We start from the raw sequence: 72,089 nt of genomic DNA, 5'->3' as shown, positions 1-72,089 counted from the left end.
TTACAGAAAGATCAAATATAATCAAATCAAGTACCTACAATGCTCATTCACCAATGAAATTCAAGGTCAAAGCCTTTCAAAGCTCAATGACCTTTTTTTTTACATTGTATACCATATACGGTATAATGGTATCTCTGAGATGAAAAGGTGCAGGTTGGTGATCTTGGTGTCAAAATGCAGAGGTTCTTACAGGAAGATCAAATAAAATAGAATTAAGTACCCAGAATGCACATTAAACAATAAAATTCAAGGTCAAAGCCTTTCAAAGGTCAATGACCTTTTTTTACATTATGTATCGTACTGTATAATAGTATCTCTGAGATGAAACGGCACAGGTTGGTGATCGTTGTATCAAAATGCCCAGATTCTTACAGGAAGGTCAAATAAGATAAAGTTAATCACCTAGAATGCATATTAATCCATAAAGTTCAAGGTCAAAGGTCAATAACCTTTTTACATAGGCTATATATCATATAAAGGTATCTCTGAGATAAAACGCTGCATGTTGGTGATTTTGATGTCAAAAAGCAATTTTTGCAAGAAGATAAAAAAGACTCAAAATAATCATACAGAATAATCCAATATCCAAAGTCAAAGGTCAAAAGTTGATATATATTTATATATCCATGCATGATTCCCCCCCAAAAAAAGAAATTAATCCATTATATTCACATTTTATTTGTAAATAATAGAAAGAAAGATAACTATTTGTAATGAAAACATGGAAGTCTATTAAATAATTTCATTCTGAAATAAGGATAAAAAATGGCCATGGAAAATATATTTAGGAGTTAAAGGTCAATCAACTATGTCAATAACGTCAGGGAATTTAAGTAAATAGGTCGATATAACGTGATTGTGGCATGTAGGTATAGTGATTCTGATGGAAAAAAGACTGACCTGCGTGGAAAAAGAACACAAATTTAATAGTTGAATCCTTGACCAATTATGATGTCAAAATACAAGTCCGAGGTAAAATTGGATCAAATAGCACTCTTTCTTATAATATACTGTAATGGATTGACAAAAGTGTAAAAAAATCATGTGTGATATAATTTGAAATGATGACAATGGTGAAGTTACCTAAAGTAGTAACATTTAGATATGCATTTTATAAATCTAAATCAAGGTACTAATTTCTCTGTAGCAATAGGTCACTAACCTCAAATGCTACAATCAATACTATAAAACTATAACTTAATCTGTAAATGGAAAGGATAGGCCTAACTCTTAGGGCAAGCATCATCCGATAACATTTTCATATAGCCAGGGACAATGACGAAGAATTAAAATAAGGCAATCATTAGAGCTGCAGCTAATTTGTCATAGATGAAGTTAAGTGTCTCAACTTCAGCAAAGAGTAATTGAACTCTTGAAAACCTTCTGACATTTTCAAGACTTTTATCTGGCCCATTCAATGAAAGCCTTGCGTTCTGTCAAGGGATATCAGACCAGGATCTATATTATGACTGATATGTTTCACAGCTTGATTCTCAAGAACTGGAAGTGGTGCTGTAGGACTTTTGTTAGGTCGATGGATGTGTACTTGTAAGCTATTATCTCCTTTTGAATTTCATTGTTATATGCCTAATTTGTGCATGATAGCAATCAGTTGTTCTGGACCAAAAACATGATCCTTGTACAAACTGATCATGGGTGACGTACGGCAGAGAGCAGATATGAAGTTTTCTCCTGCAACATTAGCATCACAAGAGATTCTGGCAGTTCGCAATGAACTGATGAAAGGTAATGAATAATAATACGGGAATTCACCTTTGTTGAAGTTGATATATATGTAATTTACTACATGTATGACAGAAGCTGCAGCTCTAATGATGGCCTTCATTTCATCATCATCATCATCCCTCTGCTGTTTGGAAAAGCTCTCAGATGATGCTAGCTGTGACATGAGAGTTAGACCTATCCTATCCATTTTCAAAAGATTAAGCTAATAGTTTATAGTATTTATTATAGCATTGAGGTGAGTGGCCTATCGCTGGAGAGAAAAGACATGACAACCTTGATTTAAGATATAATGATGCATTAAATGCTGCTACTTAAAATAAAAATCATTTCAAATTATATACTTGATTTTTTTTTCAGTGCTTTTGGCAATGCATCGCAGTATATGAAAAAGTGTTATTTGGTTATCAACATTTTTTTACTTAATTTCCACTGATATTTTGGAAAGGGCTCATTGACATCTGACCCCTAAATACATTCTCCATGGCCTTCATTATTTCAGACCGAAATTATGAAACCTCCATGTTTTCATTACAAATTAGCCATGGTTATTTACGTTATTCAGAAATAAAATATGAACACAAAAATTTGTTTTTTTGTTATTTTTATGTCATATAGATTATATATTTCCTCTGATGTAGGATTTCAAGGGTGAAAGTTTATTCTTTATACTTATTTTAGTGTTGTTTGAATAAAGTGCAGCATTTATTGTACTTTTGTAGTCTGTTATTGAAATTTCACATTTTTGAGATTGGGTTTTTGTTATCTTTTACGCAATTTTTAAGAACTGACTGTGCTGTTAGCAAGCCCTCGGGCATAGTCGCGTTGCGGTCCCCTTGAGCCTCTAGAAACAACCATGCCTCTCAAAGCAGTCCATATATCTATATTGTGACATGATACGAAGGTACAAGGACCAAACTGAACATGTTTACAATAATTGCAACTTACAAAAAAAAGACTACTGGGGCGGTATATTCTGAGGTCATTTTATCTTTAAAATATTATATTTTATCTCTTAAAATGAAATTGGTATTCTGAGATGACAAGATAAAATTTTAAATTTTATCTTGCGTATAAATTTTATATTGCGTATCTATAGATGATACGCAACAGAGCAGTGCCTGCGTTATCTGGCCATTGCAACGCAGATGATGTGCTTGCGCCTTGAAGAAAAAATTAAATTAAATTAAAAGAGGGTAGTGGCTACTTTATCTCCGCTATGTTGATTTCAACATTATATCTTGGTGAATTAAATCCAAAATAATGTTGACATGAAAATGAAGAAAAATTATATATTTATTGATAATAACACCTTAACGTTATTCCTGTACAATCAGGAAGTATTTCATAAGACCTTTCTTGACTAATATTGTCTTTGAAATGATGCTTGAAAAGATGCGATATAAACATCGAAAAAAGATTGTCATTTTTAAAAAAGAAATATCTGTAAAGACGCTCAAGCCGTCAAGCGTATATAGTGCAAGCGTATTTGAAGTCAATAAATTGACGCAATCTCACTCCTTTGCCACACCTCCTGGCGGAATCGATTTCCATTGGTTGAGTGATATGAGAGAGCTATAAAAGCGCGTTTCTAATTGGATATTGATTTTTAAAAAGGTGTGTCTTACAGAGATAAAATTGTTCTCAGAATACCAATTCGGAGAGATTTTAGGGGTATTTTATCTCATTGATTTTAACGGAGATAAAATATTTATTTTATCTGAGATAAATACCCTTTTTCCATTGGTTGAGTGATATGAGAGAGCTATGAAAGCGCGTTTCTAATTGGATATTGATTAAAAGATAGGTGTGTCTTACATATATAAAATGAAGATAAAATTGTTCTCAGAATACCAATTCTGAGAGATTTTAAGGGTATTTTATCTCACTGATTTTAACGGAGATAAAATATTTCATTTTATCTGAGATAAAATGGATCTCAGAATACCACCCCAGAACATCAAACAAAAATAAAATATAAATGCATTCAACGAGAAAACTACTATTAACAAAAAAAAAATTACAAGAGCAGAATTATTATCAAAGAAGTTAAATAAATTATCGCGGGCGTGTTGATGCATTTTGAACTTGTTTTGTCAAAGTTCAAAATGTCCACTAAAAGATCCATTCTTGATTAAATGTTTACCACTAATTAAAACCAAAAAAAATCGCTTGGCACGGGGGGAGGTGATTTTTGGACCAGAATAGGGGTGGCTAAGATCTCGAACACCCCCTTTTGGGCTGGGGCGGGCAAAATAGTCATCCTTGACCATCGTAGTCAGCTTTCCGCAATGAGGGGAAGGGGCAAAGTTATTTCACATTTAATTTATATGTGTATGCATATAATATACACATTTAATTACACAAAATAATGCAAATGTGGATCGAGCTTTTGCCAATAAGGGGGGGGGGGTGTTCATTCACATTTTCCCTAAACGGCTGCTCAAAGCTGATTTTTTTTTCTTTGAATTGGGTAGTCCGAACAGTGACCTCTTAGCTTTATTCTTATAAAAGAGATAATTGTATCTCACAATCCCTGATTGAATAATGCGATCGCGAGAAGCGAGCCAATTTTATAGAAATTTGGGGAATTTTGTCCTAAAATTTGAACATTCTGAGCAATGTTTAAGATCATGAACAAGACGCGTACGGAACTAATTAATTACTTTGAGCGTGAAGTGCGAGCTCAAATTTTGGATAAACTATCATTAAGAGGGATTTTAAGTAGTTTGTTAGAATTTCTATAGAAGTAGGCCTATACATACTAATGAAAATGCGAGCACGCAGCGCCAGCTGATAGGGTCTTACGATCAGACCTGAAAAGGAATATTTTGAGAACTTCATGGAATACATGAAGAGAATAAGTATTTCAAACGAAACTTATTTCATTTTTGGATTAACGAACCTTACTTCGTTTTCGGACTAACGAACCTTGGATAAATGAACTTCATTTCGTCTTCGAAATTACGGCTTCGGAATTACGAACCTTCGGAATAACGATCTTTCGGAATATTCAAACCTTCGGAATAACGAATGTATGCGCCCCAAAATTGCCTTGTTGTCCTACAGCACGACGTTCACGGACCACCACAGACCTCCACGGACCAGCTCCAAGGCTTGGCCCAGGGAAGCGGGGGTCATGGGGTGCTGCGTGTATTATCTCCATCGGCAGCACCTTTGGGCAGCACCCCCAGGTATTCTGAAAAATGTGTAAAAAGGAAAATGTAACCAAAATGACCTTCATTTTGTAGTTAAGCCCCTTTTTTTTTGCTTTTCAAATTTCTCGGGACCAATTTGAGGTTTTGTAGTGAAAACCCTTTTTTTCGTGGCTTTTCATATTTCTCGGGACCAATTTGACGTTTATTTTGTAGTAATTTTTTTTTTCCTTTTCAAGTTTACATCAGCACCTCCACTAAATAGATCGTTCCCAGGCCCCTGCTCTAGGACGTCTAAACGGATCTCTCACCGACCTACTCCGGATCTGATCTGATCCAAATATAGTTTCAAAGTTGGTGATATTTCTTCCAAATTTGGGAAAAGGAAGTTCAGTAACAATCATATTCATACACTTTGCAATAGCGTTCCTAGCATCAACTATGACAAAGAAATGTAGGTTACATTTCGTAATTCCGAAGGTTCGTAATTCCTAATAAAAAAAAACACGTAAATTACCTTTACCTTGATGTTCGTTAATCCGAAAAAAGAAAAAGGGTTCGTTAATCCGAACATTTGTGCCGTTATTCCAAAGGTTCGTTAATCCGAAAATAAACTAGGGTTCGTTATTCCGAAAACGAAATAAGGTTCGTCATTCCGAAGGTTTGTTAGTCCGAAAACGAAATATCGATCGGACAGCAATTGCTCAGAGAAAATCAAAATCAATAAGATGTTTGATCCAAGTGCCAATTTTTGATGCAATACGCTACATGCTCTGACCATACACATTTATGATCCTGCGTTGAAACTATCAATACCTAACAACCTGTTATCTTTTAATAACAACACCATTTTTGTTACAAAATTTAACTAATTTCATTTTCGGACTAACGAACCTTATTTCGTTTTTTCCAAAGCCGTGTACAAAAACGTAAAAATGACCATAGGATTGTTATTTTTTGCACGGTCAGCCCCCCCCCCCCTTGAAAACTGTTTCGCGGCCCCTGACGATTGTCACCCCAAATGTATGAGCCCATGCACAAGCATAATAGAGTCACTATTGTTCCCGACAATAAGTGGGCCGATGAAATGCTTTGTAGGTTGGCTCGAATGAATATCTTTTTCCTTCCTGTCTCGGTGAGATCACGTTTTCCAGTTCGGTGGGTGTGATGTACACTGACTAGTCTGCAAGCACAGACTCATAATTATTTGGCACTTTAAAGGGATGGTCCGGGCTGAAAGTATTTATATCTTAATAAATAGAGTAGAATTCACTGAGCAAAATGCCGAAAATTTCATCAAAATCGGATAACAAATAACAAAGTTATTGAATTTTAAATTTAGCAATATTTTGTGAAAACAGTCGTCATGTATATTCATTAGGTGGGCTGATGATGTCACATCCCCACTTGTTCTTTTGTATTTCATTATATGAAATTAGGTTTATTCAATTTTTTTCCTCCAAGAACTAGAAAAATTGGATTGACAACTGATTTAGTGCAATAGATATTTATTGCTGCAACTTATTTCATTATAAGGGAGACATATTATTCACACAAGTATGAAATAATGAAAAAATTATGATTTTATGTAATAACATAAGAAAACGGAAAGTGTAGATGTGACATCATCAGCCCACCTAATGAATATTCATGACAACTGTTTTCACAAAATATTGCTAAACTTAAAACTTCAATAACTTTATTATTTCTTATCGGATTTTGATGAAATTTTTGGCATTTTGCTCAGTGAATTCTACTCTATGTATTAAGATATAAATATTTTCAGCCCGGACCATCCCTTTAACCAATACCATAGCGGATCCGGGGGGCCCAAGGAGCCCGGGCCCCCTTTTGGCGGAGCAAAAAAAAAAGAATAAAAGGGGGAAAGAAAGAAAAAAATAAAAAGAAGGAAAAGAGAGGAGAAAAAAAGAAGGGGCAAAATAAAAAGCGGAAGACGAGTGAATAAATGAGGGGAAGACTTGGAAAATAATAATAAAAACAACTTCATGTCACTATGTAAAATTTACTTGCACTTCGCTCTCGCATTGCCTTTTAGGTGATTTACATACCTTGCTCATATCAATATGGAGCTACAATATAAAATTTTGAGTCAATATATAAAACATATATCAGCTCGGAAATCGAACTTTCATTATTTTGTTTGATTTACAAATTGATTTTTTTTTATTGCTCTGTAAACATTTCCCTTTTATGATCTGAATATTAACATTTTCTGCTCGCACTGCGCGCTCGCAAAATTTGATTTGTCAGGTACCTATTATTTTCCTGTACTCCATAAAGTTCTCAAAATATCCCTATTCAGGTCAGACTGTCAAAACGTATCAGCTAGCGCTGCACGCTCACATTTTGATTGGTGAGTTTTGTATATCTCAATATTAATTCTTTAACAAACTACTTAAAATCCCCATTTCATGACAGTTTATCAAAAAATTCGGCTCGCAATTTGCACTTGCATTGTTTGTTGAAAATGTATTAACTCATGCATCTTATTCATAATTACAAAAATGCTTTAAATGTCCAATTTTCAGGTCATAATATTAACAGATTACGCGCTCTCATTAGGCTTATTAGAGTAATAATCAATTTTTTTTTTCAGAATGGAATATCATCAAGTATCATCTCGCGCTTAGGAGGAGAATCATTTTCATATAATGACATAATTTTCTATAATAGAATGTCCCGGTCCTATGTCAAAACCCAAAGTAATAATAATGAAACATATCAGCTCTTTTTAACTGCATGGGAAAGTGCTTGGAATACAAAGCTTAAATTCACCACTTTTTTAGATCAGAATATCAAATATTTTAAGCTCGAGCTTCGCGCTCGCTTTATTGATTTTCATGATGAAAAAATGTATTTAGAATGAAGAGATTCTTGGTCAAAATCTGTAACACGCGCGCGCATGTTTTTTTCAGATACGAAGCTTGTTCTATTTTAAATCAGTATCCAGTTTCAGATCTCAATATAAACAAATTTCTAATCGCGCTTTGCGCTCGCATTATTAATGTAGGAAGATTTCCAATTACTCACCCTTTTCATGATTTAAAAACATGAAAAGAGTGTCGCATTTTTAAGGTGTAAATCTCGAATTTTTCCGCTCGCCATCGCATCAATTGTTTGATTATATACTTATCCTTTTCACGATTACAAAAAGTGCTTATAATTTCCATTCTTCAGGTATTAATGTCAAAATTTTCAGCTCGCGCTTCGCGCTCGCATTATTTGATTGTTGATATATGTAACGTTTTCATGGCTAACTGCTAGCAGCAGTTAAAGAGAAATTCCAGTATTTGCAGTAAACACTGATTTCATGAGAAAGTCTGTAAAACAAGGCTTAATTGTCATTATATCATCGAGGATCTAGATCTGGTACAGTTACATAAACTGAACTTTGTGAAATCTTGAAATCTACGCTGAAAAATGTTCACACTGAAGATCACCAACACAGATAGGCACACGTGGGACAGTGTATTATTATTGCTAAAATAAAGACCCGACGGAAGTGACCGAATCCGCGCTTATTTTGCTTATTTCTCAGCAATCACACAATTTCTTCCAGAATCCTTTGGCACATATTTTTTATTCATACAAACAGACACTTAGGTGGTCATTATATTAGATTCTGTAAAAAGTCATTTTTAGATCGTTACCAAAACTGGAATTTATCTTTAAGAGATCCTTTTTTTTATCATATCAAAACGTAGACCCTGTATTAAAGATTTCTGCTCGCGATCGCAGTAATTATTTAATTGGATCACAAACATTGGCCAGAATGCTTAAATTTTAGGATGAAATACATGAAAAAAAATAGCTTGCGCTTCGCGCTCGCACTGTTCAAATAAAGCTTATGAGATTATATATTTATGTTTATTTATTACAATAAAGCTAAGAAGTGACTATTAGGACTACCCCTTCAAAGAAACAAACAAAAATCAACTTCGAGCGACCGATCGGGGAAAATGTGACTGAAAAAAATTCCGCCCCCCCCCCCCATTGGCGAAAGTTGGATCCGCCCCTGCAATACCATGTCAAGAGTGAAGACTAGACACCAAACTCTCTGTGTTTGCAGTGGTAGATCTACATTGTAGAGCTCTATACCATTCTACAAAACGTTCTGGTCTTCTGGAGGTTTCAAAACGGAGAGACACGGTAAGTGATACATTATTGATTACCAATGCATATGACTCCTTAGACAATGGTCTGTTGGAGATATATAGGCCTACTGGTTTTCTGGTCATTATGTTTTCATCAGATCATTCCATCCTGAGAATTTTTAGAAGGGTGAGCTGTATGGAAAGCACATTCATACTATGCATAACGCGTAACAATGCAAGGGATCGTATTATTGCACTCGACTTGGAAGTTCCATATGAGATTACAATTATAATGCGGCGCTGAGCTGTGACTTCTGAACAGGAGCGAGCTTTATCTAGGGAGTGAAGCTGGAAAAAAAAATCGCTGCAAAAATTTGCACACGCGTAGAGCCTGATGTGAACTACAAGACTGTATAGTAAAATTTTCAAAAAATTGATTGTTTATATTTCAACTAATTAATCATGCAAATAAGCGTTTGAAATTTACCCTAATTTTGTTTTGTGTATGTTTTTGCCTTTAACTATAACTTTATTTCATTTCATTTATTTACATCTCCAACATTTACAATATGTTTTGTTCCATAGTAATCCATACATCTTGATACATAGTCAATAGAACAATAAAAATGAATTACAATAATCAAGATAACTATTCAAACAGGTTGGAAATGTAGGAGGCTGCTGAAAAGCGGAGCTTGTAGAGTGCAACCTCCTAATAAAATATTCGTATAAACAGTATAAACAAATACAACATTGTAAGAATTTGAGCATAAATCCAGTTAAATGTAAAGTTAAAAAAGGAAAGAATGAGAAAATTAAAGAAAGCAAGATTAAAAGTCTCCAGATTCATGCACTGGCAGTCACAGGGAATCTCACTGATCAACAGGAAACAAAAAGCGTTCACAAGACAGTGTTTGTAATGCTATACTGTATAAAACAAATTAAAGCAATATATTGTTTTAGTGATGAAGAGTTAAATCAACAAACGAGTATCTTGATTTTTTTTTTAAAAGAATCGCACGCTTGGGGACTCTTTGGTGGTATTATCAAGAGTGCCCTAAAGTCTAGGGCCTTCGAAATTGAATATTGATTTAGCAAGAATTGTACGGGGTAGAGGTAAATGAAATTCGTCGGATTGACGTGTCGGGTATTCATGAATAGCGTTGTTTTGGTTAAATGAAGAATCAAAGATTGATGGTAGCATATTTTTGTTTAATTGATACATGAATTGACCCAAGTTATATAGATATAATATTTTTATTTCTAACATTTTATTGTCGACAAAAATATATGGGATCTCCATTACATGTTAAAAATAACACGCAACGCCTTCTTTTGTAAAAGTAATATTCTATCTAAGTATGATGTATGTGTATTTCCCCAGAAAATTATCCTGTAGTTTGGATAAGGTAGAATTAATGTTGAATAAAGAATTTTTAGTTGAAAAAAAACTTGACCTTAATAATAACACCAATATTTCGTTAAATTGTACGGCATAGAGAGTCAACGTGTATTTTTCAAGATAAATTGTTGACTACTATGAGGCCTAAAATTTTTGTTGAAGCAACCACTTCAATATCTGTATTGTCCAGTTTGATATCGTATGGTAATTTTTCTAAAGAATTGAATGAATAAATGAACTTTATTGATCCTCCTTGAAAAAGTAACATTTAACAAGATACATGTACAATTATATGCCAACGCATATGTCGAAAACGTTCAAAAGCAACAAATATCGATAATTAAAGGAAAGTAATATAAAGACAAGGAAGACGAGGAGACCTTTGAAAGCCAGGCTTGTTATACGGTCCCTCAGTATTGAAACAATACGTTATTTGTTTGTTTAAAGCAAAACTTCATTCTAGCTAAACTGGTTGATAATACTAAAAAAAAAGAAATAGGTTGTACTAAGGTTATACAAGGATACATATTTGGTTAAAAACTATTTACAGAAGAAAAATGGATATGTTGGAAAAAAAAGTAGGTAAAAAAAAAAGATAGATAGATAGACAAATAGATAGATAGAATAACGGGGGGAGCACGAAGTTACAAGATAGAAAATGTCAAGAGATAAGAGATTTGTACACAAAAACTATAGTTGAAATGACTACTAGTACTTAATGACAGGAGTACATGTATACATGTACCAATTGGTCGAGACAATTTACAGAATTTATATTGCTAATCACATAGTTCTGCATGTATTTAAAAGAAAAAACAATTATACATCATAAATGTACTTATTCAAAAATGAAAGTTTCAATTTCCTTTTAAAAACAGAAATACTAACAGACCCGGTAATGTTGGAGTTCAAAGAATTCCATAACTTTATGGCCCTGTACAGATCAGTGTTTTCTGAGCAAATAGTGTCCTTGCATGAGGAATACGCAGTGCAGTAGCATTTCTTGTTGGGTAATTATGAAATCGGTTGTTCCTATGAAATAAATATGCTAACGTCAATGGCAAGTCACCTCTATGAAAATTATACATGAGCGACCCCAATTGCAGAAGATGATGTTCATAAAACAAAGGAGAAGTGTGAGCTAGAAAGTCAGCATTACTAACCGCTCGTATAGCTCTCTTTTGGACCAGAAATAATTTATTCAGCTGTGTCTTAATTAAGAGAGTTACCCCATGCAAGGATCCCATAATTTATGTAAGGAAGAATCAAAGTTGAATATAGAATTTTCAGAATATGTGTTGGGAGATACAATTTAAGCCTGTTTAGAACACCTACATTCTTTGACAACAGCTTACATAATATGTTGATATGAGTTTTCCAATTTAGATTCTCATCAATATGAAGACCCAGAAATTTAGTTGTAACCACTCTGTCAATTAATACACCATCGAAAGAGATCATCAGGCAGAGTTTTGATTGTGTTGCTAAATAACATGTAATTAGTCTTCTTGAGATTGAGGGGTAATTTGTTTGCATGAATCCAGGTTGTAATTTTTTGCAACTCAATATTGACGGTATTCAGGAGATATTGGTTTCAATATGCCATCAACAACATCCTTAATTAAACCATTTCCAATACTATCACACCCTGGGCTTTTCCCTTTCTTTAAGGCACCCATTAAATCAGGAAGTTCATTCTCTTTTATAATAATAATAATAATATAGGGTATTTATATTGCGCACATATCCACCTTGTTAGGTGCTCAAGGCGCTCCTATATTACCCGGCTAAGCTAGGCGTTCATAGCGCACACAGCTTTTTAAGGAATTACTTCCTACCGGTACCCATTTCCCTCACCTGGGTTGAGTGCAGCACATTGTGGATCAGTTTCTTGCTAAAGGAAATTACGCCATGGCTGGGATTCGAACCCACGACCCTCTGTTTCAAAGTCCGGAGACTAATCCACTGGGCCACAACGCTCCACGAGAGGAAAATACTTTGCTCGATTGGTGACTTAAGATAATGACGAAATTGTTGTTGAAAGTCTGGTATTTCCCTTGACAAATAAGGGCCAATATTACAAAAATAAGTATTAAATTTCTCCACAATAATCTTTCGATCATTAATGAAGTTGCCATCAACCTCCAACTCATTTATATTGGATACTTTTTGCTTTCCTTTGAATAAGCTATTAATGACCTTCCATGTTGCCTTAATGTCATTACACGCAACCTTCAATCGATTAGCATAATATTCTCGTTTAGCAGTGCGCAAAAGTGAAGTGAGGATATTTCTATAACTGGAATATTTTCTTCCTGAATTTTCACATTTACTAACTTTATATTTGTGAAAAAGTCTACTTTTCTTATTAATTGATCTCAGTAAAGAATGCGTAATCCATGGCATTTTAGGCAATTTATTATGACTAGGACGGTCCATAGATCGAAATGGGACATTATCATTATACAATAGCATGAATTTATCAAAAAACGTCATGATCTGAGAGGACATCATCCCATGTAGTTGCCATTAAAGGAGAATCCAACCCAAACAAAAACTTGTTTTCATAAGAAAAAAAATCAGACAAGTTGATAGGTGAAAGTTTGAACAATATTGGACAAACAACAAAAAAGTTATGAATTTTTAAAAGTTGTAAATATTGGTAATCACTATACCCATGGAGACTTCAAATTGGCCGCATATGGGATGTCATAGTGATGTAAGGCAAGGACTACTCTTCCATGTACTCCAATACATATTATGGCTAAAATGTCATTTTTCCCAAAAGTTTTATTTCAAATTATATTTTTCTTTCATGAGGACATAGAACAATATACTACCTGGATTATATTTAGATTACTGCCCCAGGGGAATGGGTACTTAGGAGACAACCACAAATCCCTGATAATAAAGTACATGGCCTAAGTTGTCCTTGCCCCTTGTCATAATTTATTTACCCAGTTGCCAATTTGAAATCTACATACTATTAGTGATCTAAATTTTAAAGCAGCTATAACTCTTTCTTATTGCTTGTCCGATTTCTTTCAAACTTTCGCCATTCTGTTTAATTTATTTTTCTCCTTCCCAACACAACATTTTATGGCCAAGGCTGGATTCCCCTTTAAAGCATTCTTAAACTTGGCAATGTTTTCAGGGCTATTTACCCGAGACCGTTTATTTGTAGTATCAATAAATGGACGCCTGAGCAAAGCCATTCTGCAATATACAGGAAATGATCTGACAGATCGGAAATGACTATACCAGATTCTGGTAAAGGATGAACATTGCAGAAAATGTTATTGATAAGGGTAGCAGACGTGATGATGATGATGATGATGGGTTCTTGTATAGCGCCGGTATCCGCCTCAGCTGGGCGCTCATGGCGCTTGCTCAAAAATAGGAAATATCTCACAAATTTCAATGTCTTTAAACAGTGCTTAGGATCATCATTCAGACGTGTTTGTTATTCTTGTTGGTTTAGTAATCAGTGGAACAAAAGAAGATGAAATAAACATATTCACAATTCCATTAGCCTTATCATCTTAATCGCAGTTAAGCAAATTAATATTGAAATCACCCATTAAAAACACACATTTATTGTTCGGTAAATTGTTAGTAATTATTGTCTGCATCTGTTCGGAAAATGACTTCAGATTACTATGAGGAGGCCTATAAATAACTCCTATAATAACATTTTTCCTGCCTGGAAGTAATAGCTCAACAAATAAAGTTTCTAAACTCTCATTCATAATAGTGATATCTGGACAAATGTTAAAATCAAATCTGGATGGGACATAGACAGCCAAACCACCACCTCTTTTCTTATCCCTGTTATTAGTAACTAAACTAAAACCAGGAATATTATACAGACTTGTGAGTGTCTGGAGAAAACCAGGTCTCAGTGATACCTATAACAGGAGAGGTATTAAGTTGATTGACAAAAACACTAAAGAGATCAAAATTCCTGCACATGCTACGCACATTCATGCGGATAAGAGTAAGTGCCTGATTTTCAGGTTCACCCTGGATACTAGTAAAAAACTAATTTTCAGCAAAATACTTGCAGTTTGAAGATACCTCATTATGCTCATCATCAAAATGCAAGAAAGTGTTTGACTCCAAAAAATCACTTATGTTTCCTTCATTTTCAGCCATTACATTGATAGGAATAATGTACAAAATAATGTGCGACCATGCAGTCAACAAAACGTGATACACATTTCAAAATAGTTCTCTTCCTCATACAAGGTAACACATTTACAACAGTTGACGTGCTCACAAAGATGGGAAAAAGGAAAGGAAAGGAAAGAAATGATACAGCATAACATACTAAATATAGCATAGAAAATGTAAAAATACTACCTATACATCTATTCTGAGGTGAGAAAAATAAATGAAAACAAATGGTAAAAGAATTAGAATTATCGCCAAAGGGCCTAACATAAGGTAACCCAACTCCGCTGATGGAAAGGAGCTGCACTACTTTAGATTGTCAATGTCTCTAAGTTAGTTATAAGCTTTTTCTTGAGGCCACCAGCTGAGTCCTTTAGCCCCGCGTAGATGCGTCCATCCACGGCCTACACCTTCTCCACCTTCCCTGCTAAAAAGCATACATTACGTTTTTGTCTCGCCTGCATAGCAGAGCGAGACTATAGGCGCCGTTTTTTCCGACGGCGACGGCGGCGTCGTCAACATTGAAATCTTAACCAAGGTTAAGTTTTTGAAATGTCATCATAACTTAAAAATATATAGACCTAGTTCATGAAACTTAGACATAAGCTTAATCAAGTATTATTGAACATCCTGCCTGAGCTTCAGGTCACATGACGAAGGTCAAAGGTCATTAAAGGTCAATGAACTTAGACCATGTTGGGGAATCAATATCGAAATCTTAACCAAGGTTAAGTTTTTGAAATGTTGTCATAACTTCGAAAGTATATGGACCAATAATAATGATGGATATTTAGAGGCGCTAAAAACAAAAAGTACCATAGCGCGTACAATGTATGAATGATAATTTAACATTTGCAATAATAACCACAATAATCAAGATAAAAAGGGAAATTAATTATTGAGGAAAAAAACATTGAAATCTTAACCAAGGTTAAGTTTTTGAAATGTCATCATAACTTAAAAACATATAGACCTAGTTCATGAAACTTAGACATAAGCTTAATCAAGTATTATTGAACATCCTGCCTGAGCTTCAGGTCACATGACGAAGGTCAAAGGTCATTAAAGGTCAATGAACTTAGACCATGTTGGGGAATCAATATCGAAATCTTAACCAATGTTAAGTTTTTGAAATGTTGTCATAACTTCGAAAGTATATGGACCAATAATAATGATGGATATTTAGAGGCGCTAAAAACAAAAAGTACCATAGCGCGTACAATGTATGAATAATAATTTAACATTTGCAATAATAACCACAATAATCAAGATAAAAAGGGAAATTAATTATTGAGGAAAAAGAATACTGGAATACTGGAAGCACTTCTTATTGGAAGAGGGATGGCATTCCAAGTCTTGGCAGCTACTACAGCAAAACGTTTTTCGGCTGAGGAGAGTTTCGACAAGGGAATGCAAAGTCTGCATGTGTCAGTGATTGAACGAAGATTACGAGAGGGTGTGTATACTTTGATGGTATTATTAAGATATTCAGTTCATAAAAGTTCATTAGTTCACAAAGCTTAGACATAAGGGTAAAAGTGTATCACTGAAGATCCTGACTGAATTTCAGGTCACAAGATTAAGGTCAAAGGTCACTTAGGGTCAACGAACTTTGGCAATGTTGGTTTTCTAAAGGAATTGTCGCCATAACTTTAAAAGTTTATGGATCTAGTTCATGAAATTTGGACATATAGGAGCAACCATGTATCCCTGAATATCATGTGGGAGTTTCAGGTCACATGGCCAAGGTCAAAGGTCATTTAGGGCCAACGAACTTTAGCAATGTTGGGGGCCCGTGCATTTGTATTTGAGGAATTGTCATCATAACTTTGAAATTTTATGGATGTAGTTCATGAAACTTAGACATAAGAGCAATCAAGTATCCTTGAACATCCTGTGCGAGTTTCAGGTCATATGACCAAGGTCAACGGTCATTTAAAGGTTAATGACCTCTGGCAGTGTTCGGAGTATGTGTTGAATTGGCATCATTACTTAAAAAGTTTATGGATCTATCATGAAACATTAACATAAGGGTAATCAAGTATGAATGATTGTTTTGCACATGTCTTAGGTCACATGATCACAGTCAAAGGTCATTTTGGGTGAATGGACATAATGTTTTAGTATCATATTAGTGTTTTCTTCTGTGAATAATTATTCATTAGCTGTTTTCAAAGGAAGCACTTCTGCTACATCGAATTCTGTAATGCAGGCGAGACTGCCAGAGGCGTTCCACTTGTTTGTACATTAAATGACAATTTATTGTACCATATTCATTGTACTAACTTATCCAGTTCAATATTCAATATATTGACTAAAATATCGGGATGAGGATGAGAATAAAGGACATTTGAATCGTCAGCAAAAAGGATGTAAGATATTAACACCCGTATCAGACATCTGAGCTGGTCATTTTCAAAACGTATTGCCCTACATTTTCTGAATATCCGGAAGGCGTCGACATATTGTTTGTATTTTCTTCGGTCTCAATACGCGTATTGACTTTGCATGCAGAGACGACGCAAAATATACCTTTGTATTTTCCCTGGTCTCACATCCGGGCCTTGAAAATAACATTTATTCCCATGTCAACCATAGAGTGGGTATTGGAGCATGGACCTGGGAAGCGGGGGTGCTGGGGGTGAGCACCCCCAAGATTTTCCCAGGGGGTGCTGCGTGTATCATTTTCCATAGGCAGCACCCCCTGGAATTCTGGTTGGTGTGTCACATAGGAAAAATGTATGAAAAATGACCAACATCTTGTGTTGAAACCCTTTTGTTTGATTATCAAATTTCTTGGCACCAAAACAATCTTCATTTTGTTGTGAAACCTTTTTTGCTTGTCAAATTTACAAAAGCGGATCCAGGGGACTCCCTATTGGCGGAGCAAATAAAAATAGGGGAAAAGAAAAAGAAGGAAAAAGATAGGAGAAAATTAGAGGATGAAGAATAGTGAATAAAAATAAGGTGAGGGGACGACTTGCAAAATAAAATAAAAAACCTTTCATGTCACTGTATAAAGTTTTCGCTGGCGCTTTGCGTTCGCATTGCATGTTTGATGAGATAGGGCTACATGAGATTCTGTTTTTCAATATGGAGCTTCAAATATCAAGTTTCGAAGTCAATATACAAAACATATTTTAGCTCCGACATCGAGCTTTCATTATTTTGTTTAATTTATAAATTGATTTTAAAAAAAGTGCTCTGTAAAATGACCGTTTTATTATCTTAGTACCAACATTTTGATCTCGCGCTGCGCGCTCGCATTATTTGATTTGTCAGTTACCTATTCTCTTCGTGTATTCCTCAAAATTATCAAAATATCCCTTTTCAGGTTTGATTGCGCGCTCGCATTTTGATTGGTGAGCAGGGGCGGAAATCTCTCCCAAAAGGTAGGGGGGACACAGGGGCGGATCCAGCCTTCGCCAATAGGGGGGGGGGGGGGCGGAAATTTGTTTCAGCCATATTTTCCCCGATCGGCAGCTCGAAGATGATTTTTGTTTGTTTCTTTGAAGGGGTAGTCCTCATTAGTCACTTCTTAGCTTTATTCTTATATATTAATGTATAATATCATAATCCTTATTTATATGATGCGAGCGCAAAGCGCGAGCTATTTTTTTTGTGTGGAAATTTTATGTATTTTTTTTGGAAATTTCAACTGATTCTGGGCAATGTTTGTTATCCTGAAAAAGATGTGTATGCAACTTAATAATAACTACAAACGCAAAGCGCGAGCAGGAACGAACTGATGGAAAAGATACCTGTTAAGTAGAATTTAACAATCAAATAATGCGAGCGGGAAGCGCGAGCCGATTTTTTTTTACATTTTCACCAAAAGAATGGAAATTCTAAGCACTTTTTGTAACTCAAGCAGAATAGGTATATAAGTAAACGATTAATGCGAGCGCGAAGCGGGAGCTGAAAATTTCGAGATTTAGTCCTATAATATTTACTGAACGAGACACTCTATTCATGTTTTGTAAATCCTGAAAAGGAGGAGTATTAATAATGCGAGCGCAAAGCGCGAGCAGAAAAATTTTATATACGTTTTGAACTGGTACCTGTGGACTGCTTGCACTTAGCCATGAAGGCGTTACATATTTCAACAATCAAAAAATGCGAGCGCGAAGCGCGAGCTGAAAATTTTTGAACTTTCTAAAGAAAGAATGGAAAATTTTAATCAGTGTTTGTAATCGTGAACAGGATAGCTATATAATTTAACGATTGATGCGAGCGCGAAGCGCGAGCAGAATTTTTTTTTTCGAGATTTAGACCTAAAAATTGGCCACTCTGTTCATGTTTTGTATATCATCAAAAGGATGAGTAATATGGGGTCTTCCTACATTAATAATGCGAGCACAAAGCGCGAGCAGAAAAATTGGATAATGATTTAAATTAGAGAACAAGTTGAGTATCTGAATAAACATGCCCGAGCGTGTTTCATATTAAGACCTAGAATCTAGGCATTCTAAATACAACTTTAATCATGAAAATCATGAAACTTTGATATTCCGATCTGAAAAAAGAGTAAATTTCAGCTTTATATTTCAAGCACTTTGAAGAAAAATTGTAAGGTGGATATGGATCGCACTTAAAAAAGAGCTGATATTATTATTACTTTGAGTTTTGACATAGGACCGGGACATCCTTACGACATGTCATCAAATGAAAATAATGACTTTCTTCCTATTCCTCTTGCTAAGCGCGAGATGAAACAAAAGGGACAATTTAATTATTAAATTAATATCATATTTAATAATGCCTAATGAGGGCGCGAAATCTGGTGATATCATGGCATAAAAACTGGACATTTCATATTTGTGATTATGAATAGGATGCATCAGTTAATATATTTTAAACCATTAATGCTAGCGCATATCTCGTGCTAAATCTTTTTGATAAACTGTCATGAAAAGGGGATTTTAAGTAGTTTGTTGTATAATCTATATTGAAACATTTATATAACTCGCCAATCAAATTGCGAGCGTGCAGCGCGCTAGCTGATACGTCTTGATAATCAGACCTGAAAAGGGAAATATTTTGAAAACTTTATGGAATACACATAAATAATAGGTAGGCCTACCTGATAAATCAAATTTTGAGTGCGCGCAGCGCAAGCAGCAAATGTTAACATTCAGACCATAAAACTGACATTTTTACAGAGCACATTTTAAAAACCAATTTGTAAATTACACAAAATAATGAAAGTTCGTTTTCCGAGGTGAAATATGTTTTGTATGTTGACTTCCAAACTTGATATTCGAACTCCATATTGAACAAGATTGGGTAAATCACCTAACAGGCAATGCGAGCGCGAGCGAAAATTTTATATAGTGGCATGTTTTGAATGGAAATGAAATAAAAGAATTGAATTGAATTGAATGAAAGATTCTTTTAATTTTCCAAGTCTTCCCCTCATCTTATTTTATGCACTCGTCGTCCTCTTCTTTTTCTCCTCTCTTTTCCCTCCTTGTTTCCTTCTTTCTTTCCCTTTTTCATATTTATGCTCCGCCAAGAGGAGGGGGCGGGCCCCTCGGCACCATGGATCTGCCTATGGGGACAAGGGGCGGGAAAATTTGACAAGCAAAAAAAAAAAAGGTTATCGTCGCCAAAGTAAGGTCATCTCGTCCCAAAATACATGTTTTATTTCGATTTAGAATGATGTATTTCGTACCAACATAAAAGACCAAAATAGTAGGGGGGACATTTGGTATTGTGTCCCCCCTACTATTTTGAGTAGGGGGGACACGTCCCCCCTGTCCCCCCTGGGATTTCCGCCCATGTTGGTGAGTAATGTATACCTCAATACTTTCTTCTATAATAATAAGCAATTATATAACAAACTACTTAAAATCCCCTTTTCATGACATCGCGATTTACGCTCTCATTAATTTGTTAAAAATATATTAGCCCATGCATCCTATTCATAATTACAAAAGTGCTTTAAAATGTCAAGTTTTCAGGAATTAATATCGACAAAATTTCGAGCTGTCATTAGGTTTATGAATTCCTAATAATTAAATTGTTCCTTTTTCAGAATGGAATATCTCGCGCTTAGGAAGAGGAATAGAAGAAAGTCATCATCTTTACATGATGACAAAATGTCCTTAGGATGTCCAGGTCCTAGATCGAAATGAAAATAATACAAATATCAGCTTGCGCTTCGCGCTCACATCATTTATTAAGAGCGATCCATAATATCCACTTCACAATTTTCCTACACAGTGCTTGAATTAGTTCTTAAATTGACCCTGTTTAAAGATAGGAATATTAAATATTTTCAGCTCTCGCTTCGCGATCACATCTTCAACACACACACGCATGTTCATTGAGATACACAGCTGGTTCTTTATTTAAAACATGCTTAAATTATCCAGTTTCAGACTAAAATTTTCTGTTCGTGCTTCGCGCTCACATTATTGATTTAGGATACCCAATACCCATTCATTTCATGATCAATAAAAACATAAATAGAGTGACCCGTTTTAGGTCTAAATCACTTTTATTCCGCTCACGCTTCGCGCTCGCATGCGCTCGCATTTTTAGTTATAAATTATGCCTATCCTGCCCATGATTATAAAATATGCTTGAAATTTCTATTATTTCTAGGTCGGAATGTCAAAAATTTTCAGCTCGCGCTTAGCGCTCGCTTTTTTTTCATTTCTTGATGTATTGCATTTGGAATCGCAACTAACTTACTTTTGTTTCTGTCCTCTTTTATTTGTCAGTTGATTTGTTTAAACGCGACGATATGATCAAATCCGGTACCAACTTCATGGCATGCACAGGTACAGACTCCCAGACTCATATCTGATTGGAGCTTTGATCAACCAGTGGATCTTAACACAATACCAGCACATATAAAATTTGTAGTTTCAATTTCTGAACATAATTAATTGTAGGCTGTGTATTCATACCCCTTAACTCGAGTGAAGAGTTTGCACAGCAGACTTCGACAATGGCTTCTGAAAAGACAAGAGCAGAACTCAACTACGAAGCCCGTGTTGACATTGCGACAGCCTACCGAGCTTGTAATTACTACGATCTCGATTATGGTATCTTCAATCATATAACGCAGAGGGCGCCTGCCAGAGACCGAGAAGGAGATGTAATGCTTGTAGTTCCACATGGCTTACTCTGGAATGAGGTACGAGGTAGCCATTATATCTTTATTTTACAAACACATTAGCAGGCACTTATCCCAATCAAAATAGTTTAGATTTCATTTAAGACACTGTCGTTTTATTAGATGTATATGGTATTGAGTTATAGGATTTTTTTTTTTTTAAGCGGAAGTTCCCCCTGAAAAACAGAAAATGAATGAAAATATTGGTGAATATTTACTAAAAATCTGTAAAAGAATAAGATAATTATTACATTTGTTTGTTTTTAAGGACGTCATAAACGAGTAGCTTCCCCATATAATCGACTATAAATTCAAATTTTAAGAGGAGTACGCTGAATAAGATATTTTTTTTTAAGACGGGGTATACGACACTTCATGAAATATTTATTCGTATTAAAACCGTGCTGATCTTCCTGAACCCTAAGAAGTATACAGGGGAAACGAATTAAAAGTTAGAGGCATTCTGCCCCCCCCCCTTTGTTAATCTCCATTGTTTCTTTTATTGATTTTCATCAGGTTACTGCATCTTGTATGATCGGTGTTGACTTTGAGACTGGAAAGGTAGTTGAAGGAGAAGGTGAAATAGCGAAAACAGCAAACGCTATTCACCGTGCTATTCATAAAATACGCTATCCCATTGACGGTACAGTCAGTATTATGCACACACACCAACCATATACTACCTGTTTAGGTAAGCTCTCCACATATTCTATATTCATGCAGATGGACAAAACAAACCCACACATTTTAATTGTGTACATTAATAAACTCTCTTTATTCTTTATTACTTTTATTAATAGTTGCAATAAAATACAAGCAGAATAACATGAAAAGAAAGAGCATTTTGAGATTTCAGACTTTGAGTGGTACGTCGGATATGCATTCAGCTTATTCATACAAATTGATATAATGCATTTGTATTACACAGAAAAGAAATCTCATCAAATCAATTTTGAGGAAATCACTTCTTATTTAAAAATAAAATCATCCAAAGAGAAACATGGTGACATCAATCATCATAATATCCGAGCTATCCACTGTATATAGAGCCACATACAGCTAGGTTAAGTTTTCCACCATTAATCACGTGATATGCAAAATACTGTCCTGGGGGGGTTAAAGGAAAAAGTTGAAATTCATAACTTTTCGTTTTTTACAATCGATTCTAATTAATTTTCAGCTTTTTTTTATATTTATTTTTCTTTACATATCGCTGGGGTGGACAGTTTAGCATTATATTAATGAATAAACTACAATAGGCCTAATTGGAATCCAACTTGCATACATAATTTATTGATGTCGGCAAACCATTCGCAAGCGTTTATTCAAGAACATAAAATTTGAATAATTATGTTAGTATACGCTGCTTCATTTACTGAAAACATTCTAAAGTGATGGCTGTTTAGCCACGGCGGACATAGCTCATGTCATCCGTTTGACTAACCGCCCTTTCACATGGTAAAAAATATCGAAATTTGAATGATTCCAGTGAAAAATAAGACTAATGACGAACATTTAGCAAGTGTGAAACCAAACTATAGAATCACGAACGCTAATCATATCATTAATCATCATTACAATGATGATTCAAGATTCACGTGTGAAAAGACTCTTTGAAAATCAGCTTTACTGAAAAGGCTAACCACCCTCTGATAGGAAATAATTGAATGAATTAATAAAAAATATAAATAAAATCAATTATTTCTGCTTTGCTGATCGAAAACGCTAATGTAAAACATTATTACATTACACCATCATAGTGGTGATAACACGTGAATGACACGTAAGTAATCGCTATCATTCTCGTCACCCACGAAAAGCAATTACGTTTGTAAACACCCAAAGTGTATAACTAAAGATATTGCACAAATATAACACTGCGGTTGATATTAAGGCCCCCCGGTGACAGCTTAAAAGTGCCAAGCGAGCAAAGCGAACAAGCGACAATTTTGACCATTTAAAAATGAAGATCTCATTTTGTGATAGATTTTGACATGATATATAAAAAAATGACTTCATATTTTACCCTTTTTCTTTTCTTGTTGCCCTTTTTTTTTTTTTTTTTTTTTCTAGGTCATGGAAAACTTTGGGAGACCCATTCTGTACGCCACAGTGCCCAGGGATAGCATCTTGTCAAGATTAATGAAGAGGCTTCCCTGTTGTAACAAAATGTAATACAGGTGGAAGAAAATGAATGTTGTAAATAATCTTTTTTATCGTAATGTTTCTTTATTTTGTCTTTCATGATGGATGTTTATTCAGCTTGTGTTGATGATCCAGAACCTTTCAAGTTTAGGCTTACTCAGGGCAGCATGTTTATGTATGGCAAGATGGAATTTGATTACAATTACACTGGCGTCGCTCACGCAGATGAAGAAGGATACAGATTAGCAAAGGTTTGTACAGAAATTATGTTTAACGATCTTCATCTTATCGATAATCTTATCCATATCTGTTGTATTCTTGAAGATATAATACACTCGTTGCGTCATGTCGCCCGATTTGATGATGACGATGAGAATAAGAATAAGAAGAAGAAGAAGAAGAAGAAGAAGAAGAAGAAGAAGAAGAAGGAGAAGGAGAAGAAGAAGAAGAAGAAGAAGGAGAAGGAGAAGAAGAAAAAGAAGAAGAAGGAGAAGAAGAAGAAGAAGAAAAAGAAGAAGAAGAAGGAGAAGAAGATGAAGAAGAGGAGAAGAAGAAGAAGAAAGAAGAAGAAATAATACTTAGCATACAGTTATTGTTGGCACCACCTGGGCCCCGTTGCATAAAACTTTTGCCAGACTTATTTTTGCCACAGAAAGCTATGGCAAAAACCTTAGTTTTTTGCCAGAGTTTCAAATTCGGTCAAACTTTCATGGCAAAAAAAACTCCGGCAAAAGTTGTATGCAACGGGCCCCTGGGGTTGATTTGTACCCCCCCCCCCCAGACCCACCATCCTAGTTACACTGCACCCCTACCTTCAACTAACTTTTCTTCTCATCTTGTGATTATCAAGCTCTGTATGATTTTTGTGCTCCTTTTCGAGCTAGGTTCTGGGTGACAAAAGCATTTTGATGATGGGTAATCATGGAGTACTTACAGTTGGTAAGAGCGCACGTAATGCCTTCACACTTCTGTATACGCTGGAAAAGGCCTCCAAAATACAGGCAAGTTGGTCTTAAAGGATGGCGCCACAGGTGCGACAGCCAGGGCTCTGGGAACGATTATCCACTGGGGTTGCTGAAGTAAATTTGAAAAGCCCAAAATAAATAAAAGAGTTCTCACTACAAACTACCGATCGTTTTGTCCCAAGAAATTTTACAAGCAAGCAACCCCCCCCCCCCAAAAAAAAAAAAAAAAAAAAAAATTGTGGTTATTTTCTATACATTTCTCCAATTTGACACACCTACAAGAATTCCAGGGGGTGCTGCCTATGAAAAATAATGCACGCAGCACCCACTGGGAATACCCCAGGGCCATGGTGACAGCCCCCTTATAGTTTTTTAAAATAAACAACAAAATTGGGGGGTTCAAGAGAGTAGAAAAGAAAAGAAAAAACGATGAAGAAAAGTAAAATGTAAAAAGGAGAGGGAACTGGTGTTTCGTAATATTACCCCATGTTATCCAATTGGGGGGAAAAATGACGAACCTTTAGGTCTCCTTACATATTTACATTAATTCAGTATGTTGTTTTTTTCTTTATTTTCCAAGGTGCTGGCACAATCTACGGGGATGAAATTGCTACAAGCACCGGAGAAAGTAGCCAAGGAAGTTGCCTCATGTCCCTTTGGTGATGATGTTAATCTTTTTTTCAACGCTTTGAAAAGGCAAATGACGCAACCATGCGTGACTGCCTAGATGTGATGGCACCACAAGTTGGAAGACATAAAAAACAGTGCAAGTCGGATTTGGTTTCATTACCTACAGGCGAAACGAACAGCTAAACTTTGCTAACAACATGAAAGTTTACTATCTATACCCCATTACATGTATAGGGCAAACTAATATTGTATTATGATCTATTGGCTCATCGAATATTGCAAACATTCAATTAGGTTTTTTCAACTGACAAGGAATGGATAGAATATTGATTAAATCTCATTTAATGTGATCCGAGTCCTGACCCATAGGATTGTTTCTACCCCCTCCCCCCCCCCCCCCTTCAAAAAGGATCCTAAATAGTGTATCAGTTGTTGTAAGTCAGTGTATTGTAATCTGAATCATTTTTTCCAATATGTTGCCAATATGACACTTGATATGAGTTATGTATTAAACACGTGTTTGAAAAAGTAAAAATCCTATTAGGGGGGGGGGTGGATATATCCATTGACCTATCCGAGATGTATTGGATATATAAATTATGTGTACAAACAAAATCCCCTTCATGTCCTGAGCACCGCTCAACTGTATAACTGTTGAAATTATTGTAATTCCACATGTTCAGGCGGAATAAAATCTCGTTTCACATGATAATGAAGAGAAAATTAGAATTTTTCATATCTCTTACAATAAAATCAAGAGAAATAGTGAGTGGGTCTGCTCATTTGCATACCGACCAGGCTGTTGAGGTGTATAAGCATATTCATATTTTAAAGAAATTATATACTATGCATATCTTAATTTTAGACATGGTCTTGTCAATGTATCAATTTTCAGCGGTCTTGTGAGCAATCAAAATGTAGTGAAAAATGGAAATATGTATGTAGAAATCATTGGTATCAGTGTTGACTGGTAATCTTTCTCTCGCTTTTGATATCTGGTAATTTCTTTTTCGTTCTAATTTCATGCTCTAACTTCAAAATAAAAATTCACAAATATGATTAAAATAATCAAAGTTGATTATCAAATGAATATAATTCCCAAGGATACCTATTTGTTTCTAATAATATGTTTACATACATTTTGTGCCTGTACATATTGTTTATTACTACATTATATCTTGTTCATTAATTGCCTATTATTTTCATTATTGATATTATTTGTTAATCTCTTTGTTAACGGGGCCAGGTGGGTGTTTCATAAAGTTGTTCGTAAGTTAAGAGCGACTTTAAGAACGACTGGTGATCCTTTCTTGTGGTGAATGGTATACACCAAAATGTTCATTGGCGATGGTTTAACGCATAAGGATCTCCAGTCGTTCTTAAAGTCGCCCTTAACTTACGAACAGCTTTATGAAAAGGGCACCAGATGGAAGACCGCAAAATTGGTGATATGCGCCACCCTGTATAAATATCAGAAATAAATAAACAAATAAATGAATAAATTATGTACAGATTATCAACATCAATATTTCAGTAATTTTTCATCGTAGGCTAATTTGTCATCTAACCCCCACCCCCGTTCAATTAATTAATTGAATTCCTCAAACGTACCTCTTAACATCAATTCTCATGAAAATATTTTGATTAATTAGTGTCTATTCTTTGTAAATCACACAAGGAAAATATCAACATATTTTAATTATCCATACTTTTAATATAATACGAAAATAATTCCATACATTACATTGACACTTTGACAGTATAGTGATTGATCCAAGTGTATGCCCTCGTTTTACATCTTTACAGTAAGAAAAAATTGTGTGATATATATTTCATTTGTTACAAGTTTTGTATGGTTTATCATTTATTTTCATTATCATAAGATGTACTTACATCGTCCCCCTTTAGCATTGTTTGATTGGTCAATCAACTTAATTGTTCGATTCATAAATTAAAAAATATAAAAAAATAAAGATCATTAACGTATTCCATTATTTCAGGTCTAGGGATTTCTACTGGTATTGTAGTTAAATAAAATAAATTGTATGATCTTTGTATGAAATGTCCACGATTTCATATAAACTCATATTATGTACAAATGATCATAAACAAGCTTGTTTCTCTATTCTTATTTTCACTGTGTTATAGGGGAAGGCGGGGTAAGTTAGCATAGGGGCAAGTTGAGCCACCACCCCAAGGCCAATAATGAATGAGTCAGACATTGTGGTGGTGTCATGTATTGATGACCCATTACATAACCCTTAACCCCACCACATTGTTTTCAACTTTGAAACAAAAAGAAAAATTTTTGAGGGAAAAATACAAATTTCAGCCAAAAAAGTAAAAAAGGGTGTGAAATACATAAGTGCTTTGTACACGCACACGTCTTTAAATATAATAAAGAAATAAGAACAATATTGTTAGTCCAGGTATGGATTCTCATTCTTGTCATAGTCTTTTACATGATGGATGCATAAGAAATGTATGGATGTGAAAATATCGCATTAAGTTCGGACTGGGGTAATTTGAGCCAACCAACATGGGGCAAGTTGAGCCATAGTAATTCTTATGGTAATGTATCATAAAAAAAACCTTAAAAAGCCATTGACATGCAAATAGAAAGGAGCAAATTCACATGACAGTTCTTTTACTTTTAGAGGATGTTAGTATTTATAGAGAATTAGCAAGTGAAAAGACTTTAAATAAAAATTTGACATGCTGGTTCTTCCCGCATACATTTTGTACGTAATTTTTGTGGCTCAACTTACCCCAGAAGGTGGCACAATTTACCCAACAGTTGGGGCAAGTTGAGCCATTTGACATCGTTTTTTTCAAAGGTCACAATGACTTTCAGTGTGGGGTAGAAAGTTATAAATAGGTGAAAAAACATTTCCCAAGAATCAAATCTAAAGGCTAGGTACTTATTTTTACATTATTAGTCATATCAATTCTAACATGCAAAATGTGTCACAACTTACCCCGCCTTCCCCTACTGATTTCAGTGGGTCAAGTGCTGACAGATGCAAATCCAGAGGGGTTTCAAATCTGACAATTTGATTTCTATCATTACAAGTTAACTGGGAAAGTAATATCTTAAAGTGGATATCATGTTTGCACTTTCTTTTGTGATTGATGCAGTCACTAAAGGTGTTATTTTGCTAGTGTGTCCCCTATTTATGAAAACACTCATTTATTACGTGATTCAAATTTATACACGTTTCTTTATTGGTAACCCATAGTACTCCTTTCTCCTTTTAGTAATAAACTACAATACTTGGGATCCAGCTAACAAAGACTAGTTGCTATGTCTGGCCAGCTCCTGACAAACTTTCATGTAACCAGGTAAAACATTTGTTTAAAAATATGCATGTAATTTGAACTTATACTTACCTTGCCTTTTTGGTGATGTATGCCAAATCAAAGAAGAAACATCAAGAAATTTTACAGCAGTAGGAAATTGATAAAAGGAAGCCTCTAGTAATTCCACTAATCCTACACCCCTTTCCCCTCTGATCTCTCTCTTTCTCCCAAGCCACTTAGAACATATCGGACAAAAAGCTTAATTGATTCTGTCAAACCAGTGTAGGTGTCGTTTATTTTGGAAATAATAATAGTTGAAAAAAAAATCTACTACATGCATATAAATGTTCAGATCATTCAAAATGAACTGTTAATGAAGCAATAATATCAAGCATAAAAAAAATGAATAAACTACTCCACCGTAATTGCTAGCTCTTCATTATGTAGTACTTTTCATAAGATCACAATTTCAAAAGGTGTGTAAAAGGAGTACCAGAATTGAAGGAAATGGGATGTAATGTAAATTATAGGACAAGTCTATCCTAACAACCAGGGCCCATCGGGGACGATCCCAGGTAGTTTCATTGGGGGCAAGATGACCTGAAGGTGATGCTATTTTATTGAATTACAGGGTAATACTAATATGAAGTTACATACTTCTTTTTGTTCATACTCTTGGTTTCTTTGCTTTTCTACTCCTTTCTTTCACTTTTTCCCCTTAAGAAGGCGTAGCCGGTCTGCCCCTCCCCCTAACAAATTGATTTGAACTAATAGAGCAAAAATAGACAAGCATCTCTTGAAAATTAATCCAAAACTGATGTAAAATTTGCAGAAAACAGTTATATGCATGCTCTGGCAGAATGCAAATGGGGTAGGAGCCAATGACATCATATCCTATCTAATGTATGAAATGTGGAAAAACTCAATTCTATAGATTTGATGATCAAGAGGATCTCTAACAAATCATACTGATTTTAAAACCATTATGATTTGACTTTTTCATGAGGAACCAAACCTAGTACTACATACTAGGAAGTATTACCCTGTAATATATAAAATACAAAATAGGCGTTGGGGGTGATACCATCCACTCTTTTACTAACTTTGAAATGTTACGACTTTTTAATATCTGATTTTGATGAAAATTTCAGTGTCACGCTGATGTGCCTTTCCCCCCCAATTATTCAAATCAACTTTTTATTGTGGACTGGACAGTACATGCAAAGATGAAATGTGACATTACTTTCTACGTATTACTTTTATATTAATTATGTAAGTACTGCTATAAGATATCTCTCAAGTTGTGTCTTATTTAAAAGTGCAATAAGAAATCAATTATGATACAAAATATGTATCATAGGACTACATAAAGTGGCTATACATATGCACAATAGCTCACTTTTTCCAAATAAAAATCATCAAGCTGATGAATTAGACTACTTGTGAATAAAAGTATTCTACACCTTCTTGGCCCAAAACATTTTTTTCCTTCAAAATATGATTTATACAGGGCTTATACTTGCCAGGAAGTTCAATATAACTTCCTTGAAAGCATAATATTCATTTATTAATTGCAGCTTCTGAACTGTGCACAATAATATAAAGTAATAAGCATTGCCAAAATTAAAATTACAACAAAAAACATACTCTCTGGAATGAAAATCATAAAGATACAAATACAAATCCATATTTACTACATTTGTTCTTGTGCAAATTTATAGTCATATAATGATTTCAGTCTAAATGAATTCCTCTGTACAATTGCATTAACTACATACTCAAACACAACCCATTTTTTGTTAATATGACTTGATTGATACTTGCAGTAATCTATGAATTTCTGTCTAAAAATTAAATATCACTTTAAATCCAATATCACAAAATAATTACATCCTCTCTTTAACACACTCCTCACCTCATACAAACAAGCACACAATAATACACATTAACAAATGATTACTTCTTCCCTAATCTACCAATTCATTCATTTTCAATGTGGTTTTTTCAATAATGAAAAAAAAACCTATTTCCATGATGAGGGGGAAGAGATAAACCAATAAAAGTTAAACTGTACTTTGTGCTTTCCAGACTGACCATTGCTGTGTGAAGTGCTATCAAGGAACAGAGCGCAACTCTCCACTCAACACCAATGAGTTTGTGGTAAAAAATAAAGTTTAAAATGGACTAGAAAACCTTGTCAATAATCTCTAGTTCTCCTAAAAGCAAATCTCTCCTCTGGCTCTATCTCTGATACATCAATGTTAATACACGATTTTGAACATTCCGACCCCCTCCTCCATGCAACAACAGAGTAAAATGCTTGTCTATGAGATCTATGACAGATGGGCAACAATGCAACAATGGACAATAATGATGTATATCAACACTTAATGTCGGCTTATGGCAAGCAATTATAAATCTTTTAAACCCTGACATACTGAACAATAAATAAACATGGCTGTACTATATATTTATAGGAATCTCTTGTATTCTTTCAATTCCAATTTCATATTTGTGAAGGCTTGATCAAATTTTTGAACAAATATATTGAACAGAAATATTGTGTACAATGTATGTATGACTTGCCACATCATTTCTCCATACTGATACATAACTCACTTCAAGTATTGGCAATAACATTTTAGTAGAAAACAAATGTATCAAAATATCAATTTTTTTACTTTCCCTGGCCTTATCTAAAACGTATCAATGCAACCATCATAATACAGGAGAACTTGGTGATTTTGGTCATGATTTATATAAGATTTAGTCCATGCATATATTTCAAATTCATGGTAATGTTTGAAAGGACACAGTGCATTTACAGCTCTTCCATTTGATAATCTTACAAAATCATTAAAGAGCTGATACAACTGACCAGGCACTGGCCTCTATTCCATAGCATATAATCTCTTAACACAGGAACACATATTTATGAAATGCCACACACGTGAGGTTTTACAAATGAATGCACCAAACTTGAAATTAATAAAAACAAAGGTTAAAAAAGTATGTAAAATGCCCCACAACTAAAAAAAAAGAAATGTTGAACTAATGAGGTTAAGTGAATATTCATTAAAGGATACATCAGACACCACCAACTAGAAACAAGCTTTGCGTGTTCTTTTTCATGTAATTCATAACGATTGGAGTCTTCATAGACTTTCATAGGCTATTTAAAAGGAATGCAGCCAAGGGTCAATTGAAATAGCCCATCATGCAATGGACCCAGGTCGATATATCTTTATGGACATCCATTGAATTTCCATGATTTTAAGATGCCAACAGTTTTGTGAAAATGGGCCAGGATGACTAAGAGGTTTGAACAAGCCGGATAAATAAAGACTTAACTGGGGGTGTTCAACAAAACTTTCAAGGGTGAATTAAAGTTGCTTTTAACATTTATTTATCAACACATCACTGCATTGGTCTGATCATGCTCCAGAGGCACAATACTGTCATCAATAGGGTTCATTACCATTCATGCCTTGTTGTTAAAGCAAACCTTTTAAGTTACATTTAACTCTTTGCAAAGCACCCTAGGCAGTTAAATCGTTATCCACATAATACTTCAGCTTCCTAATTACATAGGTCTCATTTCTAAAGTATATGTGAGGAAGTCTTTGTGAAAACTGCCACTGAAATGTATATCCCCCTGTCTCTTTAAGTAAAACAATATCACAAAACATTGTGAAACCTCTTTAGGCAAAATATATGGCATGTTGAAACAAAAATAAAAGTACAGGACACATGGCTTGTACAGAGCAATCCTAAGAGAAAGAAATTAAATCAAAACTTTCGACATAACAACAAGCAAAATAATATTTATGGCCCAGACAAAAGCAATTTCATTTAAGACTAGTGCAAATACTTCATCATTTTTCCCCTTCTGTACTCATTTCTGTATTACATGGTACTTTGTAACAATTATAAAAGTTAGATATCAATCTCTAATATCATACAAGTATATATCAAAATAGACTTGGCTAGTACAATAACATGCTGAGATAAACAAACACATTTTGTTCACATGTAACAAAGACACCATATGCAGTAATCAGAAATCAATGCGTCCAGCCTCCAAAACTTTGTGAAGATAGTGAGAAGCTGCAGAACTCTTGGTTGTTGCCTTTTAAAACAGACGCTTCTCGAACCTGTTAGTAAGAAAGGGTGGAATGATTTGGTTATTATTCAGAAGCACTCGGTATGCATTTCACCATTGCTCAAGAAAAATACTCAAACAGGTTAGAAAAACCATAACTAAAATGACAAAAATTGCTAAATAATGAAATAATAATAAACATTCTGCGTTTTTGTTCCCTCTTCTTCTCCCCTCCATGTACACAATCCCAGAATATTTCACACAAAAATATTATGATTGCATAATGCCCCAAAATAGAGAAATCTGAGATAACTTACGAATGAAGACTGTGAACACCTCCCTCTACCTGAGCTGAAGGTGACCTTCTCTCAAAGCGAACTTCACCAACATACATCTTGTCTCTGAAAGAGGATGAACAAATCAAAGTGGATAAACAGACCACATCACTCTCAATCCAGCAGAAAAAAGTATTTTATACTATAAGAGTGGGCTTTTCTCTACTGCCTTTGATTACCATGATCAACATCATCACCTGGTCGCTGAAGGATACTGATGAATTCTTCAACTCCATGATGAAATTTTTTTTCTTCAAAACTGTGATCTGTCTGTTGTGAGAATAAAAACAAAAAAGAAAACCTGATCCCACAAAACATTTCTGTCTCTCACCTGAGAATACTGAGGCTAAGAGCCCCAATGTCTTGGCATCCATGTTGGATTCCGGCTATGAGATACGGTACAAACTTGTGGATGGAGCCCTTGTCAACGATGGACCCTGATACACCCTGGGCTACCTTCAGCTTGTCACGCTCACTGTAAGGATATACAATCAAAAATAATTTTTAGCATGATGGCAATGATAATGAACAGGAATGGGATTATAAAACATTTTTTAATATTATCTATGTCATTTTCTAAATAGTTATTCTGAAAAAGTTCTTACATGTATCTCAAATGATTGGTCTGATCATTACAGTAATATTCAAAACTTTGGCCCAATGGCAATGTTATGATTGGAACATTCATCAATTGAAAAAAATATATAATTGAAAAAGCTATGCTAATTTTAATGAATTTAACTTTTCATATGAAATTCTTCACATGATATTACATTTCATATCATAAATGAAAGAAATCAAACTTTGGAAAAATTCTTTAAGCACAGGATTTACAAATTTTTGAATTGAGCATTCTCTAACATTACAATATTGTCCCAATCATATAGGCTGACATATATTTTTACAACTTCGCTCCTTGACTAAGATGACACCTAAAAACAATTAACTTGAGATCTTGCAAACATGTAAGCAGGGAAGATAAGAGCTAAGCTGGCTTTTGAGTTTTTGCATTGCTACCTATCTTTTCATTGAAAGATTTAATGCACACTTTGGGTTGATTTTTAGAAGAGGCACCCCACTTGTCATTTGCCCCCCCCCCCTAATGTTGCTTACAGCAATGATCAAGCCAACTACTTGCACTGTTTATATCAAGAGGTGTAGGTAGACTGGGTTGATATTCCATGCACTCTTTGAAGCATACCTACCTGAAGTATCTCTTGGCAGAGGATTTGTTCTTCTCCATGGCATCCAGTGATCCCATACCACGGTATTTCTTGAGCCTGACCCCATCAGAGAAGAAGTATTCACCCGGAGCTTCAGTGGTTCCTGCCAGCAGGCTACCCATCATGACTAGACAACATGAACGTGAGCAAAGAATTCAAGTCAGTAGCCAATTATAAGGAGAGAGGGTGAAAATATTATAGAACGAAACTAAATTGTTATTAAGGAGGCGCATTTGTCCCATAAAATACACATCAGGGTCCCATACCACAGAGTTCATCACTTGATGAAGGGCCTGATTTTTACACCTGATAAAGTTCATTTCCTGTCACATGTACTGTACACAGAAATGCGTGTAAGGGACTACTAAAACTTGTTCGGCTCAAACTTTTCATATGAAGTTTTTCTGTATATCTATTTTAGAGGATCTGAAGAGCTACCTGCTGCAGAAGATTTTGTTTTACTGGTACTGCTGATAATCTTCCTAAACGACACAAGAAGATCTAAGAAACTGAAAATCATTGTTTTAATCTTTACCACAACAGATATTCTCCTTTAAGGATCCACTCCTTGTACAATACATACAAGCTAACTACTAACCTGATGATGCTCCTAGTGATAGAGCCTTTGTGATGTGACCAACTGTTGTGATGCCTCCATCAGCAATGATAGGTACTCCACAACCTCTTGCATACTGGGCTACTCTATACACTGCTGTACCTTGGGGACGTCCAACGGCCATTACTGCAGGAAAACAACAATAACATATTCTCATTGATAATACCATTGTACATTGAAACTTAGAAACAAATCTCAGCTCTTCTTTATCTGATGAAGAGTAAAACATAAATCTAATAGTTAATTTAACTTGAATTAACACAAGAAATACCCTCCTCACTAAAGGGCAACTCTGCGTTTTATTATTTTTTTGTCAAAGCATATGCCACAATATACAGGATAAAAAAGACAATATTTCATCTGATCCACTGATCCACAATGTGCTGCACTCAACCCAGGTGAGGTAAATGGGTACCGGTAGGAAGTAATTCCTTAAAAAGCTGTGTGCGCTATGAACGCCTAGCTTAGCCGGGTAATATAGGAGCGCCTTGAGCACCTAACAAGGTGGATATGTGCGCAATATAAATACCCTATATTATTATTATTATTATTATCTCAAACCTCTTGTTGTCACATATAGACAGGCCTTTTAAATAATAAGAGTTTGTTTTGTCATTCAGGAATGCTTTCAAAACCAGTTTACCAAATGCAAGAAAAAGATTCATATCTTATTGACAATACATGCAACATATAATGGTGATGCCAAAATATGATCACATCTTTTAACAAAATGACAGACAAAACTGTAATGTCAGGCAAATTGATGTGTAACATGCAAAATCAATATTTGTTTTCACAAAAACACTTCATATAAAAATAATCCACATTGATATAAATAATACACTTCTAAACAATACTATAGCTATCATATCAAAAACAAAGACAATACACCCAAAACAATTTATCTTATTCTGCAACTTCATTTTCCTGTACACTCTTCATATTCTCACTCTCTGTATTTCCTCCTCTCCAAAATGAGCCTGACTATATACATAATTTTGCACTTTATGGCCCGTATTTTGAACTCGGGTTTAAATCAAACCCTGGTTTTAAAGTTGTGGTTTAACTATGGAGGGCCAATTGGGGTACGAATCCATAACAGTACACATCCATTTATTAACTCGTTTGACACTCAAATTGTTAAAAAAAATCTGGGAATGATAAATGAAATATTTTGAAGAATTTTTCTTCATTATGATAGCAAACGGAAACAAAATAGTGAACAATTGAAATATACAATCCGAAGTATATTATAAACATTTTAGCACATAGACCGTGGTCTAAGATAAACCTGAATTCAGAATATGGGCCATTAAAATTGCTGTAGGGCCTACATGTAAGTAACAACTCACAATTAACTTAAATCAAAAAGTTGACATTGGTTATTGTAATGGTCATTTTCATTGTCACTGCTACAGTAGGGCATACTAGAAGTAACCATTGTCAAGGAAAATGTTTTGCCCTTCATGTCGTAGCTGAATCCATGAAGTGGCACAACGCCCCAAAATCACATGAAAAGTCAATTTTAAGTTTTTTCAGTTTTATTATTCTGTAGTTAAGGTCATCATTTCACCGAAATTTAGAAGAACCCAGTTCTCTCTAATTAATGACATAATTAAAGTGAAAAAGCGACACTAGCCTCAAATCCTTTGCAAGATAATCCACGAACTTTACGGACAAAACGACACCTGTGTTTGAATCACTGCTATGTTAAGATTTCATGTTTATAAAACTTTATTCAATAATTTTTTAACATGGAAGGCAGGAGTAGATACCTGGCTCTTGGTATGTGCATTCTTCATTCTGTTAAACTTCACAATCATATAGCAACGGGCAGTTGAAAATGTTAAAATCTTTATTCACCTTTATCTCGAAAAGTGATTTCGCGCATCAACGGTCGCATGTGCCACTTCGTGGATTCGGCAACTATCTGTTCAATCTAAATTCCCCTTTGTTTGAAACCCCAATTATCAATTTAATGTAGCTCCATAAAGATATATATTTTTTTTTTGGGGGGCGGGGGTAGCAAATTGACCTTTGACTGGTGTGCAGTATTTTTCGGGCAGCAAGAGCAATTGTAGTAGCAGTGGTAATTGCATTAGTAGAAGTTAACGTAGCAGTAACAGAAGCAAAGTAGCAGTACATGTAGAAATTGCAAGAGTAGTAGAAGCAGTAGCAGAAACAGTTGCAATAATGTAGTAGTAGCTTTACTGTCTGAAATTAATTCTGAAAGAAATGTCTTTCTACAAAACAGGTACAAAATTTAAATGAATATAAGATTCACATAGTTTGCAAAAAATAACAAATAATAGCTAAACATGTACATTAATGTGGAAGAAAAATATAAGTATAAGTGAATATAGAACAAGCCTTGAAGATAAGCAAATAATATTTTTCAAAATCAAAGGAAATAGTTTTACAGATAATTCAAACTCCTCAAAATTTCAATTGGAAATCATAAATCCAAAGGATGGTCATGCTTCTAGATTGAGACCCACATGAGACTGTGATTCCATGCGACTAACAAATTTTTTTTTCGGTATTCTGAACAAGTCTTCACTTTTCTATTAACTTACAGTTTGTCTTATTGATAATTTGCTAATATTGTCTAAAATTGGTATTCTAAAATTCATCTCATCTCCAAACAGACCACCAATTCTATCATCAACCAATCCTTGAAGATTATATGATTAGATCAACCCATACAGCCCTTGCTCTCTTAATCACAGTTGCAATGCTGGTGATCACTTCATGAAACAAAAGTCACCATTAATTTTTTTTTCATGAATATATTAATGAAGAATATATAAAGAAAATTTGATTTATTGATTATAATAGATATAATATATGTAGTTGAGAGCTGGTAGGAAAAAGATGAAACCATGGTGTAATGTGTATAGAAAATCAATGCCATTAATCTTGAATTGATAACAGTAAAAATGACAGGTTGAACTTGCATTGAACAACAGCAAGAATGGGTTTATCTTATGATTCAAGCAAGTGACATAAATGTACAGTGAAATATGACCAGCAATCATGCACACTTGCTAAATGAAATATTTGAAGCAGTGAATGACATTCAAACAAATTCATTATATAACATTACATAATTCATTTAGGGATTTGTTTTTATATCAATAATTAGATCTAATGGTGTATCACAATCTTGATACACAACATGTACCTACTTTGGGACCTATGTAGGAAAGATTCTGGGACATTTAGAGTCATATTGCACAACTTTTCATCGAAATGTACTAAACCTTTTCCTAGACACGTTTCATAAAACAAAATTATGCATGACTTAATGTACTTGAATAAAAAAGTAACTTTCTGTAATATTTTCCATGTTGTCAGTATGGTCCTATTTGGTAATTCAAACAGGCCTGAATTCAAAATTCATAATCATGCATACCTTCACATAAACCTTGACGAAAGGACTCCCATATTTTAACTAAAGAAAGTGTTAGCACAACTTAACTCATCGCAACACATCAGTGGCTTTCAGAAGGTAATTAATGACATTAATAATAAATAGCAACAAGCAGGACTAAATTGCATTAAAAGACGCATCCATAATTTCAGCACAATATGTGACTACATATTGGTATTTTATAGAATAGTAAATGGGAAACTGTTAGAAAGTTTCATTTTCTCAAACTGTTAACCTCTGTTCAATTAATTTGCATATTTTTCCTTGCTTGATATTATGTGAAAATATAGGAGAAACAGAGATAAGTTACGAGAAAGTTGCAAGGGGAAGGGGAATATTAAAGAGACATTGAATTTCAAAGGTTCAGATTGTTGTTTTGAAAAATTGTGCAAGTGACTTTGAACATGCAAAAATACAAATGCACAGTTTTGAAAATGTTTAAAGAAATAGATGTAAACTGACCAATTTCAAATTGGACACAATTGCTTTAGCCCCATTTTTATAAGAATAGATATCGGTATGTGAGGTTGTACAATTCCAAACCTGTTGTTTATTAACTCTCCCACAACAAAAGGGTAAGTGAACAGCATTACAAGCTGGAGAATAACTTGACCAGGTCAATTCTACTGGGACTACAAAAAATCTGTTTAACTAGAGAATAAAAAAATGACTAGGAGAAATATGACTAAGAAGAGGTATATATATATATATATATAAAAGAGAAACAAGGTTGAAACTTTCATGCTTTAATCCAACAAAATTAATTGAAGTCCACAAATTTTTGACGAGTACATACCGTCTTTATCAAGTGAATCACTTGATAAAGACAGTATGTACTCGTCGAAAATTTGTGGACTTCAATAAATTTTGTTGGATTAAAGCATGAAAGTTTCAACCTTGTTTCTCTTAATATTACTCCAACACGTGGAATATCTACCGAATATATATATATATATATATATAATCTATGATTTTATTGCTACGGCATTTACTAAACTTATATATATATATATATATATGCATACATCCTACGGAAGGGCGAAGTCTATGAATGGGTTTATTCCGTCATAATACACATATAGACGTAAAGACGTAGGTAGAGGGCGTTAAGGCGTATTACGAACATTGAAAGAAGACCAAAAAAATTGCCTTAAACACAGATGTAGAGAAATATATATATATATATAAAACACAGCACATGTTTTGCATGGTCAAAATTGGTAGGACTTGGGACAAATATTAAACTTACAGAAGGTTGACTTATTCCTGTACATATAGTTTGGCACTTAGGAGAAGCCTAACCTTTTTGATATGGTATACAATCAATTTTGCAATTATCTCCAGAAATATCATCAAGTTCAACGTATAAGATATCATGTCTCAAATTACAAAATTTGAAGTATGCACAAATAAAAGAAAAACTATCAACTAAGTTACTTTGGAAAAAAAATCAATCATATTTTTTGACTTATTTTTGTAGGAAAGCATATATATGCATTGAACACCCTACTTATATGTTCTCAGTGACATCAATGCTAGCTGCATTATACAGGATATAGTGTTTGATTGCCAGATAGGAAAATTACTGATTTTGTCAAGAAGTACTAAATTCAGGATGAAGAAATCCCATCCCCATTCCCTTTTGAAAAATAAAAACAAAAACCTTGTACAAGCTTAAGGATATATCAAACTATTTTACTGATAATATTCTAGGGCATCATTCAGTTGTAAAACCACCACCCCCCCTCAACAATAATAGACAGAAACAAGTAAATAGGACATGTTTTGACATCATTCTTGTTATTTGCAGATATTTTCCATCTATTTATACGTTAATTAAAAAAAAGACAGCTGTACTTGTCAAAGTTACATCTGTCTTTTATGTAATAAAAGACTTCATTTCTTTCTTTTTTTATACTTATGCTGAAGCCATACAAGTAAATGAAGGACAAATCCAAACAGGTTCAATTAAGACACCATATGTAGTCAGCGTTATTTTTTTGCAGTATGAATATGATTACTAATTGTTTTATCATTGCCACTTCTATTGTACATTTGATATTAAACAAAAAAGACAACTAAGGTTAGATTTTAACTAAGGTTATAGGAGACAAGGAGAGATAATATCTGAAATAAATATCATATTGATTGTCATCTCCTGACAAAGAGAAATCAGAACTAATGAAATAGGACACTTATCAAATACCTCCTGGACAATACCTATGCCATTATTTTGGAGGGGAATAAATAGTGATTGAAACAATATTCATCACAACATTCACCAAATCTCATAATCCCTACAATTCCAAACAACTCTTTACAATAGTAATACTTGAACCTTTCCAAAACTGTGCATTTGACTTACATCACTAAATTGTATGTACATGTATACACATATAAAGCAAAGATGGTGTTTCAACAACTATGGCATAGCGGAGGCAACAGACTTACAGGTAGACGTTAAGTCACCCTCCGGCCTACTAGGCCTACTACTAGTAGCTTGTGCTGCTGGTGCTGGTTACCAAACGAAGAATTCCATGACAGAAATGTTTAAAGATTGTGTTAGCATTAAAGGCATTTGGTTGAAAAAAAAGGAGAATAAGGATGAATATGGAAATATTAGAAAATAATCAAAAGAAGGGTTAGTCATCGTTGAATTAACACAGAATAGTTAATCTATTGATGTTTTGGTTAGGAGACGTTAGTGAAGGAATGCATACACACATATCAATAGCAAGACTATTACAAAATATCTGGATTCATTACTGATAACATGTAAAGAAATAAAAACGACTATCTCTCTACCTCTAAGTGTGTTGCCTTAGGCAGAAAAATAGAAAAAACAGTAATTTTTACATTGAATCTTGAAGCTTTCATCCTTGTTTCAAAGACAAAAATGAGATAAATGCAAAAAAGGAAGATTCTACAATGTACCAGCTTCACAGGAAACAGTGAGACAATAAATTTCATTATTAAAAAAATTATTGCATAAAATGTAATTTGCAGTTTCAAGCCATATCTAAAACGAGGCATGGTAATAATATAATGCCTTTATATTGACAAACATGTTGTTACAAGCTGTAAATGATGATACATTCATGATCTACAACAATCCAGCAAGCAAAGGGATTAATATATAAATGTGGGATCCCAACAATGTCCTAGGTTGGTTGTAATTACGATTTTATATTGACCACTCACTCTGATGACAACCTACAGAGCAATGTCAGAGCAAGGCACTGGAGGTGACTACTCAACCATCATTAACCACCCTTGAGGATATCTACCAAAGGCATATCTTCATTCGACATTGCTTTTTAGCTGCTCACACACACACACACTCCACCTTACATTATATTCCACATGTCAGTACAAAGTACCATGAGACTGGTTATACAGTCAAATGATTAGTTTCCGAGGTTATCGGTTTTGACTTCTTGGTATATTCTGTCCTTGAGCTGTCTTTTCTTCTAGGCACATTCATTCTCACACAAATAAACATTTGGCAAGAAACACCTTATCAATGGATATTCAAAACTTAAAGCTAAAACAAATTATAAATATCATCATTATTTTTAACAAAGAGCATTCCCCCTAAAACCCCACTTATTTTGGCACCACTGAACTCCTCCAACATCTTCCACATGTCGAGTTATCTTTATTTCATTACTGCTTTGTTCTTTGACCGACCTTTTTATTACATTATTCATTTTGGCATGTCAACGGCCACATCCATTTAACCATGACCCTTCACATCACACTACCCATTCAACCTATTCCTTTTCTCTTCACCCCTTCCTCCTCATAAATAAAACTTTATTCTTTCTACAGTCCGACCTCTCTTATCCGGCCTCCCCTTATCCGCATCTCTCTATTATCCGGACGCACACATGCGGGTTTTTTTTTTTCAATTCAATCTAGTAAGTGAGGAAATGAGATTTCAATCTAAACTCAATCCTATACGCAAACTCACTTTGATTACATATATTTTCCAATATAGTCTACCTACAACATTATTTTCATGAAAATCACCAAAAGAACTTAGGCAGGATAATTTTCCAGTTAATCAGGGCGCAGCGCAAACATTTCATCACGTTCTCTTTTTGTTTCCCGGGAAAAACAACGCATGTCTTGCTAGCTAACGCTAGGCCTTGATACGGACAGCGCCATCTATCATGTTTGAGTCCACAGTCAGTATAACAATGGCTGACATTGCAAAGCTGCGATACCCGCCACGATGATCTAATTGTAAAACTTTCATCGAGTCATTCTCTTTATTTCGAGGTATGCTATGTATACCTCAATCATTTTAGCAGGTAAACTATCCAACAGTTTTGGCCATCGATCGATTTCATTTCCGTAAAAATACCGCCCATAATTTGCACTGACACTGCAGTGAATACTGTCTGCACGCCCGCTACAATAGATAACGTGTAGCTACCACCGTTGGGGAGGCAGCAGCTGCGTGTATTTAATATTGGGTCTCCCAGATCCGGATAAATCCCTTATCCGGATTGGTGCTGGTCCCAACGTGTCCGGATAAGAGAGGTCGGAGTGTAGTTGACAGTCTCGTGGGCAGTGTAAGTAGGAAACTGATATTCTCACCAAATATCAATGAATTCTTTGGATTTATAATTAATTCTTGTTTGTCATTTTCTTGTTTGTCTCTTTCTTGTTTATCTCTCTTTAACCTGGGTTCCAAAAGAAACTTATCAAACTTCACAAGTGCACTTCACAATTCCACTCAGTCAAAATGAACAAAATTTTGACAGACTAGCTTCAGTAATCTTTACTACTCATATGTCAATTTAATCACAAAGAGGCTGTAGCCCCTAAAATCAATTGGTTCCGGAATGAGATGGGAATGAACAAACTTTCCAGCTTATTAAAGTTCACAGTATGACTAACAGCACGTTTGAATGCCTCAATAACTAAGAAGTTAAAATGAACATTTTAAACACACCAATTGAGATCAAAGAAGTATAATGCATGAATTGACTCAATATCAATCAAGCAAAGAATGACCATTTGGTTGAGACTGAAATTGAGACTTTTGTGACTTTCGATTCCGGAACCAATTGATTTGAGGGGCTATAGACTTTTTTAAATTAAACCAATCTCTCAATTATTGACATGTGCTATGAAAAGATTACTGAAGCTAGTCTGGGTCAAAAATTTGTTCATTTTGACCAAGTGGAATTTAGGTAGTGCGCTTGTGAAGATTGATAAGTTTCTTTTAGAACCCAGTTTGCTCTTACTCAATTGGAACAGCTTCCAGAAACACAGACCTGGATACCAAATTGTAAATTCCACAGGAGATTGACAAATGCATTTGCTGGAATGTACATTTTGAATGGGGAGTTTAATTTCACAAGTTGACTGACAAATGAAATGCCTTGTAACTTCATTCCTTGCTGATTTCATCCATTAAAATTCCTAATTTGTATGTTACATCCTGCACCAGATTAATGGTAAATTCAATTATTCCAAGTGCAGGGCACTTGGTTTAATGCAGTACAAGCCAACTTATATGAAATAGGAAATGGCAACTTCTCTTATTTATTCAATTATACCCTAATGCTCAGCATGTCTCCATAACTTGTTCTGTCTCTCTTTCACCAACCTACCTCCTTCCCATCTTTATTACTCACTCTCCCTCTCATTCTGTCTATTTATATCTCTCTTGTTCTCTATCGCTCACACTCTCTGTCTGTCTCCCAATCTCACTTTTTCACTTGGTTTTGAATTCCTAGCCAATCCCATTACTGCTCTTTCTCTACCTTTTGTCTTTCCACACCCAGTCCATTTTTTTTATATTTATCATGTTTTTCATTCAGTTTCAGTTTTCACTAGGTTGTGAGTTCCTAAATGGCCTATACCCTTCATCCTCTATTTTGTTATTACCTTCTTGTGTGATACAGATTGAGCCACTTCCCATTCCAACCCTCAAGGCATCTGCACCAGCTTGGATCAGATTCTTGGCTTGTGCCACAGTCACAACTGAAATGAAACAAATTAAACATTTTTAACAAAATAATAACAAAATGAAAATAGGAATTCATCTTGTTAATTAGTAAGATCCATCTAGTCCCTTTGTCTCATTTCAGAAGAAAAAGGCGTTTATTGCAAGTTATTTCACTTTTTGAACTTTTGAAATGGATCTCTTCTGTGTAATTTAGCTGCAAGAACTGCAAATATGTAAGTCTAAACCAATACAAAACTATCACCATGTTCATGGATTTTCTTGCACCAAATCATATACCATTTTAAGGGATGTCCCATTATGTCCCAACCCCTACTTAATTAGCATAAAATGTATTTTTTGCCTATAAGAAGCATGAATTCTTCACCAGAATAAGATCCTATCCCATTCATGTCTCAAATGTACACATTGGGGTTTCTATCCAAATGAAATTTCGGAAATTGATTTTTCAGAGTCAAGAAAGACAAGAAAGGAATATGCCAAATTTTCTTGTTATTTTCCAACTGAATCAAAATACTTTCAAGAAATTATGAACAGATGATGGAGATTTCATGGATTCAAAATTATGAAAAGTGAGATTTCAGTAACTTTTTGGAGAAGCCTCCCCCCCCCCCCTTAAAAAAATAAATGCAACAACTTCAATTGTCCCTTCAAAATAAATCAGAAATGAGCTCTTCCAGATTTCCCTTCATCGGACCCAGCAACCATCAATATTTCCTTTTCTGATTTATAACACTTACCATTGCCAGCTACCACCTGTAGATCTGGATATTTGGCTTTGGTGGCCTTTATCATGCTTACTTGGAAGCTTGAATTTCCTTGTGAAGAGTCCTGAAAATAAAATATTCAAATAATACCCAGGATATAATATCTATATTAAAAAAAATACAAAACACAAAATAAAATAAAAATAAGAGGTTATGAAACTAAAAATATTAAGTTGTATTACAAGTATATTCTGATTATCTGTTCAATTGATTTGATGAAAATTGTTATCCTTTAATATGAATATTCATAATTTCAACAAAATTTCTTTTCATTTGCAGGAGTGAAGTCATCTTGATCTCATCTTGATATAATGATTTATGCAACGGAATGAATCTTTAGCAAGTACTTTAATAATTCATCCATTGATCCATTTTCAATAAATAAGTGGCACAATGAAGTATGTCTAAGGAACTTGTCAAAAAGTCTGTGCCATACTAGGAATCCCATTATAAAGACGTTATAAGTCGTTTCATTGCTGCTTTCCTGCAGTTACCATTGTTTTTCTATAGTGACTGTGATGATTTGTAATGAAAAGCTGCTAGCAGGATTCCTGCAGGAAAGATGAAGCTATGATTTTTGACAAGGTGCCTTACACAATAATTTCCTTTCTTTTCATTTTTTATCAATGGCCATTGGAATTATTTCCAGTGGTGCATGGTAAATATCATTAATAAGATGATGTAATTACATTTTTTAAAGATATGTGTATTTCGATATGACTTGGTTAAAATTAAAACAAAGACACATGATCAAGAAGCCAGTACTTTGAGGATTCTAACATTATATCTGCCATAATAAAATAGCAAGCAATTAATAAATAGCCCCAGGAAATTAACAAAAAGATCTGTATAATCATATCTACATATTATTCTATACTTAAAGTGAACTAAATCTCAAGCTAAATTTGGCCATACTCTTCAAAACTAACGCTCATAAATGAATAAGAACAGTGTATCATGCACATATAAAAAATTACTTGACAGAACACATGCTCAAGTAAAAGGAGTTGCTGTCCTCTCCTAAAAAATATATCCTCAAACATATCTTAATATAATGGACAGGATGGTAAGGAAAGAGAATAGCAATTCCATTTTCATTCAAAACACTTGGTTGTTCTATTGTTCATACGGTGTAGCGTTATCTCAGCAGTCACTCATTAAAGTCCTAACAATGAAAAATTCAATTGTTATCTAATAATAAATGAAAATGATATTTCTTTGGCTTGATTTGAATTAAAGGGGAAGTTCACCCTGACGTGAGGTTGACAGAAGTAGAAAAACAAAATATTAAAGTTTGACAAATATTTGATTTAGGCTTTTTTGTGATTTCCTACATGTTCATGAATAGCTTCCCATATTTTGATTTTACATGAAGGCCCTGTCACAAGCCATGCGTGTGACAGATCACCTGTACTGGCATTATCTCTCATGTATCTTGCACGCGATTGCCCACAGGAGTGCACAAAAATGTGATATCCCTAACAAAATTTTTTTTAAACATTAATGCATGAAGAAAATCAGGGAAAAAAGCAGAGGCAGCAAAACATTACAATAACTATCCCCATGGCCTAAATGGAGGATCACAGTCAGCAAGAAAAGTGTCATTTGATTAAGATGCCACAAAGTACCATATTCTCAGAAAAATGAAAATGATTTTACAGGTTAAATCAGTATATCATCAGTCATACCATTTCATAAGCCTTTATAAAAGAAAGCATATGACATCACAAAACTTACCAATTGATTGTATGTTTGGGTTAACAATCACACCTAACCCCCTTTGAATAATGCTATAATAATAATCGTTATTACAACATAATCCCTGATCCCTGATAAATATTTTGCTATGTTAAGATGTGCATGTGTACATGTTTGTCTGAGCCAGGTTAGTGTTGAATGATCATAGATCTATTCTGCACATGATTGGGTCATTTGAGCTCAAATGGCATGGTGGTTTAATATTCAATGGATAAGCACTGACTTTGGTTATTCATATAAAGTAGAAATGTAACAAATGTTTTCGTACATGTCATTGCATAGCTTATTGACATGCTATTCTAGTCAGCAGTCACTAGTCTATGCCATTTCTGCATACTGCAAGGTCAGGAAGGGTCATTTGAGAAAATTTGCTCAAGATAACTCTGAACTGGTCTATTTCACCATTTTCTCAAAACAAGAGAATGCTGGCTCTTCATATAGTGTGGCAACAGCACAACCCCACATGTATCTGTTCTTACTGCTTTTCATCAGATCAGTTAAAAATTTAAAAAAGTTTTAAAAGTTAAAAATCATGTGACGATATTGTAAGTTGCATGCACAAACTTCAATATTAGTGAGCCATGCTGCCAAGTGCATATCTCTGATCATGTCTATAAACTAGAAATTATTTGCCAGCTCATAATATATTCTGATTGGTTGAAATTTACCATGAAATGATCCCCCCCCCCCCCTCTCTCTCTCTCTCTCTCATTTTTAACTTGCAATTAAATGGGCTTGTTCTTCCACTCCCTCTCTCTCTATATGCATGTATTATCTCTTATTTTTCAACTTGCAAATGAGATGGGCTTTGTTTTTTTAATTCAGTTCCATTATCTACATACATTGTAATCAATACCCCATATTTTTAGGAATAATTTTAAATCAATAGTGCATATAAGAGCTACAATGATCAATTGTGGAATAAAAATTATGTTCTAAAGCTATGCTTAAAAAAAAGCATGTTGCAAGCTTATTCTTTGCTTGACAAGTATAAAGTTCAAATTTGTATTTTTCAAAAAAAAATAAATGGATGGAGAATAAAAATTATAAACCTCAATGAAATAAAATTAACTTGAAATCATTTTAAGCTTAATACATTTTCAGTATTAGTTAGAAAAGGCAATATCAGGATAATACCAATTTTACTGCACAAATATACAGTTAATACATTTAGTGTTAATAGGTTGATCATTGCGGAAGCATTTACTTTCCCAAATTTAATCATAATTAAGCTGCTTCCATGATTAGATGCATTAATCATAATGTCATAACTATAAACTATATTGCTGCTACTTTAGCTGCTACAACTACCTCTTCTACTTCTTCTACTAAAACTACTACTACTACTACTACTACTACTACTACTGCTACTGCTACTGCAGCTACTGTTGTTGCTGCTGTTGTTAATCTTGCTTGCTGATGCGGCTACTGCGGTTGCTTCCAAGGTGAGCAGTTGTTAGCGTGATACCTCCAGCCCCCTTTCATGAAACACTACAAAAACTGTAAAGTCATAAAGACTATATCACTTGCTAGTCTCATGTTTCATATGGACCGTCATTTAAGGTAGGATTAGTAGCAGGCAATTCTTTCAAACAAAACAATAGAAAGTCTTGATTTTCCGCCATTCCAGCGAACAAATATATGACTACCTTGAGTCAGGGATGGTGACCCATGTTATCATCAGACAATGCTCTAAAGCAGGGCAACTTGGGACACAGGACAAAAAATATGTGAAGTCATCAAATGTTTTCAAAACCGAGTCAAAACCTGCTTGTGTGACAGTTTGGAGACTTGTATTTGGTGTGTATTTCATGAAAGAGGACAAGTCTACAGCAATGTTTGTCACACTCACCAAACTTTTATGATTTTCTTGTGCTAGCTCTCCATCCATCTAGGATTGAACGAATGACGCCGGATTAAATGCCAAATGTTGACCAGTACAAATGGATCACATCAACCTTTCTCATGCAATACAGGGTATATAGAATAATGAACAAACCATCCCGATGATCCAAACACACAACACCCCCTGACAGATGGTGGTATGGATTTGATAAAGTTCCAACTTGACAAGATTTATTGGCAAGATCAAACCTCCTTCCTTAATTTCCTAGAAACACTTCCTGAGACGGCTAATACGCTTATTGGCCAAAGCAGCAAGGTCTATATTATCACTCCTTAGAGAACTAAAGTCGTTAATATACAAAATATGTATATCAAAGCTTGAACTTGGAATATTGATTATGAACAGTGTTGAAAGGCACAAATGATTGGTGTATCAACATAATATTCCCCCCCCTAGCAATTCATATCTATACTTACTTAAATGACTGCATACTTACTGCATCTGTACCAATTATTCCAGCAAGCCTCAATAAAGACTGCTTAAAAAAAAATTAAAAGCACCAGCCTGCCTTAACTCGTCCTATGACAGAGGAATATTTAAATACTCACCAGTATGACTACATCTACACCAGCCTGGACTAGTAGGTCTAGTCTCTGATTGTCCTCTTCCCTGGTACCAATGGCAGCCCCACAGAGCAGTTGCTTCCTGGAGTCTTTGGAGGCCAAAGGGAACTCCCTATGTTTCTTAAGATCCGTGCGAGAGATGAGAGAGACCAGTTCATCCTTCTCATTTACAATGGGTAACTTGCCTGAAAAAAGGATGGAGGGTCGAGGAAACCAATCATAATGTAAACATTTAATATGGTCATATTTCTATTACATATATGTGCAACTGCCTCATGACAGACAAACTGTCAATCAGTAATGGTCTATGAATTCTTTAAAGAAAAATAACTGGTGAGAGGATACCAGTACCGAGAAATGTTACATCAGCCTGCTAAGCATTTCAATAGCAATATGCTGGCAATTGTAATCCTATAATTGTTTGTAAGTGTAGTAATTTTTTTTCTTCTTTCTGTTGGGGTTTATGATTGTTGTCCCTTCTCACTCTTGTGTAGCAGAATCAGTTTGCTACCATGCTGAACTATATCAGATGGCATACTACAGTTACCTTTCTTTGCTTTCTGAAGAAGATCATTGGCTTGCTTTAGAGTTACATTGGCCGGAGCAACCACCAGGTCTTCCCTGGAAGTCATGACGGTACTGAGTGGCTTAACGTAACTATCTGGTTTCAAGAAGTCGATATCGCGAGCTGTGACGATCCCGAGCAGTTTACCACCTAGTCGCCCAGTATCTGTGATTGGTATGCCTTTAACAAAGAATTTAAAATAAAAAACATGAAAAGAGAGGTTCTTGGGATACCAAACAAGAAAGTACTCTGTTTTGATAGCAAGGATGTTGGCAATTACATTTGTGAAAGGAAAAGACTGTGTTTCCTTATTCCATCCAATGGTGCAATAGAATTCACAAATTAAATGACCATCAAAGAGGCAGACATACATGTACATGTATCTCAGGCAATTACAAATTACATGTATATGCGAAAACAATTTCAATATAATAGTTCAAACCATGTAAGATATTTCACTTTCACTTGTTGTAAGTTTAACTAATTATATGTATGGCTGTCAGCAACTCTTCATTTTCCTGCATAAAAAATGTATATTTTCTTTTCTAATTTTGTATGCAATTTCTAAGTGAATATGTCATGGGAAACATGTATTCTCAGACAACAAAATATTCATATGGTCAACAGTACATGTACATATTTTGACTTACATAGTGGCACATACTGTACAGTTAATAAATTTTGATAACTGCAAACAGAAAAAACATTATTTGGGCAAATTATCAATTTCACTTTTCTACCAGTAATCCAAGAGTCAATCTCCAAGACACTGATTTGTAATATAATTAAAATCTAAAAACGATCGTGTTTATTTTTAGTTTCCTTTTATACCCTATGAAACCTGATTTGTTCACCTATTATAAAAGTGAACGTAAGCCACTGTTTGTAAATAATTTAATATTTTACATCGTACCAAACTTTATTAAAAATAATTAATTACAATAGACATCTCTTAAATGTGCATCATTTTCTTTTTTTATCATGTGCCATATCAATTTATCAAAGACTTTTCTTTCTTTTTCTACACCGTGGGAACAAGTTTTGAAATGACACCATACTCGTGAAATTAAATATATTCCCTTTAATATTAGATGTAACTATCCATTATAAATTATTTTATTTTCACTATAAAGCCATCAAAGAATCCCCAAGCCTAAACTCCTTAAGTTTAATATGTTTCTCCAAGATTTTCTCCAAGTCATAGATTTGACTCTTCATCTTTCGAACACATTTTTTAAAATATTTTGTTTTAAAAGCATGGATGCAATACCAACACCTGTGCATGCTTTTCGTTTTCCTGCTGATTCACTGTAAGTGCCGGGGCAAGAATCTGGAGACTTTTATCAATTTTCTTTTCTCTCTTTTAAACAAAAAATAGACCATTACCTGGATTTAAGCTCAAGTTGTCATCCTGTTTTACTTGTGTTGTTTTTGGTTTACATTATCTATACCAATATTTTGATAGAAGGCTGCACTTTACAAACACTGCTTTTTAGCAGCCTCCTCCATTCCCAACCTGTTTGTATGATTATCTTGATTATAATGTACATAAACATTTTCTTTTACTTATTGTTTATATACATAAATCAAAATATATGGAACAAAATATATTGTAAATGTTGGTATAGAAAAAGAAATGAAATATGAAGAATGTTGGTAAGTAGCACAAGTACAATCCTCCAACAAATTTTTAGACATTCATATAATGTATAATGCAGTTTGATATACATATGATTAAAGCCATACTACATAGTACCTGTATTTCAAGATTATTTCCTTTTTATAAATGAATTAGAATAGGTTTCTATCTTTGAAAAAATGCAATCATCAAGTTCTAGATGACCTATGATATAAAAGGGCATGCAAATTAAAAATGATGTGGGAATCAGCAGTTATTGTTACAATTTGTTTCAGTTTTAAATCAAACCCACACAACCTACATGTACATGTAATTTCAAAAGATTTAGTTTCACAGCACTCATTAGCAATTTACACTCCAAAAAACAACAAAAGACCTCCCAATAATTTCAGATAGAAGCAGATTTAGTTCTACCTTTTTTATACTTAAAGGGCATATGGAGCCAGCAGCCTAAATATCCCCAACTCAAGTCCTGAACTAATCATATCTAGCAACGTTTATTACCCATAATTCAACTTTCTCAGTCAGCATTGTAGTATTGTAATTTAGGGACAATTGAATGATGACACACTAATTCACTATTCAATACATTCATTCTGCAATAACTATGTTACCAAACAGGTACCTTTCCACTCATAAGCATTTCAGTTTCTATACATGAATGAAATTATTGGCTAATTCATCTTCTATATAATTAATGGTTGTTATTTATACTGTAGCAAACAGTCAATAGGCAACACACAGTGTCGGTCAGTTCACTCCCCCTTTAAGAAATCAATCATCAAATAACTTCAAATGATCTATGTTTATCTTACTATTGACATGTTTCAAAAATATGATTTTATCCAGAATTTAATGAGTGGTAATGCATAGGAAGCACAAATATGTATTCATTTTCCAAATTAATTCATGAAGAAGATTACAGGAGTGTCTATTTTGACACTTAACCCCTCCCCCAAGAAAAATAAATAAATAATAATAACAATAATAAAGAAAGAGATCGAAAATAAAAACTATTGTACATATACAAAGTACGAAGCCCCAAACTTGTATAAGTTGTACATACTTACATTTGCTTTATGTATGAGTTTTGAAAACATCAAGCATAATATGTAAGTATGGGGTGTGGGTTATATGATTTTCTTGAAGTATACACGTTTTATTTATTATTCAGAAAGTGATTTGAAAATACGTTTTATTTATTATTCAGAAAGTGATTTGAAAATACTGGAAATTTAGAGCAAAGTGAAATCAATATCCTACATCTAATTTATGTGATCTTAATGTTACATGAAACTATTCATTATATTCCACATGATATGGGTCAAAAGTTTATCATGTGATTGTAGATTCCCCATCAGTCATCCCTCATGGTGATGGAACTTTTGTGTTTGCTGCTCAATTAGGTATATAGAGTCATAACATTATCATTTTGAGTAGAAAAGTGCATTGACCCTCAATTTTTTTTTTCATTTTTCTATCACATGCAGTGAATTCTTTAATAGAAAATTCTTTGTTTTTAGGTCACAATTACCTCACTCGCACAAGCTCTAGATGTGCAGATAGTTTGCATATATGCACAAACAGCAAATGTAACATGAGATAAGAATTATGTATTGATAATCTACTCATTTCATTTACCCCTATTACATACAATGATATCAAAATTGCTTAAGTGACTTACCTAGATTATCCAACTGTGATTTGTTCCTTACTTTCACCAAAATAATAATTTATAGAGAGGTTCCAACAAAGATATTTTTAACTTAAGGTAATAAAAAAACTAGTTTCTCTTTCTCCCAATGTTGATAATTTTTGTGATTTGCTTATGGCATATTCTTTTTATACCTTAGTTTCATACTTAAGATAAATTCCAGTTGTGGTAACGATTTCAAAATGAGTTCGTACAGAATCCAATGAAATGACCACCAAAGTGTATGTTTGTAGAAATAAAAAATATGTGCCAAAGGATTCTGGAAGAAACTGTGTAATTGCTGAGAAATTAGCAAATAAGTACAGGATTCGGGTCAAGCGTCGGGCCGACATTCAAAGCAATAATAATAAACTGTCCCACGTGCGCTTATCTGTGTTGGTGATCTTCAGTGTGAACATTTTTCAGCGTAGATTTCAAGATTTCACAAAGTTCAGTTTATGTAACCGCACCAGATCTTCAATGATATAGTGACAATTAAGCTTGGTTTCACACACTTTCTCGTGAAATCAGTGTTTACTGCAACTACTTTCATTTATTAAACCTACAGGTTCTCTAAAACCTTATCAACTCTTATTGATAATGTTTTTTCAAATAGACCTGGGGACTTTATTAAGGCTGGCATTTTGCTGTGGGATGTCAGTGTCCATCTACCAAGGGCTCTAAAGATTTTCATAAACAACATAGTTTTTTGTTATCTTTCCTTTATTTTTCTCTCCATTTGTTTCTTTCTTTTCTTTTTGCCTTCCTTTCCTTGTTCATCTATAATATTTATTGCCCTATATTATTTCTAATAGACTAAGTTTTGCTTGCCCTGACATTGGCATTTAGTTTTTGTACTTTTCATGCCAGGAACCTGGGCTCTAATTCTATCCTTTCCATTCAAATGTTTACATGTTATCGTATAATCATGCTACAGTTATTTTTATGTATATGTAGCTGTTCCATCTTTAAGCATGTTTGATGTGTTGTTAATGACATTATTTGTTTTGTTTTATGGCAAATAAAGATGGATTATATGTATAGTTTATGAACAGTTAAATGATATATATATATGTTGGGATAAGTCATTGATAGGCCTTGGGCCTTTGCCTGTCCCTCCACTTTTTTATATTTTTTTTATCCACTGTTATAATAAGCATTTCTATTTATAGTGTCAGTGTTTTTTATTGATGATTGTGCAATTTGGATGTAATTTTGATTGAATAGTGGAAATACATGAATTGCATTGAATTAAATGATAAATGACCCCCCCCCCCTTCAAATTATGTGCTACATGAATTGCCTGGATCATCGTACCAATCAATGGCAATAATATGACACATTAATTATTAGAGATATTTGTTGACTTTCATCATCTTTTTGAGTGACTGAATGACAATTGTCAGGACTCTAAAATCTGATAAATTAGAAATAATTTGGAATAGCGTATACTGGATAATGTGCATACTCTTCCTCAGCCATGCTGGAAAAAACAGATTGCACCAAACATAGAACATTGATATTTCTATTTTTTTTACACTTTGAATAAACAAATACAATGGTGCTAATTTCAAAGAGATGGGGACTTTATCTATACTACTTCAAGGAAAACGCACTTTTCAGTGATGAATCAGACTTGGAACTCAAAATGTTCTGTTTATTTGTTGGCAACACCATCATTTCTTTTTGGGATGGGATATTTGTTGTTTTATTATCTTTTCCCCTCCACTCCTTTGACAGGAAATGTAATGTGAGAAAATTTGTAGTAAAGCACATCAAACCACACATCATTGCAAAATGTTACACAGAACCTCCAGAATCCCTGTCAATACAACCCACAAACATACATGTACCTATAGTGAATGAATAAAAAAATATAGACTTGTGACTGGATAATAAAAGCTCAATGCTTGTTATTATTATCCACTGTATACAGTGTACATTCATAGTATGTATTTGAATCAATGCACACTGAAAAAAAATCACACAAGCCTGGAATTACGGAAAAAACAAAAATGAAACATGCTATTGGTCTTCTGCACATTAAGTCCTTCACTTATTCTTAATAACAAAATCTTTTACAGAAAATTAATTTACAGACATTCCTGATTTTAACAGTTAATTCTAATTATCACAATTTTACAAGTACTTGCACTGAAATTTTGACAGAAAACATGTCCCAGTAAAACTTCAAAAACTTGTTCAAATGCAGTAATTTTACAGGTAGTTTTCCCTTCTAAGATTTTCATAGTTGAATATAATGTGGTCTACATGACTAGTAGGAGTCAATAGAAATGACACACTGTACATGGTATTTTTTTATTCACAGAAGCTTTCAAAAGCTTAAAAAGGCCCTAAAGCCCAAACAAATATGTAAAAATAGCAATTAATCAGGGGTGAAGGTCAAACATACAATTTTGAATGAATTCATAGGAATACATCTTTTCTCATTTCTTTTATGGTTTTAATATATACTTTAATTCTTCTAGATTATGAGCATGCCAGAATGCTACATACCCATCCTTGATGTACATTCTAATTACAGTATACATGATAGGTGAACAGGGGAATAAATAACTCATGTCAACCGTTTATTAAAAAAATATCATACTCTGCATGAATACATTAAAAAATTTGCAACTTTTTTAAAGTTGTATAAAACATGTCCTGGAACTTAATCGATGGGCTACATTAGCTTGGTAATTCATGTCCAATTACGCTAAATTAGTACAAAAAGTTAACTTTAAATAATTATTTCAAATGTGAAGGACTCAAGGTGCACAGGAGCAATAGGATGTCACTCAAAAAAGAAAGGTAAAACAACCAACAAGGAGTATGTATTAAAAGAGGATTAGAAATAAACAAAGTGATCAACACAAAAACTCTATGGGCTATACCAAGGATCTTGTGTGGCAAATCTTGAGAAGCCGGGATTCCTAGAAACACAAGGGAAGCAGCCAATGTTATTCAATCAATAAAATGAAATAACAAGAATCTAAATGCAAATATTACAATATAAAAGAAATCATAATAATAATAAACAATTAATAACACATTGAAAGTTCATTTTGAAATATGTTCAGCTAATATTCAGTCCCTGGCTTTAATTTCAAATCATGTACATTTAGTGTCAAAGAAAACAAAAAAGTTGCATTTGTATAGATAATGAAATAGTGTGCTTATATAATGACTATTTCAAATAAAAGTGATACAAATATCTCTACCTGAAAAGAAATTCAAGCAATCTCATGATGCTACAATAGTCAATATTACATGTGCATGCTAAAATACACATCAATTAGAAAGAATCTCAACAAGACATGCAATAATATCTTAATACATGCAAGATTGGGTCCATGGAATGATACTCTGATACACGGTCAGAGTGCCTAATGCCTCTGACCGTACGTGCTCCCGGGGTGGGCCTCTCCTTCCTCTTGTATTCTCCATTCCTGCCGGGGCTAGACTCGATAAGCTCTGCTTTTTCTAGCCCCGGTCACATTATTTACCATTGTATTTTTTTTTTTTTCTCTCTCTCTTTTATATATACATGGAGTAATTTCCTTTTCTGTCTTTTGTAATTGTGTGTATTGGTTTTTAATGTGAAATAAATGAAATGAAATACTGAAACCATGGTGTTAAAAATCTATAACATAAAATGTATTTCATAAAGAAATATGCATGAAACAAAAAGTAACATATGAAACACAATTTTCATGCAAAAAAGAGATGTTAAACAAGGTACTGTAATCTCTCATAGTTATTATTTTTCAGTAAAACATCAAAACAATTCTTTAAACAAGTTCCTTCTTTTGTGTGTGAGAGCAGGGAATGTTATCACAAACTGCAATAACGTTGAATTATGCATTTTAAAGAAAAATAAAGTTATGGGAATATATTTTTGTTTTAATAGCAACTAGCATCAGAATACAAACAGTAATAAGACTTAAAAAGATATATCATTGAGTGTTGCTTTGAGCAGTCATAGTTTGTTTGAACAAGTTTATTAACAAAAAGGCATTCTTATCTCATCTGACTACTTGATGCCAAAAAAAAATATATATAAGTCCCTTATACAATAAAGAAGTAAATCTCACAAATAGATGCATCTATCAGAAACCATCCACACCCACTAAAACCTTGCTGAAGATTATCAGACATTTGGGTGGGTTTCAGTTCAGCTCATGCCTTGTGAATTTTTTCTTCACTGATGAATCATGCATATTTAGAAAGAAGAGAAGCCCTTCATCATGAGACGAATGGTTTCACTTTTGATGAACTCATTTTTAACTGATGCTGTAAGTGAAAGTTCCTTTCATGAAGTACTGTAAATTTAAAAATATTTCGCGGTACATGAATTTTCGCAGGTTTTGCAGCAAGATCGGCGAGCGCGAATTCATATAGGACTACATTTAAGCAAGCAAGCTTATGCTCCAAAATCATATGCATCAAGAGAATTTCTTTCAATGCGATAATTTTTAAACAGTCGCAGATCGTTTTTTAAATTATGATTTTGATTGAAATATTAGTTGCTTTTGCTGTTTGATTGGTGAGTGTTTAGATCTGTTTATTTTTCCAGAAGACATCTTGTCGCTCACCCAGATTTGTCAATTGATCCCATGCACTTTGAATAGCAGTATTCCCCTGTAATCCCCCAGTCCTTACCTGGTGCTCGGTCGTCTATACCAGGCCAGCGCCAGCAGCGCCTCTGTTTTGCCTGCAATTCCTTACCTGTTGTCCGCCTGACAACGAAAACTTGCGCTAACTGTCACAAAGCTCATGATTTGATCATGAAACAATGCTGAATTACGCTGCTATATATAGCTAGAATTATGAGCAGAAAATACAATTTTGTTGCTTGAAATGTTAATTAAAACCAGCCACAGATGGGGGAAAAGGAAGTGACTTTGTGATTGTGGAGCGCGAATTCAAGAGCCCGCGAATATGTTTCGAAACCGCCCAGCGCAAAAAATTAATCCTGCGAAAATAACAGAGTTTACAGTATGTAAATAGTAAGCCATTTCACAGAAAAATAAGACTTTGAATGCGCATATTCATTGCCATCTACAATTGGTATCAAATTGCTTCAGGATAATCTGCCAAGACTCTAACAGTTTTCATAATAATATAGGTTTTGAAGCTAGTTAATATTTAAGCCCCTAGTGGCAGTTTTGTGGGGGGTACAGCTATATCCATCTTGCACCTTTTATTGTTTGTTGTGGTTTTTTTTTTTACTTTAGTATATAGTTTACATCCTTTTTCTATCCTACTCTTTTCACCTACTCAAGGAATGGTTAATATCTGTCATCTGCAAACAAATGTCAATGGAAATTATACAATGTACGCACATAACATAACTGTGGTTTTCTGATACGCATTTTACATAATCATGCCTAAAGAAATTTGGTGTGCAAATTCACAGCTTTGGTGGTTCTTTACAGTGAATTTCATCAAATTTTATCAAATAAATTTTGTGATTGAACGTGAATTTTAGTGTTTTTTTTTCTTAATCCATACAAAGTAAATGCAGCTGCTAATCAAGAATTCTGCTCAAACACATTGCAAGTCTGAATAGTGTGTTGTGAAAAACAAAGCAAAATACTTCAAAAGATAAACTAATATCAAAGCCCATGTAAGGATTAATTTGAAAGGGGAAAAATAGGATTAGCATGCTGTTATAATGAAACAATGATACTATACATGTATGAAATATAAACAATTGTTCTGCACTCTCTTTATCCAAGATTCAACTCACAGGGATAAATTTGAAAGTGTCAGGCTAAGTTTGGTATCATGTTGGGTTAAATGTAAAAATGTAAATAGAAACTCTATGTAAAATAAAAATTACAGTATATAAAATATTGACACAAATTTGCATTTTCATAGCAACTAGTATTTGTCTTAAATATGCCTACTGAAAATCACATTTCAATATCTAGATTTGGCTATTATTCTTGCTTGGTTGCACAAATACATGAAAAGAAGAATGCAAGTTACTGAAGTATAATTATAAACAGCAGATGAACAGTGAACAGTGACATTTTGAAATGTATTGGTAGAGCAATTTATGCAGTTTTCAGTCAGCTACACAAATTAAAAGAGGGAAAATGAAGGAATTGTTGTTAAAACTCTACAGCAGAGGTAATATAAATCTAAGCTCAAACACATACTACACATCTACTACACATGTATATAAATACAAAGAAAACAGGTTTTAAACTATTAAGAATACACAGAGACAACAACATAATAAATGATTTTGAGATGTTACCTGAAAAGCCATGTCTTGCTTTTGAGCCAAAGACATCACCTACAGTGTCATCAGGACCAAGCACAACAGGATCCATGATGAAACCTTGTTCATATTTCTGAAATTATTGAAAAGTACAAAAAAAATAGAAAAACAATTTGATTCCATGTTGATATATTCAATATAACATATTTTGCCTAATTCCAACTAAAGAAAGCAAACCTCTCTCCCTTTTTAAAATACTGTTATTTTTCCACATAACAATTTGTAACAAATAATTTGGCATTAATTTTCATCAGCTCCCTTCACTCATTGACTGATGTAACTGATAAGCATAAGAAATAACCATAATAATTTGAAAGTCACAATTTCTCCTTTAATGCATGTCCATTCATGCATGACATAACAGATCAATCAGATGGTTATTGTGGGTAGGAATACTATAAAATAATTTTTGCCAAAGCTTGTTTCGTCAAAATTCCCAATTGCTATTTCGGAAAATGTGGCATATACTGGGTGAATTTTTTCATTTTCATGATTAAAGGAATGGTGCACTTCTGATCAATCACTTGAGAAGAATTTCACAACAGATTTAAGTGCAAGAGTTTATTCTACTAATACACACTATATTATCGTTTACCAGAATTGGTGTGAACTTGCTTGCCTGAAGTTAATGCTATTTTTGCACTTTTCAGCATTTCCATGACCATATTTCGATTGAGCATAATGAAATATGTCCACATAAAAATTTACATGATGAATAAGTTATCATGGCCAAGGTATTGCCAAATGAGTACCTAATAAGTCCCATCAAAATCAGTGTTTATTGGCCTGGTTCATAAACTGCTTGGAACCAGGCAAGCTAAATTGATTTCAGTGGGGCTATTACATTCATATGGTCATTTATATATTGGATTCCCCATGCACTCATTAACACCAAATTTGAGTTATGAATAGTTTTCATCATTCATCACCAAAATATGGTATCAATATTTTTATTAAGGTCAGCACTTGCTACTCTATGGTGGGATGAATTATAGTGATCTTTCACATCCAAGAAGGTCTTAGCCCATCTAAGAAACAAATCATAGACAGCTGCCTCTCGATTTAATTTACTCACACACAGTTTGAGCCTACATTTACATCAAGAAATTAGTAATATGGAGAGCTTGGTATGATGAGGAAAATAGATTGCAAAAGTTTTTGAGAAGTATAAAGTTGAATAGTTGCCAAATAAATAATAATGAAACATCTACAGTGTAATGTACATTGCTGAAGGGATGTGCGTCTGCAGACATAGAAAAGGATAGGAGAGAAGATGGAGAATGATGACGAGGAAAAGGATGACTAATACTCACCTTAACTTTTCTGACTTCATTTGCTTGGAATTCGGGCGTGCAGTTATGATGTATGATACCAATGCCTCCACATAACTGAAAGAAGGTAAAGAAAGAGAAACAAGAATGAAATTAAAACATTTTCATTTGTAATGTTTATAGGTGATCATCCCTAGAAATATTAGACAGGAAGTCAGGAGTCATTCTCAATAGAGATGAACATTTGAATGTATACATATTTAGATGTTTGTAGTGTATTCCTACACTTTAACCAAACACTAAGGTGCATTTCTTTCTCCCTATTATTTTTTCATACAGATATTCTGAACTTAAGGTACTGTATCAAATTATACATGTCTACATATTTGGGAAATGTTAAAGGGGGGGCTGTGTCCCACTACGAGGTGCTCTAGAACACAGTGTCAGTCCTCCAACAGAGAATTTTTATATAATGATTGTCTGATCTTTATTGGGAAACAGATATGTTTTAGAGTGTAAGGCAATCCCTTCTTATCCTCAGCAACAGCATTATAAATGTTATAAATAGCAGAAATTTCTTTGTTATCATTATAGAAGACATACATTTTATTATCAGACTGCAAGAAAGGAAGATAAAACTGTTCTATTCCTGCTATGAAAGCAGAGACTTTGTGAGTACAGGATTTATTTTAGGATGTACATGTAGCTGTGATACAAGCAATGTACAGCTTCATCCACAGTCAACACTCTCCAAATGGATTCTTACATGTAAAATGCAGGTAGAAATAAAGCAGGTCCCTGCAAATTGGTCATCTCGGAGAGCGTTTCATCAACATTTCCACAAAAATATTGAATTAATATCCTCACAAGAACACATAGATACATGTAATCTGTTCAAGCATTTGTGTATGCATCCGCATGCAGTGCTTTGTACAGTCCCCCTGTACAGATCTATGTAGCCTGTAAATCACCTTTCACTCAGCCTCCTGAACATAAATTGAGCTGGTCTTGTTTACCATGGAATATAAATTGAATTTCAATCTCCCTTCCAGGGACTCAATATTTCATTGACTATTTTTCATTCCATCCCAAAGTACAATCCATCCTCTTTCTATCTAATAATCATGGAGTGTATATAAAATACCTTTTTATTCTACATGTCATTGAAGATGGTCAATTTTATTTCAGCTCCAAGTGCAGTCCATTCTGAACATGTCTCTTATCTCTGATCTATCCGCTCTTACATACATACATACATACATACATACATAACAGGTACTTATATAGCGCTTTACCAAAAATATGATCAAAGCGCTTTACAATGAATAACTAATAATACTAATGATGAAATTACCTTAAACAGCACTTAAACAATATCTATCTACGGGGACTGGTGCCTGATCTTAATGCCCTGTTCACCCGCAGTTTAAGGAACTTGCCCAGAAGGCAATCCAGCAGGTTTATAACTCACAAGGGCTCTAAAAACACCAGGCCTAAGCTACACCCTAACAAAAAACCAACTTACGAAAGAGAACTAAATGTGAATATTTAAACCAATAGTTACACAAAAAAATCATATAAGAAGAAAAAAAATAAACGAGCAAATAAATGTGTTTTAAGCAGAGATATAAAAGTTTTAAACTTGTCAGCAGATCTTTAAATAGTGTTACAGGCAGTTTATTCCATAATTTAGGCACAAAATTAGCAAATGCTTTATCACCATATGAACTAAAACTTCTTCTGTGATTAAAGAGGTATTGGTCAGCATGTGATCTAAGGAATCTAGTATTGCCCATATGAATATAATTACTGATTATGTCTGATAGATAACCAGGAGCTTCCCCCATATGTGCTTTAAAAACAAGAGCAAGAATCTTGAAAACAATGCATTCAGAAACTGGAAGCCAATGCAACTGCTGTAATAATGGTGAAGTATGTTCCCTACGATTTACTATGAGTCTAGCTGATCTATTTTGAATGGTCTGCAATTTTTTCATGTCTTTAACAGTAATGCCATATAGGAGTGAATTACAGTAGTCTAGACGTGAGAGAACAAGTGATCTAACTACATGATTACACGTATTTTCATCGATATAGCGACGTACATGTATGCGTCCAATATTGTGCAGATTAAAATTCAAGGAGCGTGCAAGAGAGAAAACATGATTTGACATAATTATGTTATCAAATTAGACACCAAGATTACGAACAGAATTGGATGGCTTTATTTGTGTACCACAAACATCCAAGGAAACATTATTAAGATAATTCATATTATGGGTAGAAGCTGCTATAAGCTGCTATATAGCTGCTATAAGCTGCTCTTCTTGATATGTCTGCGATTATACCCTTTTCATTTCTCTATCTCCCTCTCTGTTTCAATACTTTTTCTTTGTCTTTATCTACCACACCCCTTCCATTCTATTACGACCAATTTCCCTTTTTTCAGTGCTCATTAGGGTATTTTTTAAACTCCCTCTCTCCCTCTCCCCTTCTCCACCCCTATTCACCATTCCTTTTACCCTCCATCCTATCTCCTTGATACACATGCTCTGGCATGTTGACGGAGTAGTGAATAAATGAATTTAGCTGAGCATCACGTAAATTGAAACCAGGGAACTGCATCAGTATGGTTGCTAATGGCAACACCATCTATGCGGCATGGAGAAAAAAAAACACTTTCATGCATAGCACTGAATACAAAATTTCTGATAAATAACATGCAATAATAACTATACATATATGAGTTGTTAAGACAGAAAGAGTCCTATCATGCACATAAATATAAATTTCTCTTAGTAATGAACAAAACATATAGGGTTGGAGTTTATAATAGAGTTTTTGATGAAGAATGCTTCATCATGTTGACATGTATAATATGCAGATTTTCAATAAGAACATCTGTTGAAAATGTTTACAATGCAGAGTAAATGTTTTTGTATTCTTCATTTCAGAGTAATACATAAAGAATCCCCCTCCCCCCCCCCTCAAAACAGAAGCTCATGTACATAGTAACTTGAAAATAACTCCTGTGAAATAAGCAAAAAAATAGCCCTTGAACAGATTATATTTTGGCCCTGCTAGTATCCATTCTATCCCCATCTCACCAAATGAAAGGCAAAATGGATAGATAAATAAATTTGTATGAGTAATTTTTCAGTCTGAGGTAAATTGATTAGAAGATACTCACAGCCATTGCGATTGCCATGGAGGACTCTGTGACAGTATCCATGGGAGAAGAGACCAATGGAGCCTTCAAGGTGATGTCCTTGGTTAGCTGAGATTGCAAATCCTGTATAGAAAAAAAAATAGATAAAAGGAGTGACATGAACACTCTGCAGAGTGGATTAAAGGTAACGATGTAACCGATCATCGGATCGGCAGCCGATAACGATCTAATCACGGCTGATCAGCTGTTTCACACTGATCGCCGATCATACCAAAGTGTATCGGTATGATCGGTGGCCACTTGAAATACCTCTTGGCGCAATTTTTAAACAGTTTCAAAGTCAAAGCAATATCAAAACACTTCCTGATTAATTGTGCAATTATTTGATCATAATGAAATGTATACAAAACGTCGTAGTACCCGAAAGCAATTTTAACACATTCCCATTCGATCGTTCATTTATCTGAGATGTTTCTGACTTCTGTTTATTTCATTTTCCTTTCCGCCGTTGTCGGAATAATGCATCATTTATATTCCTTTTTGGATATATCCTTTCCGCCGTTGTCGGAATAATGCGTCATTTATATTAATTTTTTTAGAATACATGTAGGAGTTCATAACGGAAGATATATAAAATGTGCTTACTTGTTAGCACCTCAAAACAATTTTTAAATGTTCCTGTTCGTCTGTTTTAGATATTTACAACTTATCGACTTCTATTCTGTTTTATTTTCCTTTCCGCTCTTGTCTGAATAATGCGTAATTTATACTACTTTTTGGAGAACAAGTTCATAACAGAAGGTATATCAAATATATTTTCACTTGTTAGCAAATCAAAACAATTTGAAAATGTTCTCGATATTCCATTTTGGAATCTGAGATATTTACGACTTCTATTCTGTTTTATTTTCCATTCCACGGTTGTCTGAATAATGCGCCATTCATATTTATTTTTGGAGGACAGGGGTTCATAACAAAAGGTATATAAAATGTATTTCTATTTGTTAGCATCTCAAACAATTCTAAAATGTTCCTGATCGTCCGTTTTAGATATTTATGACTCGACTTCTATTCTGATATATTTTCCTTTCCGCGGTTGTTTGAATAATGCGTCATTTATAATTCTTTTTGGAAAACGTGAGTTCATAACAGAAGGTGGAGAGAATACATGTATATTTCTACTTGTTAGCAGTGCACCTCAAAACAATTTTTAAATGTTCTTGATCGTCCGTTTAATAATCTGAGATATTGACGACCTCTACTCTGTTTCATTTTCATTGCCGCTGTTGTCTGAATAATGCATCATTATAATACTTTTTGGAGAATGGGAGTTTATAACAGAGGGTATATCAAATATATTTTTTACTTGTTAGCACATCAAAACAATTTGGAAATTTTCTTCATTGTCTGTTTAGGAATCAGAGATATTTACAACCTCTAATCTGTTTTATTTTCCTTTCCGCTCTTGTCTAAATAATGCGTCATTTATATTTCTTTTTGGAGGACATGAGTTCATAACGGAAGGTATATCAAACATGTTCTTACTTGTTAGCACCACAAAACAATTTTTAAATATTCCTGGCTGATCGTCTGTTTAGTAATCTGAGATATTTACGACTTTTATTCTGTTTTATTTTCCTTTCTGCGGTTGTCTGAATAATCAAATACGTCATTTATATTTCTTTTTTTGAAGACGGGAGTTCATAACGGAAGGTATATGAATACTTTTTTACTCGTTAGCACCTAATAACCATTTTTTAAATGTTCCTGATCGTCCGCTTAGTAATCTGAGATATTTACAACTTCTATTCTGTTTTATTCTCCTTTCCGGTGTTGTCTGAATAATGCTTCATTTATATATTTTTGGGGGAGGAAGGGGACATAACGGAAGGTATATAAAATATGTTTTTACTTGTTAGCACATCAAACCAATTTTAAAACGTTCCCGTTTCTTCAACAAACCATAATATGACTGAGTATGCATGAAACAATATGTCCATTTACATGTACATGTATATAGCGCACGTACATGTATGTGCAACTGCGCTTGATACTTGGTATATTATGTAACAAATAAACAAGGAATTATTGCAAAAATAAACGCTTCAACAAAAATGTATCAATATACACAAACATGTACACTGTAGGCCTACATATGAAACATCCATAGATACTGTGCAATTAATACAAAAAGTCAACTCTTACAGTATGTAATTCAATGCACAATGCTTGTGGCAATGGCTGCAACACGTGACACACAGTCCATCAGGAAACACATGTACATGTATGTACGTAAATCAAATTAATTTGACAGATAATGGATTATCCTCAATGTAGGTTCTCAATAAATTTCAAAATGTCAACTGAAGGTAGATACAATAGTCAGTCTAGATATTCTGCATACAGCATGAAGGATAAACCTGTCTTTTAGTTTTAACGTGGACAAAAAAGTGTAAGTTCAAATGTACATACATACATGTATGTACTGTATGTAGAGTCTATCTCTCACAACATAACAAAACTTTGATGCAAAATTAGGAGAGCACTAAGTAACAGTACCATCAGTTTGTTTATTTTGAAAATATCACTTTAGTGTTCATGTGAAAATATATTTTAGTCTTTAATAATACGCAGCAATATCATGTACATGCTCAGTTGCTCACATGTATAGAGTTAATGTTTAGCATACAGATATTTTAATTTTGCAGGGGAAAAATTTTGCCAAACAAGTTTGATGATCATTTTTTATCATACATGTACATGTACATGTAAGAGAAAATTCCTCGACGAACACATTCTGTGAAGTCCTTTGTAAAAAAAAAAGACTTTTTGTACTTGTAACTACAGCATAAAAAAAAATAATGTTCCAACTGCGATGCCATACAAGTATAATTATTCACTGATTTGCGACTTTTAAACTCAGCACGTTCATGAGTTTTGGATCTCATTTGCAGGGATAACCATACATGTACATGAATGGAAATTAACTATCTTTATTTGACAAAGTATGGCAAGCAAAATGAATCAGTGTGTACAATACATGTATGTACTGTACATCCCAAAATTTAATGTAGGCCTACATTTATGAAATATAAGGGTATTGAACAATTTCGCCTACAGGTGTATTCTCTTTAAAAATAATTATATCATGCACATGTACATGTAGCATATTTGGTAGAAGTTAATACACAACAGGTACAACAATGTAGATGGTAATTTATGCTCAGACAGGCTATATCACTAGAGCAGTAACTGTTGTCGCACATGACCTGTCAGCAGAGTCATAACACTTGAAGATGCCTTTTAGTAGGAGTGGGCTATACATGGGTCAAAAATACTTTTTTTGTAATTTCAATATGACAACAGTTTTTTTTTATTCCTTGTAATGTATCTCAACATGAAATGACAATATTTTTTGTCTCGGGTCCGAGAAAAAAGTGTGCCTGGCCAAAATCCAAAATGGCCGCCAAAACCCCAAAAATCACAGTTTTGGCCACAACTTTTTTATTTGGTGGTCAATTTCTCTGGTTTTGGTGTCTATTCATATGTTTTTGGGGGCAGGCAATTTGTTTTTCCTATAATAAGTACTTTTAAACCATTATTTGTAGAGTTAAAAGGTAATTATACCTAAATTTTCCCATTTTTGTAGCCTTTTTTCAGCCAAAAAGTAGGTTTTATCATCCTGGGGTTCTGGGATATTAGATGGTACGAGGTCAACAATAGCAAGCAGCTTCATATAGCTATATTGCTTTTATTCCTCCACTTTGGGTTTTACGGATATTTGTGAAATATATCTTATTAAATAAAAAAATGTCAATTATCCATTGGGGCTATACAGTATACATATGTACAATGTACTGTACATACATACTGCACTGCATAAATGCATTGGCCACCATGACAGATAACAAGGCTTGTATAAACTATAGTGTCATAGAAATGAGCTCTCAGGTTTAGAATTAGATGCTTCAGAAATTTAAGTTATGTTTTGTCTCAGAAATTGAGGACATGTTTTGTCAAATATGCTAATTTAGGGGGCGGAGAGAGGTAATTTACACTGTAGCTATTCTGGGTCCCGTTGCATAAAAATTTACCATTATGTTAACTTAACTTAATGGTAACTTGCATGCAATCCTTTATTCTGATTGGCTGTTGATCAGCGTTACCATGATACTAGTAGTTACCTGACCCTATAAACATAGGCCAGTTAGACACCAGAACCAGGTAAAAAAAAAACCTCCAAATGAAGAAGATATGGCTAAAAATGTGATGTACGTATATGTGTATGTGATATTTACATGTAAGTGTAATTTACGTTGCTGGTTTCACCATGTACATCAGCTGACAAGGAATCAAATTCACAATCTAATTCTAAACCTTTGAAGCTCATTTCTATGACACTATAGTTTATATACAGGCCTTGTCATATGCCATGGTGGTCAATGCATGGATATATGCAGTGTAGTATGTACAGTGCATTGTACACCGTATAGCCCCTATGGATAAATTACATTTTCTTTTATTTGATAAGATATATTTCACGAATATACGTAAAACCCAAAGTGGAGGAATAAAAGCAATATAGCTACACGAAGCTGCTTGCTATTGTTGACCTCGTACCATCTAATATCCCAGAACCCCAGGATGATAAAACCCACTTTTTGGCTGAAAAAAGGCTACAAAAATGGGAAAATTTAGGTATAATTACCTTTTAACTCTACAAATAATGGTTTAAAAGTACTTATTATAGGAAAAACAAATTGCCTGCCCCCCAAAACATATGAATAGACACCAAAACCAGAGAAATTGACCACCAAATAAAAAAGTTGTGGCCAAAAGGGGGGGTTTGGCGGCCATTTTGGATTTTGGCCCGGCACACTTTTTTCTCGGACCCGAGACAAAAAATATTGTCATTTCATGTTGAGATAAGGTAAAAGGAACACAAAAAAACTGTTCCCACAGTAAAACCAATAATCACCCATTTATAGCCCACTCCTACTTTTAGGCTACTTCTTGCATCACCCACATGTACATGTAGGAAGGGTTTTGACATAGGAAGGGAGGTTGAGAAAGCAAGAGAGAGAGAGAGAAACAGACTAAAAGATTGTTTATTTAAGTGAGATTGAAAAAAAAACAGAGAGGAGTGAATACATTTGTACATGTAGATTAACCTGGATGGAGTCATTTCAAAGTGGTGGTTTATCATAAACCTAATATACTAAATAACATGAATTCAGTGTTAAGATTTTTTGAGGTATAGGAACACAAATTGAAGCAAATACAATGTATTTGGAGCTGATATCTGTTTGATATAACTGATATTAGGTCATCACTTTGCCGCATCACCTTTTTTGGGGGGAAGGGGGTCGGGGTTGAATCAAAATCAATTTATCATTAGGTGATCTGTCAATCGACAGATCAACTCTTGATTTCGTACGAATTTTCTTTTTTATTTATTTATTATTTATTTTTATTTTCCGCCCTTTTCTTGTTAGCACAGAATCTCCAAATCTACACCATCAATTATCTTCAAAATATCATCAGATATGGGGACCTATCATGTGATGTGTATAAAGCAAGTTTAAGGTCAAAAGGTCATCATGACGTCATCTAGACGCCATTTTGTAAAATCACAGTTTCAATCATATCTTCATTATCAATTCAAAAATTAACAATATTTACATCACATCAACTTCAGGTCAAGGGTCAACTGTCCATGTCATCAAAGGTCATGTAAAGGTCACGACGTGCGCGTACGCGCGCGTCATAATTTTAAAATGCTCAAAATCACTTTTTGACCAAAGTAAAGTACGAATCAGGTCATTTTAAGCATTTCAGAAAATTGCGCGCGCGCACGGTTACGCGCGCGTTTTCGCGCGTAACGGCACTATACAACATAGGATCGTCATTTTTTTAAATATCAATGCATTGATAATATAATTCTGAATAATTTGATACCTTGATCAACCTTCTACGACTAGTAATAACGAAATTAGCCTCCATCAAAGTTTACAGCAAGCACGCGCGCGCGCACTAACCATTGACAATATATGTGCAAAAACATGCCTATACAAAACTCATTATAGCTCTTCAGGTAGTCCGTTGACCCCCAATTTTTTTTTTCATATTCGAATAGAGTGTGGATGGGAGATATGATTTCATGTCACATTTGACCCGAAAATTTATCATGACGTCATCAAACTGGCGTCGGAACTCAAAATTCCCATTTTGCTACTTATGACGTCATCACAATTATGCAAATTTGACTCTAACTCCGTAAATATTGGTCAATTTTCGCCAAGTTTTGTTACATGTTGTAGCTGAAAACATATTCTTTCTAATGTAATGGCTATATTAACATTTAAAGGAACGAATCATCCTAAAAAATGGCAAGTTATAGAGGCATGTCATTTTCGCTCATTTTGTGTGCAATCTCTATGGGAAATGACTTTTTCTCAAAACTGGATTTTACATTCCTCTATTTCGCGAGCTATATCTCCATTTCTGTTTGTCGGTTTTCTCTGAGCTTGGAGTATGTTGTAGCTGAGATTGTAAGCTATCGTAAATGTGTTCTCCATTTTCCGATCAGATGCCGGGATCATGCCCGCATTTCTCTTGCAAAATTGGATTTGAGATCCTCTCAATTTGCTATGTGTAAAGTCTATGGGAAATAGTGCTTATGTGTATTAGTCTATGGAAAATAGTGTAGCTCAGTTGGTAAAGCCCCTTTCACAATTGTTGCCAAACAGACTACAACGGCTTGCGACTCGAAATTTTTCCCGTTGTAGCCGTTGTACCACTTATTGTACGATCCAGATGCGACAAAATGGTCGCATCTCGGTCGGGAAAAAAAACCGTGCTGCTCCGATATTTTGAGCGACTGACGCGATGAAAAATAATTGCACGACAGGCAGTACGAGTGTTGTGCGACTTTGCACGCACTCGTAAGACCCCGAACGAGTGTTGCACGAGTATTTTCATGTCGTACGATGATGCATCCTGTCGTACGAGTCCGTTGTACCACCCTAAGACTATTGGAAGACCTGTCTTGCCCCCTTTGCAACGTTGTACGATTTTTTTTCACCCCCAATATAAGCTCGAGAACTCCTGAGCTTTCATCCCAAATGTCTGGACCATCCATATTGTAAACATGGCTGCTGCTCGACCAATAGCTCATGGGAGGCTCTTGCATTTGCTAAGTCTGAGAAGGCAAATCCAAAACGTTCAAGACAGACATGTCATATTGATGGCCTTACTCATCCGTAGACGTCAAAGACATGCAAGGCAAAGAAGAAGGTGGTGGGTCAAACCCTGGATTGAGAGACGTGTGCTGTTTGGACAGTATGATAATCTGATGACGGAGTTGCAGAGAGAATGTCAGGGTGACTTCCTGAACTACATGAGGATGCCACCAGAAACGTTCCTTGAACTGTTGCAGCGCATCACTCCGAGGATAGAGAAGTCCTATCGCTACCGGCAGCCACTGGATCCTGGGCTCAAACTGGCCATCACCTTGAGATATCTTGCGACCGGCAACAGCTACAAAACCCTGCAGTATGCCTTCCGTGTTGCCCATAATACCATCTCTCTGTTTATACCAGAGGTGTGCCAGGCCATCATCAGTGAATACCAAGATGAAGTATTTTCCTGTCCAACTACCCCAGATGAATGGAGAAAAGTGGCACGGACTTACGCTGACAGATGGAACTTTCATCATGTCTGCGGAGCCTTGGACGGAAAACACGTGGCCATCAGAAATCCACCAGGCTCTGGTACGATCTATTACAACTACAAGGGTTTCTACAGCCTCATCCTCTTGGCCCTAGTTGATGGCAATTACAAGTTCCTCTGGGCTGACGTTGGTAATCCCGGTTCATCATCGGATGCCCAGGTCTTCAACCACAGCCCGCTGAGACGTGGACTGGAGAATGGTACTCTTGGCCTGCCAGATCCAGAGCCCCTGCCAGATGATGACCGAGACACCCCTTACTTCTTAATTGGGGACGACGCCTTCCCT

At 34.5% G+C, this 72,089-nt stretch overlaps 2 protein-coding genes across 4 annotated transcripts; one reads left to right on the top strand and one right to left on the bottom strand.

Moving 5' to 3' along the window:
* The first annotated feature begins 21,314 nt into the window (after nucleotides 1-21,314).
* On the top strand, nucleotides 21,315-27,869 carry LOC129256284 (putative aldolase class 2 protein PA3430). Of its 3 annotated transcripts, none has more exons than XM_054894531.2 (5): nucleotides 21,315-21,735; nucleotides 22,231-22,405; nucleotides 23,977-24,110; nucleotides 24,744-24,860; nucleotides 25,405-27,869. In XM_054894531.2, the coding sequence occupies exons 1-5, from the start codon at nucleotides 21,547-21,549 to the stop codon at nucleotides 25,549-25,551; spliced, it is 762 nt and encodes a 253-aa protein (XP_054750506.2). In that variant the 5' UTR covers nucleotides 21,315-21,546; the 3' UTR covers nucleotides 25,552-27,869. The 3 variants fall into 3 exon arrangements, with proteins under 3 accessions (XP_054750506.2, XP_063953225.1, XP_054750505.2); XM_064097155.1 differs by having other exon boundaries at nucleotides 21,316-21,735; nucleotides 24,744-24,798; XM_054894530.2 differs by lacking the exon at nucleotides 24,744-24,860 and having other exon boundaries at nucleotides 21,316-21,735.
* A 1,144-nt stretch (nucleotides 27,870-29,013) lies between these two features.
* Nucleotides 29,014-64,205, bottom strand: LOC129255570 (inosine-5'-monophosphate dehydrogenase 1b-like). The gene is made up of 13 exons (XM_064097154.1): nucleotides 64,094-64,205; nucleotides 60,946-61,020; nucleotides 59,609-59,705; nucleotides 56,235-56,273; nucleotides 49,988-50,185; nucleotides 49,426-49,625; nucleotides 45,187-45,277; nucleotides 44,368-44,463; nucleotides 35,013-35,156; nucleotides 34,397-34,541; nucleotides 33,523-33,666; nucleotides 33,174-33,257; nucleotides 29,014-32,908 (listed from the first exon to the last, which is right to left on the bottom strand). Exons 1-13 carry the CDS (start codon nucleotides 64,133-64,135, stop codon nucleotides 32,887-32,889), a joined length of 1,377 nt encoding a protein of 458 aa, XP_063953224.1. The 5' UTR covers nucleotides 64,136-64,205; the 3' UTR covers nucleotides 29,014-32,886.
* Between the last annotated feature and the right edge of the window lie 7,884 nt (nucleotides 64,206-72,089).

Source organism: Lytechinus pictus, chromosome 3 (assembly GCF_037042905.1).
Source record: "Lytechinus pictus isolate F3 Inbred chromosome 3, Lp3.0, whole genome shotgun sequence".
NCBI lineage: Eukaryota > Metazoa > Echinodermata > Echinoidea > Temnopleuroida > Toxopneustidae > Lytechinus > Lytechinus pictus.
This window is presented reverse-complemented; position numbering and strand designations above follow the sequence as displayed.

Excerpts from the sequence above, each read along its gene's own strand:
- LOC129256284 (XM_054894531.2), top strand. The coding sequence starts at position 21,547 with ATGGCTTCTGAAAAGACAAGAGCAGAACTCAACTACGAAGCCCGTGTT. Across the intron at positions 22,406-23,976 it reads ACCATATACTACCTGTTTAG|CTTGTGTTGATGATCCAGAA; the intron begins GTAAGCTCTCCA and ends ATGTTTATTCAG. Across the intron at positions 24,111-24,743 it reads AAGGATACAGATTAGCAAAG|GTTCTGGGTGACAAAAGCAT; the intron begins GTTTGTACAGAA and ends TTTTCGAGCTAG.
- LOC129255570 (XM_064097154.1), bottom strand. The coding sequence starts at position 64,135 with ATGGATACTGTCACAGAGTCCTCCATGGCAATCGCAATGGCT. Across the intron at positions 61,021-64,093 it reads CCATGGCAATCGCAATGGCT|TTATGTGGAGGCATTGGTAT; the intron begins GTGAGTATCTTC and ends ACCTTCTTTCAG. Across the intron at positions 33,258-33,522 it reads CTTAGCCTCAGTATTCTCAG|AGACAAGATGTATGTTGGTG; the intron begins GTGAGAGACAGA and ends ATCCTCTTTCAG.